Consider the following 72089-nt stretch of genomic DNA (forward strand, 5'->3'; position numbering starts at 1 on the left):
CTTGTTATAAATTTACTTGTGTTGCGCATACTCACTTTTATGTTATTATTTGATAGTTCATCTGGATGCCATATAACGACGAGTTGCTACTAATCTGCCCGATTATTGCTCGATCGACCGATTGCTTTGGAGCACTTCTGTCCCGATGATGTGCCTCGATGTGGTGGAGCATCATGCCACAGAGCGTGTACTTCGCCAGTTTGATCATCCCCAGACTATACCGAGGGAGCCTGCATGGGTGGCTACACATTATCAGCGGGATGATCGTTCTATGATGGATGACGAATTTGTAGGATAGCTAGAGGCGCAGGTCCATATTTGGGACCAGCGAGAGGACTTGATTCCGCCACCACCTTCACAGATCCAGGAGGCGACTATTGAGCTCTATATGTCATGGTACCACCGTCACACCCGACTGATGATCGGGAACCCCGTTCATGTAATTGGCGGTCGGTACAGACCATACGCCGGGAGGCACGAGGCACTGGTATACTTTTGTGGGATAAGTCTTATAATTGTGATATAGCATTATTTAATTAATATTTTAAATGTTGTGCAGGCTATTGGACATCACATGTTCTACCAGTTGGGACATGAGATGCAGCAGCATGACAACAATGCTGTAGTCGTTCAGTATGACCGGTGGGTGGAAGAGCTAGCTCTCCAGACCCTGCAGCGAGCCAGAGAGGGTGTGAGGTTGGATCACGAGGCTGAGTATGCGGCGCTAGTGGAGCACTATCGGGGTAGGTCTTTCCCACGAGGCAGGGGTCGGGCACGAGCCAACGCTGTCACATGAGGCAGGGGTTCCCCATGGGGTCGCGGGGGACGGCGAGGAGGTGGTCACCAGTAAGGGGACATTGAGGCACCTGTCGACCCACCTGTTGAGGCACCTAATGAGGATCTTGGAGATGATTAGTCAGGTTATTTCCCTCAGCTAGACGAGCCTTCCAGCAACATGTCATCGTACAGCCTTCAACTGTCTTTGCCAGCATCGCAGGTCACCCCGTCATATCCATTGTTGATCACGGGTACATTTGACAGAGATGTAAACCAGTTCTTTTCAGGCCCATCTACCGCAGCTGAGGATCGGCCGACCCGAGACGTGGATGGCGGGCACAGGTGGAGTTATGACTCATCCCCAGCGGTTGATGCGGATCTACCACAGGCGCAGGTATGTTTGTATTACTGTAAAATTTTAATTTGTTTTCTTTTCCTTAATTATTTGCCATAAATTAATTTTTAATTTTTTATTAAGGCTTCTTCCCAGCCCATCACGGAGGCTACTGTATGTGATGATGAGGACACCACGGATGCTTATAATCAGGAGGCCGACGTGACTATGGTGAGAAAATATTTTTGACTTAACACGTACATTATTAATATACATTTTCATATGCTAAGCTTAGTAATTGTTTTGTAGGTTGTTGACGGCTCGACAACCCCTTCTACCAATCCTGCCAACTGTATTGTCGATACTGTTGCGCATCCTCACATAAAGAGGCAATTTGATGATGATGATCCTGATAGTGTACCCGGGCGATAAAGGATGCAACTCAGGCCAGCGGCTACACTGAAGCACACATGCTGCGGGCCTCATTGATTTACTTTTGTTTGTATTTTGTGTAAATACTACATTATGTAAATTAGGGGTGTTCATAAAAATTCGAAAACCCGAACCAAACCGAAAACCAAACCAAACCGACCAAAAAACCCGATACTTTTTGGTTTGGTTTGGTTTTGGTTTTAAAATTTAAAAACCGATCAAATTTGGTTTGGTTTTAGTTTTAGTTGGAGATGCCTAGAGGTTAAAGGGGTCCCGGTTGACTACATTAGGGCGATTAAAGACATGTATGATGGATCTAAGACTCGGGTTAGGACAGTAGGAGGCGACTCTGACCATTTTCCGGTTGTTACGGGGTTACATCAAGGGTCTGCGTTCAGCCCTTTCCTATTTGCCCTGGTGATGGATGCCATAACGCATCATATTCAAGGGGAGGTACCATGGTGCATGCTATTTGCGGATGACATAGTCCTAATTGACGAGACACGACGCGGAGTCAAAGAGAGGCTAGAGGTTTGGAGACATGCCCTTGAGTCTAAAGGTTTCAGGCTGAGCAAGACGAAGACGGAATACCTCGAGTGCAAATTTGGGGCCGAGCCGACGGAAGCAGGAGTGGAAGTGAGGCTCGACTCGCAAGTCATCCCTAAGAGGGGTAGTTTCAAGTACCTTGGGTCAGTTATTCAGGGGACCGGGGAGATCGATGAGGATGTCACACATCGTATAGGTGTGGGGTGGATGAAGTGGAGGTTAGAAACGGGAGTCTTGTGTGACAAGAAAGTGCCACCGTTACTAAAAGGTAAGTTTTATAGAGCAGTGGTTAGGCCTGCTATGTTGTATGGGACCGAGTGTTGGCCGGTTAAAAATTCACACATCCAGAAGATGAAAGTAGCAGAGATGAGGATGCTGAGGTGGATGTGCGGGCATACAAGGATGGACAAGATGAGGAATGAAGATATTCGAGAGAAGGTGGGCTTGGCCCCCATGGAGGACAAGATGCGGGAAGCAAGACTCAGATGGTTCGGGCACATTTAGAGGAGGAGCACTGATGCACCAGTAAGGAGGTGTGAGCGACTGGCGGTGGTGGGCACGAGGAGAGGTAGAGGGAGGCCTAAGAAGTATTGGGGGGAGGTGATCAGGCAGGACATGACACGACTTAGGATTTCCGAGGACATGACCCTTGACAGGGAATTGTGGAGGTCGAGCATTAAGGTTGTAGGTTAGAGGGTAGTTTGTGAATATTAATACAGCGCACTAGAGTGAGACTAACCATTTAGGAGTTAGTCTTAGGATGCTACTGATCAGCTACTGATGCAGCGCTATATCTGTTGGATATTAGTATACCTTACATCCTTTTCTCCATCATTTTCGTATTTCCTATATTTCTTATATTGTTGTTATTTTTATTTTATGTTATGTATTATATGTTTTATTATGAGCCTATTGATAGTACTAATATATTGTCTCTTGTTGCTCTCTTGAGCCGAGAGTCTCCTGGAAATAGCCTCTCTGCCCCTCGGGGTAGGGTTAAGGTTTGCGTACATATTACCCTCCCCAGACCCCACTTGTGGGATTATACTGGGTTGTTGTTGTTGTTTGGTTTTAATTAAAAAAACCCGAACCAAACCGAATATAGGAGTAGCTATTTTAAATTTATTATTACCCCTATATATATGTATACTTTTATACAAAGTTTTAAAAAATTTATAATAAATATTAACCGTTTGCACTTTTAGTACAGTTCTTTACCTTTACATTCTAGTTTAATTGGTAGTTTTCTTTTGTTAAGTGTAAGAATCTATTTCATGTTAAAAATAATATATTTTTAATTGAGTCCTTAAATTATTCATCACTATTTGATTCAATTATCATCAATATATCTTGGTAAGTAATATATTTCTCAAAGGGCAATTGATTTGATAGTGTTACGTTGAAAATGTGATCACCGAAATGTGTGTTTGGTAGTGTATGTCGTATACTTAAGAAAAAACCGACAAATAACCGAAAAAACCGAAAAACCGACATAAATCGAATCCAGAAAAAACCGAATTACTTTGGTTTGGTTTGGTTCTAATATTTGAAAAATCGACTTAGTTGGCTTGGTTTCTTTTTAGAGAAAAACCGATCCAAACCAAACCATGAACACCCCTAATGTAAATAATGGCAACAATTCTATTTTAACAACAATTTTATTTTAACAGTACAACACAAACACACCAAACCTAACAAAACATAAATTTAGTACAACTAATGAAAACATATGACAATGGAAACATAAAGATACACTACTACGCTCAACACGTACATGTTTGTTTAGTCACGACCGCCTAGTATTCTCTGCTCCAACTACTTGAGTTGGTCTTCCAGCTTTTTTTTTTCTTCTTCCACCTCCTTGAATTTCGCCTTCAACTCCTCAACTTCTTGCTTGGATTGTCGCTCTCTTTCCCACTGCTTCAAACACAAACTATGAAGATGATACAACTTGTCTTTGTAGTATTTCTGCTCACATGGTTCATAAATCCATACCTCAAAATTGCATGTAGGTTCGTCGGGTTGCCTATAAAACTTTTTCATACATACCCAGTAGCGGCGTCCAGCTTCTTCCCAACAATCGTGCATTATACATTTTTTTCCGCACTCGCACCTTGGGACATAAAGGGGTTGTTGAGACATTTGTTAAAGCGTAAAGAGAAACCTTAGTTTTATGGGAATATTTGCTATTGGTTATTGTTAAGCGCAGAAAATAACTAGATTACGTCCGTTATTTATAGGCAAGATTTCACACAAAACATAGTATTATACCACACTTTACATATTAAATTTTTCTGAAACGAAACAGCTTTTGCGCAGTCGGTTCAGCTTTTTTCAGAACGACAAGACAACACACAAATCGTAGTATTATACCACGCTTTACATATTAAATTTTTCTGAAACGAAACAACTTTTCGCAATCGTTTCAGCTTTTTTCAAAACGACAAGACAACTCACAAAACATAGTATTATACCACGCTTTACATATTAAATTTTTCTGAAACGAAACAGCTTTTGCGCAGTTGGTTCAGCTTTTTTCAGAATGACAAGACAACACACAAAATGTAGTATTATACCATGCTTTACATATTAAATTTTAATAAGGATAACAAAGGATGTCTTGATTTTATAGGTTTTTTTTTTTAATTTTTCGATTGGTCTTCTTTACTAACACCAATAAGTTGAATATTTGAACAACCATATCAGCATCCCAATTCAAAAGGTCATGTTAAAAAATAAGATGTAACAAGATTGTGAAACATAATTTTATTTGATAGATATTGCAACATACACAAGTACAGACACATATTACAAAAAACTAGGTGTATCCTTGATAGTTGGGTACATTCAACGAACTTGCACCAGGAGCTGGATTACCACCGCCACACATACTACCTGAAGGACATTTATGACGGTCGTGTCCTGTTTGTGAGCATATGCCACATGTACGCACATAAACGGTGTCACCAACATCTATTTGGTTCCGTATACGTGTTCTCTTTTGCACTTGCAGCTTGCGCAAATAGTCCTTGTTACGCACTATTTTAAAAGGTTCCGGCGGCCAATAATGCTCAGTACCCAATGGCTGTAACTGCCCACTATACGTATCTACGTATGCAACAACACTGTATTGCCTATCAATATAATTGGTTGCCCCTAAACCAACTTGTTGAAAGCACTTCAAGGCATGTGCGCACGACATGTGATAGATGGTCCATTTCCCACATGAACACAACCTGCTGGCTTCATTCACCGTCTGTAGATTATTTCCCCGGTGTCCGCGGATAGCGGTCTTAATTTCAAAAACACCTCGGTCGTGATCGTACTGTAAAAATGAATGCCAATGTGTTCGCCTCCTGTACCTTTAAAATCTTCTCATCAGTATTGGCATAAATTGAACACCCATTTTCATCAATGCCAATGCAGCTCTATGCCTTTGAACAAACCTTTCCGTAATCTGTTTGAATGTCATGCAGACCATGGCAGTGACAAGCAATCCACGGGCAGACTTCAACAAGCCATTGAATGACTCCGACACATTTGTAGTCAGGGCTCCCCATCGTCTACCGCCATCAGCATGCAATGTCCACATATGAAGCTCATGTCCCATCAGCCAAGTATAGGCTCGTGGATCTAACTGCCGGATCGCTTCCATGTGGCTTGTGAATTTGCACTGCTGGTGCTCAGTTGCAACCATCTACATTAAATCATGCAAGGCCTTGTCGTAATATTTCTTCTGAAAATTGGCCTTCAGGTGCCTCACATAGTAACGGTGGTATGCATAGGGTTCCTGCCATTCAGGCAAGTGCCGTATAGAACTTAAAATACCACCATGTCAATCAGATATTAGACAAATACCTGAACGTTGTTTGACAACGTGCTGTTACAAGTGGTTCAAAAAAAGCGTCCACGTCTCTTCGCTTTCGTTGGCACAAATGGCAAAAGCTAGTGGAAATATTTGTCAGTTGGAATCTACTGCAATTGCAATCAAAAGCTTAATATCATACTTTCTATAGACATAAGTTCCGTCTATGGAAATTACAGGATGACAATACACAAAACCATCAATTGCTGGTTTAAATGACCAGAACACATAGTTGAAAATATATTCGGATATGTCCGGACTCCGCTCACGCCTCCATTCAACAACAGTCCCGGGGTTAAAGTGTTGCAGTGCGGCCATGTACCTGAGCAGAGATGAAAAAGACTTATCCCAGTCGCCATAAATAAGTTCAAAGGCACGTTTGCGACCGAGATATGCCTTTCTTTTGGTTATAGTACAACCATACTCCTGGTGGAAGGCTGTACTACACTCTTTAATCTTGAAACTATTGGACACTTCTAAATATGGAATCAAGACAAGAGAAATCAAGTCTACATCCAGGTTGAAGTGATTCTCATTGAATGTGTCCATTTCACATATGTGGGTGCTAATAAATTTACCCACTTTCCATAACCTTGATTTCTTCTTGCTGGAACGCAACATCTAGTGACAACCCATAAAGTCTCTACGACATACAACCTTGTAAACCTCCGTAGTTGACTCCCTTACCGTTATCTCACGACACTCTCTTACGCTGTATATTTTTACAGCCTTGATTAGGCGAGCTTTATCGGGGAAATACATGCCCTTTGCCAGCACCGCTGGTCTAGACTCATCCCACATTAATGACTGAATTTTGTCATCATCCCTTGTGAGGGCATTCATGTCCGACATACTGGCAAATTATCAAGGTAGGGAATATTCCGCTAATGAAATGGCACGTGAGACTTATACACTCTTGGTCTAACGGGAGGTGGAGGAGTATACTCCCTCGTCAGCTCAGGTTCGACATCCACTTCCTCCTCGTCATCACCCTCATCAAAGAAGGGTGTGTCATCTCCAGACTCATCGGCATTGTTGTCATAATCACTATCATCTTCCTGACTCTATGCATCTGCCGAATCACGAGTCAATACGTCGTTTATGGGTAACTGTGTGAGGTCAAGAACATCAAGTTGCTCGTTTTCACTGCACAAAAAGAACAAAATGATAAGCTACTCAACTAGATAAATATTTTACATATAGATATATCACTTTACTTACAAGTTGTACTGTATTGACGTTCCATGATGGATATTTTCTTGTTAGTGATGACTCTCGGATGGACCACCGTGGTCCAACACGCCAGAACTACGCATATTCCAACTAGGAGCGGGGTCATAACTTGTAAAATTCATATCTAGACGGTACCCCCTATAAAAAATATGAGTGTTAATACAAATCCAATTCAAACATAAAATAAACATCGCTAAAGCGTAGAAAAATTGAAGTTTACCAGTCGTCTTGTGGATTATATAAAGTCGAAAAATTATTTTGTGGCTGCTCATTCGCCGGTGGTGACAAGTTTAAATCAAGGCAAGCTCTTTCATCAGCAATCTGTCCGGCAAAAAACTGCTCCAGAATAACCACCCAATGACTAGGGTTTATCCCTACTATGCACACCCTCATTATTGAGAACGTCTTCAACCTTGACGTACATTTTCAATAATTTTATTACAATAAATTCCCTGTATTCATCTGGAATCTGCAAAAATCTCTAAGAGTTTCATCATCTTCGATGTTAAACTCAGAATAATAAGCAAACCCCTGCGGAGTCACATAATACGGAAATCTACCGGTTACTTTAAGGTTCATCGAACGTTTCCTCACACTCATTTTTTTTACGTAACAACGATATCAATTTATCGTACTCCATTGTAAGCGGCAATTTAGCATGACATTGTGGAGGTGAACTATACCTCACAGAGTTATTCTCCATTACAACCTCACCCCTCACCCCAATATAATGAAACCCTTATTTTTGGCTCTTCAGACATTATAAAAAAATGCTTGATATGAAGAAGAGAAGTATGAACGGAAGTTTGAAGGAAAGTTTTGAATGAATTTTCATAAAATTCTAACGCCTTTAAATAAGGCAAGTCCTAGCTTGGGGTGCAGAATATTTTTATGTAAAACGCAGTATAATACCACGTTTTATGTATTTGAATTATTGTTATGTCAGTTATCCGCAGAACACTTATTGGTGGGCCCAAAAATTAGTGTAAAATGCAGTATGATACTACGTTTCAGTAAAACGTAGTATTATAATATGTTTTACACTAAAAAGCAAATTATCAGTCCTGCACAACACTTATTTGGTGGGCCCAAATTGTTGTAAAACGCAGTATAATATTGTTTTTTACTTTAACGGCTAACTTTCCGTTATACTGCGTTTTATGTAGAAATGTAACTTTTTTTTAACTGTATAAACATATTTTATGTCAAAAAAGACATCATTTCAGCTTCGGGTTCACCTCAACCCCCCTCCCCCCCTTCCGACAAAAAAAAATTTACTTTTTTTAAAAATTTAAATTTCTATTTTTTTTCGTTTTACTGTCAATACCTCCCCTCCCCCGGAAAAAATATTTTTTAAATATATTTTTCAGTTTTAATTTTTTTATTTATTGGTTTAAAGGTTCAAAATTTTACAAGTTCCAGAATTATGAGTTTGGAAGTTTATGTGTTTGGAAGTTTACGAGTTTAGAAATTATAAAGTTTACGGGTTCGAAATTCCACGATTTCGAAAGTTTAGCGGTTCGAAAGTTTATGAAATTTGTGGGTTCGAAAGGTTGTTGGTTTGAAAGTTTATGGGTTCATGTTTATTATATCAAAAATTATTTATGAATATTCTTGAAAAATCATTTTCCTTAATTTGCGTACCAAACACCGGAAATTGAATAAGATTATTACTTGTTTTCCAAGAATTTTTTTTTCTTGGAAAACATTTTCTGTTATACCAAAACATACCCTTAAACATGATAGGATTTACTAATTCAAATTCTTTCGACGTTTCCTTTTGGCTCTATAAGGATGCAGCAGTGAAAAGTGGAAAATCTGAACAAAAGTGAATTATTTGTGAAGTTGAAATTGAGGACTGAAAGTGAGAGAAGTCATGAAGATGCAGAAAGTGTTAAGACAGATAGAAATACTGAGACTTCAAAGAGGTGCAAACACACATGGAGAAGCTATTACAATCTGCAGAAGGTTTTATATTATCCTTTTGGATTAAAGTTTCTGTTGCGACTTGTGTCATTAATGATTTTTAACAGCATTCTCTCTCTCACACACATAATAATAGTGGTGTCCGAGTCACCTTGCACACATTTCACTATTCCACCTTTCACCATGATTGTTATGAGACAGGACTAATTTTGTGAAAAGGAGTCCACAGCAAAATGGTATTGCGGAGTTAATATGCTTATATGTTAGCCAATATTCAGGGGCGTACACAGAATTTTGTGTAAGCGGTGTCGACATTTAAAAATATAATCAAATAAACCAATTGTTGTAATGACATATCATATAAAAAATTAAAAATACCATCTGTGATATATACATAAAACACAATTAAGTATGTTATTACAATTCTACTAGACAAATTTTATTTTTTTAATGTATTACATTCTCATTAGAATTAATACTAAATACTGTTTTTTCCATATTCATTTTAAAATTATTTATTATGGCCTTAATATTATAGGCAATTAGTGATGTAGTGGTAACTTTACCCTTAACTAATGGTCGAGGGTTCAATATCTCGATTTTTATCCTTTTAGCATACAATATATAAGGAAAAGAATTTCTAAAATACAATATATGGGGAAAAAAATTTCTAAAACTAAACAACACACACAGCTACAAGGAATCGAACTCCTGATCTCCATGACAAAACTACAACGCCCGACCAAGTGACCTAGGAGCTTTTACGTTAAAGCAATGCCACTTTTTGTTTTTGTCTCATCTTTGCATGTCAGTTAGATATTCATATACTATTTAGTAAACATTTCCGACCAAGCGGTGTCGGATGACACCGCTTGAGACAAGCTACGTCCGCCCCTGCCAATATTAGCATAAAAATAGACCTTCTGAGCACAAAGCTTACTGCAATCTTTTAAATATGCGTTGTATTTTTGCATGTAATGTCAATGGAGAATGTGAATAATGTCACACATACAGGCCTAACCATACCGTGAATATACCTGCTTGTCTGGCCAAACGATACTCTGCAGGGACATTGCTTACTACTTCAACAGCAACTTTAGCAGCTGCAATCTCAACAGCTACACTTTGCATGACATCCAAACCAGCACACAACGAAGCTATCGACCCACCAACTAAGCAATCTCCAGCACCTGTAAGCCTCACTACTGATGCAGAAAGTGCAGGAAAATGGACAGCCACAAGATTTGACATCGGCCCACACTTTGAAGCCCCAAAAAGCTGATTCCTTGGGCAAACTGTATTAACAACTTCATATAACTGTATACTGAGGTGAGGAGGTTGGTTTTCCTTGAAAGCAAGTTTCTCAAGATTGGACTTTGCATTGGAGCATAAGAATACCCCATGTGATCCAAGCGTTATAACAACTACCTTAATACCTTTGTCTCGCAAAAGCCATATTGCAGGTTTAAGCATTTGGAACAAAGATTCCTTGGACAGCTTCATGATCTTTCCAAATTGAATGAAATATGTCTCTGCCGGATATGGCAATAAGTTCATCTTCATTAGGTGATGCAAAACTTACCTGCAAGAACCTTATTATTAAGTTACTATAACAATGATATTAGACAAGAGTGGGTTGCTCTAGTGGTGAGCACCCTCCACTTCCAACCAAGAGGTTGTGAGTTTGAGTCACCCCAAGAGCAAGGCGGAGAGTTTTTGTCGGGTGGAAGCCGAGGGTCTATCGGAAACAGCCTCTCTACCCTTGGGTAGGGGTAAGGTATGCGTACACGCTACCCTCCCCAGACCCCACTAGTGGAATTATACTGGGTGGTTGTTGTTGTTGTTGTTGTTGTTGTTGTTGTTATAACAATGATATTACTTATCTAAGAAAAGAAATTCATGCAAAAAGGCTATGTGCATCACAAGGAAAGATACTTATACAGCCAATTCGAAAAGACTCTTCCTGACTCATGGAACTTCCCAATGCTAGAACAATTCTAACACCATCATTTTTCTGCTAAAAGTGTTTTACGCCATGAGTCGCCTTTATGTTTGACGCTTCATATTCTAATTTTCAGCATGATAAAGAATATTTTAGCAAATTCTTCAATAGAACGAGTATAATAAGTTTTCTCGAGCGTTTTTTGCCTCTAGAATGTAAAAGAAACCACCTGTATATGACTAATTATTGTTCCAACAAATTCAAAATTGCTGTGCTCAAGTCCAATGTAAGCATCCAAGAAGATCCAGATTTTGGTCTAACAGAAACGTCTACACATATTGTTTGAGAAAACACACTCCAGATGGATCTCTACTTTCAGAGGTAGTTATTCTAAACAGATTTTTAATAATTAAGAGATGCAATAAACTTTCCTCTTGTTAAGTCTGAAATTTAAAATCCAGATGAAAAGGCATATACACGAGATCTGAAGAACTCACATACTGGACAACCGAAGCAATTCTTCTAGATTTGGCGACTGATGTAGTGTTAGAACCAAAGCTACTGAGTTTTGCTGAACCCATAGCTATAAGGTTAGCTCGTGGATAAATAGATTGATAAAAAAGGGCAGTCCAGTGCATTAAGCTCCCGCTATGCGCGGGGTCCAGGAAAGTACCGGACCACAAGAATCTATGTATAAAGCCTTATCCTATATTTTCTGCAAGAGGCTGTTTCCACTGTACAATCAAAGATTAATAAGCAATCCTTATACAGGTTAGAATTCTTTTATCGGTCTATGATAATTTGCCACATTTAACTTGACGGCACTTGATCCAATATATTATTTCATCATATAAATGTGCCTTTGTTATTACGTCTATCACAATTAAAATTTTAATTTAATCTTTCAACCATTGACAATGAGAATGGCTCCAGTCTTTGTCAAATTCTAATGGATTACTGTCTATATTGAGTGCTTGACAATTGACATGCAGACTAATCCAAAGCCATTAAATCAAAACTAAAGGTATCAAGGAATACACAACAAAACTTAATAAAAATAACAAAGAAGAACAATGACAGCTGCTGGCCAAATTTGCATTTGTGCATCAGTTCACTGGAAGAACACATTATGACATGAAAAACAGAATAGACTCGATAAGAAAAATAAGATTAAATAGATAATCTATATCTATCTATACTATATTAAAAGCACGAAGACTCTTAGCGAAATATCGTTCGTCGTTTTTGCCCTTTAAAAATAGAGTTCACACTGGACAAAATTGTCTTTTAGTTTTTAATGCATAACCTAATATTTAGGAATATTAATTAAATTATTTCTCTAATATTTAGAAAAGTAATAATTATTTTCCTAATATTAAGGATTACAATATCAATTAAAATTTATTGATTTAATTTTTCCATATTCGAACTATGTACAAACTTATATAATTAAGAAGTTGAAACCGAGTAAGATTTTAGTTTATAATTTCTTTCCTTTTAGAATTATTACTTCAACACCAAATATTTAACCAATAATTTTAATTCAAATACTAAAACACTCTTTGGACTTGAATATTCTTTTACCAAATAGTAGAACTTTTCACTCTTCTTCTTAAGTGACGTGTCAATTTGAAACTTGAAGAGTAAAACAAATTTAAAATAAATTTCATTTAAAGAGTTTATTTGATGACAAGTAAACGAAAGATAGACATTACTTTAAAATGGGAAGCAACACATTTTTGTCCAAAATCGCATGAAGATTCATATTTATTTTTCTTTATATAATATTTTCTCTCTTATATTTTAATTAAATTAAGTCACATCATATCTTATTTACTAAATGGAAGATATGTTATTCCCAATTTCTTAATAGTTATACAAAGTTAAATCAAGATATTATCATAGTTGGAAAGCATGTATAATAAAATTTTGTTTATTTTCAACTATTTTCTTATTTATATATCTATGTATGACTATAATTATATTTACATTTATATTTTATATATCTATCTATCTATCTATCTATCTATCTATCTATCTATCTATCTATCTATCTATCTATCTATATCCATCTATATTATTATAAAAGCACTAATAATTTAGGTTAAATATTAAACGACTAAAATATCCCCAAAATATTGACTTTTATGACCTTAAATATTTGTATAGGATAAGAATATAATTGTAAATCACTTAAGAGTCAATTTCTTTTCCATTTAAACTACACGTGCACCGAGCCTACAAAGTCGATTTTGGGTCTTATTCTTTTTCGGACTCTACTCCTCACCGCCTACTTCTTCTTGGACAACACTATGCACATGTCTCCCTCATGCTTCTGGTATGCTTTTATTTTTTAGGTTTTTATTGTATACTTATTCTCTTACTCTATTAATTTTGGAATTGTATTCTTCCATAAATTTTTTTTTGTAGTTTACAAATAGTTAATATGCTTACGGTATTCCATAAAATAAAGATGGAGACGAACCAAATTTCATATATATATATATATATATATATATATATATATATATATATATATATATATATAAGCACAAATGTTGGAACACTAAATATTGAACGACAAAAATATTCTTGAAATATTGATCGACTTTTATACCCTTCAAAATTGAATTATTTCCTAAAAAAAATTAGAATATGGCATAAAATTATAAATATTTAGTGCCTAAAATATAGGAGTTTGAAACAAACTAATACTAGAAAATTTTAGAACCATAAAATAACTTGAATAAAGTATTAGTACCTAAAATGTAGGAGTTTGTTACCAACTAATAATAGACCATATCATGATGTTGGCAAGACAACTTTGTGTCAGCTGGTCAGTTTTTTCAGTTCGACAAGACAACACACACATAACGGACTATCTAATGGCGCTATACTTTGCGTGTTAAATATCATGATGTTGACAAGACAACTTTATGTCAGTTGGTCAGCTTTTTCAGTTCGACAAGACAACGCACACATAATAAATATACAGATAATTTTATCAAATTATTATTTAAATAGGTAAAATGGGAAAGTACAAATAATAGTTAACAAGCATAATTTTATTTCATAAATCTTGCAACATAGATATAACAACTAATTATTACAACATCAACTCATGGGTAGTTAGGTACACTAGAAGAACACCCACCACGAGCTTGATTAGTTTTGCCACCCAAACCAGCTGAAGGACAGTTACGACGGTCGTGTCCTGTTTGCGAGCATATACCACATTTGCGCGCATAAATGGTGTCACTAACATCCATTTGGTTCCGTATACGTGTTCTCTTCTGCACCTGTCTTTTACGCAAATAGGACTTGTTACACACCATTTTAAATGGTTCCAGAGGCCAATAATGCTCAGCACCTGTCACACCTCCTTTTTTCGCCCCCGCGAGGGGTGCAGGGAGTTCTTTCCAATTAAAGGACAATCGAAACGGGATTTATTTATTTATTTCAGAGTCGCCACTTGGGAGATTTAGGGTGTCCCTAGTCACCAATTTTAATCCCGAATCGAGGAAAAGAATGACTCTGTATTACAGTCCGCGAACCAGAAATCCGGATAAGGAATTCTGTTAACCCGGGAGAAGGTATTAGGCATTCCCGAATTCCGTGGTTTTAGCACGGTCGCTCAATTGTCATATTTGGCTCATTTGTCTGATTTTTAAACAATTAAGAACTTATGTGCTAATTTAACTTTGAAAACCGCTTTTATCATTATTTATTTTATACAAAATTGCAACGTCGTGAAAAACGCATCTCGAACCACGCCACAACCAGTGCACACGTGATTTTGTTTTACGCATTTTGTCTTCGTCAAGATCGTGATTTGGGTTACATAAATGTACACCCGTTTTTAAGAAAATAACCTTATTAAATATGCGCCAAAATACTACGCGTTATGATACTATTATGTAGGACTGTGAATTTTACTAAATTGCCCATCTCGGAATCTAGGTATTTTCTTATATTAAAAAAAATAAGATTGGAGGACTGCAATTTTTGTATTATTTATATTTATTTATTTTTTAGCGATATCCTCCCTTATTTTTATGAATACCCTTTCATGACTACATCTTTATTATTACTAAGTTTGTATATAATTATGAAGTCAATCTCTACATACTTAAAAATAACATATTAATTACTAATTTAAAACGAATATTAATGGAAAGTAATATTACTAAAATTATAATTACAAACAACATGAAATTGTCAAAAAATAATAAAAAAAAACTAATTATCCCATAGTTGGATTAAAATTCATATTATTAGTATGACTTAAGCTTATTGAAATTAATTATTTACAAATACTGAAAATTTAAAAAAAAACTTGGTTACTAAACTATATTTCTAAAAATTAAACAATTTAACCTTAACTAACCTTGTTTTAATCACATCATGTCCTAATACTTGAGTGTCAGTCAATTTTTTGCCAAACTGATTCAATAACGTCATTTTTACGTTATTTCTTCTATTTTGATTATTAAACAGTTTTAATTAGTAATCAGACTTAAATATATTTCCTAATAATCCGGTTAAGGCGTTATTTAATATATCGCTATAACATGCCTAATTATGCCAAATGACAGTGATTTACAGAATAATAATACATGAATAATCTAAATACAATACAAAAAAAAAAACTAAATTAAAAATTTAACATTCCGTTCTTCATTTCAGCTTACAAAATGCCAAAATTACAGTTGTGTACCTGGTATTGCCAATATAAGAAGAAGAAAGTCAGCCACGCAGTAATAACATTACAGCACAGCAACAAAAGTCCAATAGCAGTAACAACCCAGGAACAGAGTTTGCAAACCAGTGGAGCAGTAATCCAAAAAAAAAATAAAAGCTTCAAGCTTTGATGAAACAACAACTAATTCTGATTTCAAACAATGAAAGAAAGTAGAAGATTTTTTTTATTTTTTTTTATTTTTTGAAAATTTAAATATTTTTCGGAATTTTCTCTCTCTTAAATGTTTAGCCCTTTTTTCTCTCTCTTATTTTTCTTTCTGTTCTTCTCTATATTCAGATTCGTTCCTCTCCTATCTGTATTCTGTTCTCCCCTATCTGTATTCAAGACTTCTATATATATATCTCATCCCATAAATCTTTTAATCAATTAAAATTAACCCATTTTCTCCTACCAAACCCATTATCTTCCCACTCATCCCCATTACATTAAATAAATATATCAACCCCACCCCATTATATTTTGTCCCCCATGCTTTCACTAAACAAATATAAGATTCCTCCCCACTAAATTTTGTCTTGTCCCCCCTTTATATTAAACAACTATATCACAACCCACCTCATTTTATTTTGTCCCCCATGCTTCACATAAAAAAATTACAAAATGTACAATTCCTAAACTACCCCTCCGACCTTACTGAAATTACCAAACTACCCCTGAACGTACTGCAAATTACCAAACTACCCATCAGCTATAACACATCAATTAATCACACTCAACCAAAATATAGCCAATATGAACAATTTTTATATAAATTCAAACAACAATATGAACACGGATGAACATCATAACAACAATATCACATGAACACAAATTGAACAACAAAGAACAACTAAAATTTGTTTGAACAATATTTTTAGCAACAACAAACCTATTTTCGGATTCAACAACAACAACAATCAAACAAGCATATTTAGATTTCTAAATTCAATAATATTGAACTTAAAATTAACTCTAACAACATTACAATAAACAATTCCTATATTAAACTTTAAACAAGATTATGAGACAATTTCAAGAAATAATCATAAATGGTAAACAAGAAATCAAGCTATACAAATTTCGGATTCAAGATCAAACAAACAAAGTATGAACATGAATGAAATCTATATTAAACAACAAGCATGACGGATTCAAACGATTAAATCAATATATTTCCTTTAACACAACTAAATTTTTTTAGACAAATAACAAGATCAATGAAGAAACAATTATGAACTTAAGCTTGAACTTAACAATATTAACAATTTCTAACAATACATAAACACATGAAACAAATTGAAGAAACCGTTAATTAAATTTCAATTTGAATCTAACAAACATCAAACTAACAAATTCTTACCTAAACAATAAAACAAACATGAAATAAACATGAAAAGCCAATAATTAACTTTCCATTTGAAATATGAAAATTAATTCAATCAAAATACATGAACAAAACCAAAAATCAAATATCTATCGATTTTAGATTCGAGAAATATCAAAACGAATTACGGACAAAATAAAATTCAAAAACTACTAACCGGACTGAAACGATGAACGACTAACCAACGACGAACTCGAATTTAAGAAGTTGACTAAAGCAACGTCGAAGCAGTAACAATGGAGGTTCGACGCAGCATCAATGGAGGAAAAGGAGAAACAGCGGCGACAAAGCCGACGGGGAGGTCGACGGACAACTGCTCGACATTGAGGCGATGCAATGGTAGCCATGTCCACGCCGAAGCTGGAGCAACAACATCCGTTTGGAGCAGCCATGGCTGCTCGTCGCAGCTGGACACGGGCAGCAGTAGCGACGTGTCGGAGCAGTGGTCGACGAACTGTTCATCGACATGGTGGAGCTGGGTGTTTGGACGGGATTGTGGTCGTTTGGTCGACTGGTTCTGTTGGAATCGTGAAGACGCAGCAACGGGGGGGGGGGGGGGACTGGACGAGGCAGCAGGCAGCGCCGGGACGAGGTTGATGAAGCAGAAGGCAGCGCAGTAGCAGCTGCGTGAGCAACAATGGCGACTGGCCATGGCGAGGGTGAGCAGCTTGGAAATAAGACGACGATGGTCGTTTGGACGAAGAAGATGAAGCAGCAGCACCAACTGAAGAAGCAGTCGACGCAGCGTTGGCAACCATGGATGTCAAGCAAGTTTTGAGCTTGACGAAGGAGATGAAGACGCAGCTGGGTCATCCATGGTCGGAGAAGGTAAAGCTTGAACAACTGTTCTATTTGGACGTGCGGTTGAGGGCAGCCATGGGAGGTCTTCATTTTGGTGATGGAGAAGAAGAAGAGAGGGTGGGGGCGGGCAGATAGTTTTTAGGGTTTTTTTTTGTGTTGTTTTTCTCTTTTTTTTGTTTTGTTTTTGTTTTGTAAAAAAATGAAAATGAAGAGGGATAATAGGGGTGTTGGGTTATGGACTGGGTCGACCCAGTTCGAAATGGACTGGGTCGTTTGGGAAGATTGGGCCATTTTTTGGGCCTGTGGCTTGAAATCGAAGAAGAGGCCCAATTCCGACTTTCTTTATATTTTCGCTCTCTTTTCTTCTTTTTATTTCTCTAAAACTAAATTATAAAAATACTTAAATTATTATTAAGAACTAAATTAAGTTATAAAAGCGCAAATTAACTCCCAATAACAATTAACGCACAATTAAGTAATAATTAAGCATAAAATTGTATATTTGGACATTAAATGCTAAAAATGCAAACGATGCCTATTTTTGTAAATTTTTATTTTTTGTAAACAAACTTAATTACTAACAAATTGTAGAATTAAATCCTACATGCAAAATGCGACATATTTTTGTATTTTTTATTAATTTAGCAAATAAACATGCACAGACAAATACAAATTAATTATTCAAAATATCACAAAATTGCACACCAAGGAAAATTATTTTATTTTTGAATTTTTTGGGAGTAATTCTCATATTGGGCAAAAATCACGTGCTTACAGCACCCACTGGCTGCAACTGACCACTATATGTGTTTAGGTACTTGGAAACACTATATTGTTGATCAACATAGTTGGTATCCGCATAACCAACACGTTGAAAACACTTGATGGCATGTGAGCAAGGCATGTGGTAGACAGACCATTTCCCATAGGAGCATAACCTTACAGATTCATTTACAGTATGTACATTATTACCCTGATTATTATGAATAGCAGTGCGAACTTCAAAAACACCTCTTTCATTATCATACTGCAAAAATAAATGCCAATGTGCTCGCCGTCTGTATTTCTCAAATCTCTTTATAGGCACTGACATAAATTCAACACCCCTCTCCATCAATTCCGTTGCAGCTGCAGACCGTTGAACAAACCTCTCTGCCATCTGCTTAAACGACATCCGCACAATGGATATGATGGGAAATCCTCTTGCCGACTTCAATAACCCGTTGAAGGACTCTGACACGTTTGTAGTAAGAATTCCCCATCGTCTGCCACCATCTGCATGCAACGTCCACTTTTCAGGGTCATGTCGCATTAACCAACGATAGGCTGCCTCGTCTTCTTGCCTGATAGAATCCATATGCCTCCGGAATTTATGCTGTTGGTGGTCTGTTGCTGCCATCCACATCAAATCATGTAGATCCTTATTGGGATGTGCCTTCTGGAAATTGGCCTTAAATTGCCTCACATAGTAACGGTGGTATGCATAAGGTTCTTGCCATGCAGGTAAGTTCTCCACATAACTTAATATACCATTGTGCCGATCAGATATTAGACAAATACCTGAACGCTGTTTGAGAACATGCTCTTTCATGTGATTCAAAAACAGCGTCCACGTCTCTGTGCTTTCATTGGCACAAACAACAAAAGCTAGAGGAAATATCTGTCCATTAACATCCACTGCCACAACTATCAATAGCTTGATATCATACTTTCCGTAGACATGAGTTCCGTCTATGGATATTACTAGCCGACAATGCGAAAAACCATTAATTGTTGGCTTAAACGCCCAGAACACGTAATTGAATATGTATTCTGGTGTTCCCGAACTCTGCTCAAGCTTCCATTCAACAATTGTCCCGGGGTTAAAGTGCTGCAGTGCGGCCATGTACTTTGGCAGAGATGCAAATGACTTATCCTAATTACCGTAGACAATTTCAAACTGATTGTATACCTTATGGACGCTTCGATATGCGGAATAAGTACAAGAGAAATCAAGTCAATATCCAAGTTGAAGTGATTCCCGTTGAATGTGTCCATTTCGCATGTGTGGGTGGGAATGTATTTACCCACTTTCCACATACCTGTCTTCTTCTTGGTCGCACGCAACATCCAATTACATGGCCAAAACCACCTGCGACAAACAACCTTGTATACCATCGGACTTGACTCCCATACCTGCATCTCACAACACTCTTTTACGTTGTGCATTTTACAAGCCCTGCTTAAGCGCGTTTTATCAGGAAAAAGCATCCCCTTTGCAAGCACCGTTGGTCTAGACTCATCCCATATTGCTGTACGGATTTCATCAAAATCCGTTGTTAGAGCTTCCACATCCGGCACGGTTGGCAAGATATCAATGTAAGGAATCTCCCTTGAATGAAACGGCACTTCGGACTCATACACTCTTCGTCTAGGGGTCTCTCTTCAAATCAGGTCCTTCCTCCTCATCCTGCTCATCACCATCCTCACGAAAAAGGGTGTCTCGTCTCCGGATTCATCGGCATTGTTATCGTAATCACTGTTCTGTTCCTCACTCTGTGCATATGCCAGATCCCGATGTAATACGTCGTTTTTGGTCAATTGAGTGAGTACGGGTGGTTCAACTTGCTCGTTTTCACTGCACAACCAACAAAAATATAAGCTACTGAATTAATAAATGATTTCCATATGGCTATATCACTTCACTTACAAGTCGTAATGTGATGAAATTTCATGATGGACGTTTTCAATTAAGTGATGACTACCAGATGGGCCACTTGTAAAATTCATATTCGGCCGGTACCCCCTATTAAATATATGAGCGTTAATACAAATTCAATACGCCAAAAATATACATAATTAACACAAATGAAAATTGAAATTTACCACTCGTCTTGTGAATTATGGAAAGCAGGGTATAAATTATTTTCTCGCTGCTCATTCACCGGCGGTGATAAGTTTAAATCAAGGAAAACTCTTTCATCCGAAACCTGTCCGGCAAAAACTGCTCCATAATAACCACCCGTTGACTGGGGGTTATCTCTGCTACGCACAACCTCATTTTTGGAACGTCTTCGACCTTCCAACATTGTGATTACAAGAAATTCCCGGCATTTGTCCGGAGTTCTCAGAAAATCACTCAAAGTTTCATCATCGTCGATGTTAAACTCCGAGTAAAAAGCAACCCCTTGTAGAGTGACGGAATACGGATATCTTCCAGTTACTTTAAGTATCACTAAACGTTTCCTCACAGTCAGTTTTTTGCATAACAACGATATCAATTTATCGTACTCTATTGTAAGTGGCAATTTAACATGACACTGAGCAGGTAAACTATAGCCCACAGAGTTATTCTCCATCACAACCTCACCCCCCAATATAATGAAACTCTTATTCTACGCTCTTCAGACATAATGAAAAAATGCTGGAGAATTTAAGAACAATAAACGTTTCAACAAGAGGTAAAATTTTTTTGAATGAATTTCTATACAATCCTAACCTCTTTATATAGGAAATGGCTAGCCGAGAATTTTTTTTATATAGGTATAGCGCCCAAAAAGTTGGCACTATACGCTTTTGAATTATTGAAGTCATGAATTATTGGTGGGGCCAGGAAAATCTATGTATTACTATACCTGGCACTATACATTAATGATGTATGTATAGCGCCAAGTATTGTGGCGCTATACCTGGCCATGTCAGCTTTTACAGTATAGCGCCACAATACCTGGCGCTATACTTTAACGGTACCGTTACTGTTAGTATATAGCGCCAGGTATTATGGAGCTATGTATAAAAATGTCATTTTTTTTACCACCTATTTGTGTAGTTTGAGTCCAAAAGAACCACATTTTGGTTCCAGACTCCTCCCCCTAAGGGCATCTCCAACCTTTACTCCATTTTTGGTCCCTAAAATGGGAACAAATTACTCCAACCATTCTTCCATTTTTTTTCCCAAACTTTTTTATATTCTTCTCTCTCTTCTATATTATATTATTATCTTTCATTTCAATTTCATTTTTTAATTTCCATTGAACAAATTTCATCTTTTATTTTTATTAATTTGTAATTTTCATTAAAACAATTCCATAAAATTTTAAATAATATAATTTATAAGCAATTATTATAGATTAACTAATAATTCAAATAAAAGTAAAATCATTGCAACATCTAATATTTTATATTCACACCTTCCAGTTTTAGCAACATCTAATATTTTATATTTGCACCATTCCTTTTTTGAGATAATTATATATTTTTTGCACAATTATAACTTATAATAAAATTAACTTACACTTTTACATAAAAATAATAAATGCACGAAAATTAATTTATCAAATTATACACCAAAGTTAAGATGTAAAATTAATATTATAAAGACATTACATAAACATAATTAGGTATATATAAAGAGATAAATTAAAAGATTAAATAAAAAAATAATAATAAAAAAATAATGAATAGTAATGGGGGAGATGAATAGTTTACCCATATTGAGGTAACACTATTCATACCCCATTTTGGGGACAAAAATGGGAGAGGGTTGGAGCTAAATTACCCCAAAAATTGTCCCCATTATGGGGAATGGGGGTAAGGTTGGAGATGACCTAAGCTTGGCCAGTTCGACGTCCAATTTCTTCTCGAGTGCAACCGCCTCTTCCGAGTATTGCAGCCAATATTTGTGTCTCAAGGAAGCTAGCCTATCTTCATGATCTCTTATCACATTCTCCATCTTTTTTACAAATTCATCCATTTCATTGTTCTAGAGTTTAATAAGTTTTGCAACTTTCTCAGCCCTGACTCGATGATCCTCAGCCGAGGAAGTAGTTGCATTAGATTGATAGATCATCTTGTTTAACCAAAAATAGTAATTTCGGTCAAAGCTTTATTTTAAAAGAATTCGGATTACTGATAATCAATATATAAAATGAATAAAAGAAATTGGCTTTGATAATAATCAGATGAACAGAAGAAAACCAAGTAAATCAATATATTTCGGTGATATTTCGTGTCCTTACAAATGATCAATCTTCTCCTTTTATAGTTATTTCTAAGTGGTACATTTCGTTTCTTCCATAATTGAGCCATTATTGTCAATTAATGGCATTTAATGACATTTGATGTAACGTTACAATCAACAATCATATTTGATTTAATACAGATTCCTTAATGTTTCTGTATTTAATGCTCAATAGTTCGTATCTATTCCTTATTTTCTATCAGATTCATTCTTTTCCGTCATAAAGAGGTTCGAGCACTACCTTCCTTGCCTTTTATCTGAATGACTGCTTGTGCCTGTTGAAGCTTGTGCCTCTTTGATTATTCTTCATCACTTGTTTTCTTTAACTTGTCCACGTGTCATGACGTGTCATCTTATAATGAATTCCATATATAAACTTAATTTTTCCCAATACAGATAGTCCCCCACTTGCCATTTATTCATCAATAGAATATTTGGGAAGTAGACCTTATTAAAGCGGGAATATTTGCCGTCATTTAATTTTTCCCTGGAACTGATGCTTCAACTTTCTCTTCCATTTAATGTCCATGACCCGTGGCGTCTCATGGTTGGCTCTGCAACCTTTCAGTTCCTTTTAAGGCTTTTTTACGGCTTCACCAATTACAAAGCGTCAGTTTTCATTATGACGTTTCCATCATTGCACCTTTTCCTTTGACGGTTGCTTTTGACTATAAATATAACTTTTTACCCTTGTCCTTTTCACAAAAGTTCAGAATATTCAATTCTAATCTTCTTCTTCCTCGTACTACTATGTCTTCTTCAAACCCTAACCCTCGGAGAGTTCCCATTGTTAACAGCCTTTCTCTTGCTCCTATTAGAAGTAGAAGAGGAGGAAGGCTTCGTAGTTTAGGGTCTTCTTCATCACGAATCCCCTCTCTTCCTTCATCGAGTTCTACTCCTCCGTCTAGAACTAGAGGTTCCCTTTCTCAAAGGTCTTCTTCTAGAGTTAAAGAACCCTCTGAACCTCTTCGTGAACCTTTAGTAGAGGAAATAGTCCCTGCGGAACTATCTTTCTACAACGATAGAGAATCCCTTAGAAACCAATTATCCTCTTTAGAACGTGCTGATACTTATCCGACTCAAATCACTTAAGGTCTGATTTCAATAGTTCGTAGAGATTGCCATTGGGGCCATGACTTTCCCATTATAATCCCTAATGCGAACCAAAGAATCACCTCCTACTTAACTGGGTTTTATTTTGTTTACACTTACCCTTTCACATTGGGTTTTAAGCCTGATATTGACCCTGTTATACTTGAATTCTGCCATTTTTTAACGTCTGCTTAGGTCGAATTAGCCCTATTGTATGGAGGGCTGTTGCCTGTTTGAAGCATTTGACCAACATGGCTGGCGTGCCTTTTACTTTCTCTCATTTAATCCATCTCTATTCTCTTAAACGCTTTCGCCAAGGAGTCTTTACTGTAGTGCCAAGAAGCAAAAGAGTTCTGGTCAATCTAGAAGATGACAAAGACCGTGGCTGGTACGCCCAGTTTGTTGCTGCCCCCACTGTTGGTTTAGTGGGTGATGAAAATGTTCTCTTCCCTGAAAAGTGGAATTTTGCACGTAAGTTTTCTTTTTAATAACTTTCTCGAACTTTTTTTCCTCAATTTTGATGATCATTATTTTAATTTTTCTTTTCTTTTCCAGCAACCATGGGAGTTGTTGATGAAATTCCAAATTTCCGTGGTTGGGTAGAAAAATTATTACGTACCGCTCCGATGGACGATAGATCTTGGAAAAATCTCTCTTATCGTTTTGGCTGGAAAGTGAAAACTCACGGTAAGAGTTTTTCTTATTTTACTCATTGTTTTCTTCATAAATTATTTTGATCCTTCTTTTTGTCAGGATTTCCCATTCGAGGCGTAAGTGCTGAGGCCGTCACAGCTTCCAGAATTTCTATGGAAATGGCCTAAGAGATAATTTTGGGTTCTTCATCAAAAAGGAAAGCTTCTGTTGATCAAGACTCTGGGGAGGAAGAAGAACAAGATGAGGGCTCTTTGATAAAACGGCCAAGGGCTAGAAAAAGAATTATTTCAGATGATGAAGCATCTCCCTCTCATTCTATTCCTTACACCAAGCTTGTTGATGCCTCGTTGGTGATTTCTGATGATGATTCTCCCGCTGCTGCTCATGTTTCTGCTGAACATCTTTTTGCTCGCGGGTTTGGTAGTGAAAGTTTTGGGCCAATTTCTGATGTAGCAGCCCTTGCATCCTTTTCTACACACGTTCCTTTGATACCCTCTTTGCCAGTCATGACTATTACCGTTGCTGCTCTTCCCCAGGTTGTTTCTACTCCCCAGGATGTTTTTTCTCCTTCTACAGTTCCTCCTTCTTCAGTTCCTACTTCAACTATCCATCATACCGAGGTTGGTTCCTCAAGTAGAGGTGAAGCTATGAGGCAAGTTACCATTGAAGTTCCTGCTGAGGGTAACCTTTTGAGGAAATCAGGTCGAGCTGACGTGTGGTTGAAACCTTTGATTGGTCCAGTTGAAAGAGCTAAACTTGATGGCCACAGTTCCTTGACTTAGATGAATGATATAGCGCATGCTTCTTTAAAGGTATCCCTTTTTCAAACTTTGCTTTACCTTTTTTTATATTTCAGGGTTCTCATCTTTCCCCCTTTTTTAGGTCAATCTAATTGGCACGGAGATGATGAAGAGGGTTTTCCTCTCAAAGCAATTAGCGCGTGACTACCAAGTGGAGGCGGATAATTGGAAGGAATAGTTTGAAAGTCTTCAAATTGACATGGAAATATTAGAAGAGAGTAAATGTACCTTAGAGCAGCAGGTAAGGGTTTTAACTTTAGAGTTGGAGGTTGAAAAGGCTTTATCAAATCAAGCAGGTAAAGAGAAGAATCTTCTTGAAACCTCTTTTTCCGGGAAACTCTCCAAGGCAAGTGAAGAGATCAGAGAGTTGAAGGCTCTCTTAGGTAAGAAAGAAGCATATGCTGGTGAACTCGTGCAGACTCTGACTCAAACTCAAGAAGAACTCCGGGTATCTTCTGATAAAGTTCGTTCCTTAGAAAGTTCACATACTTCTCTTTAAACTTCTTATGATTCTGCCTTGGCTGAGAATGAGAAGCTAAAAAATGAAATTGCTGACTGGGAAAGAGATTACGAGATTCTTGAAGATAAAACCGCAATTGAAGTGAGTTGGGCATTTTTAAATTCTCGCCATGATACCCTTGTTGAAGTTAGCCAGGAGAATTTTAACTTGGAATCTAAGTTAGCCAAAATCAAAGAGACTATTGAAAAGACTCAGCAGAGCCAAGACTTTCCTTCTCCCGTGGCTGAAGCTTCTGGCTATGTCGAAGATGATATGGGTACCCCAATTCCTTCAAGTCAAATTGAGCCTTCTGCCACTGAAGACCCTACTTTGGTTCCTTCTTCAACTCCTCAGTGACGAGTCAATGATGTGTGACTTTTTTTTTTCTTTGGTGGAATATGGTTGCAACCCTTGGTCTTTTTTGAGGGTTTGAAAACATTAAGTCCCCAGACCTTTTTCGGGGCATTTTGTATAAGCAACTCTTAGTTTATGACTAAGTTCATACTTAGTCTAAACTTTTTAATATTAAGAAGTTTTCGTAGCTATTTTTGAACTTCTGTCTTGCCTTTTATATTTAAAGACTTATTTGATAATTTGCACTTTTATTTTGTAAAATGCCTTTTTAATTCCATGAATGTTTTAAATCAATCATGAATTTTATAAAGGAGGGCCTTTTTATATTTGACACTTAATGAAGAAGACGTCTCAGGTTCATATTGGTGTTAATGTACGATAAAAGAAATAGGAATACACAAGTTTTTTGGAATAACCTCGACAAGTTTTTATTTGAACTTTGTCAATTTCTACCTTACATGTATTTAAATAACTTCTATAACTTTTTTGTAACTGTTTTTACAACAGATTTCAAAAAAGAAAATAACATACAGGTTTTTATTTATAACTCGTTTTAGTACATTGCCTTTAACCTAACTATGATAAGGTTTTTCTTTGGCCTTAGCTCATAACTTTGCTCTTAGCTAGTAACTTTGCTCTGCACTTGACTCATTCAATGAGTAAACTTTTCAGGCTTGAACTTTGATTATCTCCCAATCTTCTTTGCCTTCATTATACATATGTCCATGTATATTATATAGTCCCCCAAGTGTTTGAGCTTTGAAGTATGAAGTCTCGAGTACTTGATCACTCCTCTTACTCGGTCCTTTTCCTGTAAAGGAATAAAATATACGGGACTCGGAGGTACGATGATAGATAAAGATTGCTTAACCCGTATCAATTTCTATCAGAATAGGTATAACCCTAGACCAGGAATTTTAATATATTCTGCGTGCCTTGCAGGTCGTGATTCATCATTTAGTACGGGCTAACTTTTTGCCTATCATCTAAAATCGTTAGTAAAATTTTAACAATTCAAAAATAGAATTTTAAATTGAGGATACCTGACCGTGGGTACTTCTTAGAAATAGTATCTCTTCAGGTGAACGGTATTCCAATGTGAAGGTAATATCTTGCCATCCATTGTTTCCAGCTCATATGCTCCTTTCCCTGCAATACCATGAATCTTGTAGGGTCCTTCCCAGGTTGGACTTAATTTGCCCGCATTGGCCGCCTTCGTGGATTGAAAAACTTTCTTGAGTACGAAGTCCTCAGTCTTGAAGTATCTTAATCGTGCTCTTCGATTATAGTATCGTTCTATGACTTGCTTTTGTGCTGCCATTCTTATTAGTGCACCTTCCCTTTTTCCTTCAAGTAAATCAAGGTTTATGCGCATTTCTTCTTCATTGGTTCTTCTGACGTTTGTGTATACCTCACTCTTGGCTCCCCTATTTTAACTGGAATTAAAGCTTCAGCTCCATATACTAATGAGAATGGTGTTTCTCCTGTGCTTGTTTTCGTTGTCGTGCGGTATGCCCATAAAACACCAGGTAACAATTCTGGTCAATTGCCTTTAGCTACTTCTAATTACTTCTTCAAATTGTTAACAATAACTTTATTTGTTGATTCAGCTTGTCCGTTACCCACTGGATGATAAGGCGTAGATGTAATCCTTTTGATTTGCCAACTTTGAAAAGATTCTGTGATTTGTGCGTCTATAAATTGTGGGACATTATCACACACGATTTCCTTTGGTACACCAAATCGACATATGATATTTATCCAAATGAAATCTATGACCTCTTTTTCTCGCACCTGTTTGAATGCTCCTGCTTCCACCTATTTAGTAAAATAATCAGTGAGTACAAGCAAGAATTTTACTTGTCCTTTTGCTTGTGGTAGTGGACCCACGATATCCATCCCCCATTTCATAAAAGGTCACAGTGCAATGATCGGATGTAACAACTCCGCTGGTCTATGCATGTTATTACCGTATCTTTGGCATTTATCACATTTAGCCACGAAATTTTCCGTTTCTTATTTCATTTTAGGCCAATAATAACCTGCCCTAATCATAGTTCTTACCAGTGATCTTCCTTCGGCGTGATTCCTATAATGCCCCTTGTGTATTTCTCTCATTACATATTCGGTCTGAGAAGGCCCGAGGCATCTTGCTAAGAGACCACCGAATATTTTTGATAAAGATTGCCTTGCTTTAAACAATATCGAGCAGCCGTTTTTCGAAGCGCGTGAGCTTTTTTCTTGTCTTCAGGGACGATACCATACTGCAAAAAAGCAACAATCTCGTTCCTCCAATCCCAGATTAAGTTATTAAAATTTACCTCATTTTTGTCTGGATCGAGTACTGAATGAAACAAATGAATTACTAAAGCATTTTCATTGCTTGCCACGTCTGCCATTGATGCGAGATTGGCTAGGGCATCTGCCTCGACATTTTCATCTCTTGGTATCTGCGCAACCTTCCAGGTTTGAAATTGCCTAATCAAATCCCGTACCTTCTCTAAATACTATTGCATTCGTGCTTCCCTCGCTGTATAAGTCCCTAACATTTGGTTAACTATAAGTTGCGAATCGCTTTTGATTACAATCTGATTAATGCCGAGTTCCAGTGCCAGTTCTATACCTACAATCACAGCTTCATACTCTGCCTCATTGTTAGTTATAGAATGACATTTAATGGCTTGTCGGTTTCACCTGTAGGTGGTACCAAAACAATTCCTAAGCCTGCCCCCTTTACATTAGATGAGCCATCAGTAAATAAGGTCCAAATTCTTGGATTAGATCCGTTGAACACCTGTAATTCTTTTTCTGCTTCTAATTGCATTCCTTGGCTAAAATCAACCACAAAATCTTCTAACACTTGAGATTTTATCGCGGTTCTAGGCTGGTATGTGATGTCATATTCGCTTAACTCTATAGCCAATTTGGCTAACCTACCTGACAACTCATGTTTATGTAATATATTGCGTAATGGATAAGCAGTTACTACGGCAATAGGGTCACATTGAAAATAAGGCCCTGGTTTTCTAGATGCCATGATTAGTGCAAGTGCAAGCTTTTCTAATTGAGGATTCCGCGTCTTCGCATCTAATAATGATTTGCTGACATAATAAATTGGAGATTGTTTACCTCGATCTTCATGAACTAAAACAACACTTACTGCTACTTCGGAGACAACAAGATAAACGAGCAATTTTACCCAACCTTTGGTTTTGCGAGCAACAACGGATTTGACAGGTATGTCTTCAAGTTTTTGAGTGCTTGTTGACACTCCTCAGTCCATTCGAACTGATCTTGCTTTTTAAGAGATGAAAAGAATTTAAAACACTTTTCTGATGATTTGGAAATAAATCTCCCTAAGGCTGCAATTCTTCCCGTCAACCTTTGCACTTCTTTTTTACTCGTAAGCATGTCAGGAATTTCTTCAATGGATTTAATCTGTGAGGGATTTACTTCAATACCACGGTTAGAAACAAGAAAACCCAAAAACTTACCTGATGAAATACCGAATGCACATTTCTCAGGATTTAATTTCATATTGAATTTTCGCAAGATCTGAAATGTGTTAGACAAGTGCGATATATGGTTCCCTGAATGTTGAGTTTTGACGAGCATATCATCTATGTATACCTCCATAGTCTTTCCTAAATGTTCTTGGAATATTTTGGTTACCAATCTTTGATACATTGCACCAGCATTTTGAGACCAAAAGGCATTACTTTATAACAGTAGTTCCCTCTGTCTGCTATAAATGAAGTTTTTTCTTCATCTAGGGGATCCATTTTGATCTAGTTGTACCCTGAATACGCATCTTAAAAGCTTAACAACTCATGTCCTACAGTAGCATCACTTAGCTTATCTATATGTGGTAATGGAAACGAATCTTTAGGACAAGCTTTGTTAAGGTCTGTGTAATCTATACAAACTCGCCATTTACCATTCTTTTTCAGTACTACAACAGTATTAGCTAACCAATTAGGATACTTTACCTCGCGGATAGACCCAAGTTTTAGTAATTTTTGGACATCATCTTGAATCACCTGATTTTTGAAAGTCCCTTGCTTTCTCTTTTTTTGTTTAACAGGTGGATATGATGGGTATTCATTTAACTTGTGAGTCATTACTTCCGGTGGTATTCCTGTCATATCAAAACGGGACCAAGCAAAACAATCCATATTAGTTTTCAAAAACTTAATCAACTTACCTTTCATGTCGTGGCTTAGGTTAGCCCCAACGTAGACTTTCCTTTCAGGCCATTGTATAAATGACTCTACAGCCTCTAGTTCTTCAATCATTGTTTTGATATTTTCATTTTTCTCTGGTTCTTAAATGGAATCGGGCCTTGAGTCTACATCTGTTCGCCCTTGTTCAGTTGAGGCTTGTGTTGTGGTATCCTCAATTGAATTTTGTAACTGCTATTTTTCTTCGTTTTTCGTATTTGAATCTGCTACAGAGTTGATGCTCCTAGATGTCTGTTGATCTCCACGGATTTGACGTTTCCCCTATGGTGATGGAAATTTAATAACTTGATGTAAGGTAGACGGAACGACATCCATCTCGTGTATCCATGGTCTCCCAAGAATCATATTGTAAGCCATCTCCATCTCTACGACCTAAAACTTTGTATCTTTGACAACCCCTTCTGCGAATGTAGTAAGTGCTATCTCCCCTTTCGTCACAACGCTGGAATTGTCTAATCCAGACAAAGTGTGCGCCTTTGGTACTAGTTTATCTTCAGATTGCATATCGTGCAGTACTCTCAGCAGAATAATGTTCACGGAACTACCTGGATCAATCAAAACTCGATTCACATTAGTATCATGTACAAGTAGAGATATTACCAGGGCATCGTTATGTAGAGTTAACAAGCCATCCGTATCTGCATCATCAAACGTAATGCTTTCTTCCTCTAAGACATATCGCACCTGCTTCCCATGGGTAATTGTGACTTTGGAAACTTTATTGGCTATTGTGTATGTTACACCATTGATTTCTTCGCCCCCGCTTATAACATTAACAGTCCTTTTGGGAGAAGGAGGTTTAGAGGGCTCCTGCTTGTTCTTCATGTATGCTTGTTTACCCTTATCACTGAATAATTTAGTGAGATACCCATGCTTTAATAGATGATCAACTTCGCCTTTTAACAATCTACAATTTGCCGTTTTATGACCATGATCGTTGTGAAATTCGCACCAGTGATCAGGATTGCGCCTGTTTGGATTTGATCTCATTTCTTTTGGCCAATGCACCTTATTGCCCATGCCTCTTAACACCGCTACCAATTCTAAAGTGCTGACATTGAAATTGTAACCGCCAAATTTTGCCTTCAAGTTCCTATCATCATCTCGAATTTCCTGTGAGTTTCGATCATTCCCAAATCTCGATGGCGAACCCGACTCTCTATTTCTCGATCTACGATCGTACCTTGAATTATACTGCTTTGATCGTGAGTCTTTTCCTGCTGGGCCCATATATGATTCATACCTATTTTTATCGGACCTTTTTCATTTTCTGAACGTCTCGAACTCACCTTCTCCTTTTTATGAGATCGGGAGATAGTGTCTTCTTCTATCATCAGCTTCATGCTGTATTTGTTGTAAACGTCATTCCAGGTTGTTGCTGGAAATTCACGCAGACTTTCCTTGAGTCGTCTCATGGCTTCTGAACTTTTCTCATTCAAGTTACTGCCAAAAGCCATAGCTGCCCAATTATCTGGTACGTGTGGTGACATCATTCTTTCACGCTAGAACCTATCCACGAACTCCCTAAGCAACTCTAAATCTCCTTTCTTGATTTTGAAAGTATCCTTCATTCTCTTTTCAATTTTTGAGCTCCCGAATGTGCTTTGATAAAAGAATCTGCAAGCTCAGCAAAAGAATTTATAGAATTTTTGGGTAAAAGGGAATACCATGTTAATGCACCCTTGGTGAATGTTTTACCAAATTGTTTGACCAACACTAATTCAATTTCTTGTTTGGTTAAATCGTTGCCCTTCACATCAGTTGTGAATGCAGTCACGTGGTCTTGTGGATTAGTTGTGCCATCATACTTTGGAATATCAGGCATTTTGAACTTCTTTGGATTGGCACTGGAGCTGCACTAGGCTTTCATGGTTGTTGTGAGTACTTATCCACGTCTATTCCTTTGATTACAGGCGATACTCCAGGTATTTGCTCTATACAGTCGCTTTTCTCCTTGAGCTGCTTCTACAAGGTTAGAACTAAATTTTGTAAATCAAAATTAACTATGTTACCTGGCTCGCCATCGCGAGACTCACTTGGAGTACTACCAGTGCCTGAGTTAACGAGCCCAAAATGTGGGTTTTCCAAAGTATTCTGATTCGGAGTTAGTGTTGGTGGTGCAATTGGCAATTGGCTGGTAAAAGCTCGGAGGGCATTGCTAACTTGTTGAGCAATGAGATTGTTTAAGGCATCATCAAGTGCTTGTTCGTTTGTAACCCCATTATTTATTTCAGAGCCATCTGTAGTTCCTTCTCGTGACTGACGTTGTGAATCACGCGGTGAGGGAAGTGGTGTCCTATCACCCGCATCAATCTCCTGATGTTGAGTATTTTGGTTGTTGTCGTTGTTATTCGACATGGTAAGTTTTGATGAAAGAATTGATTAAGAAAGTAAACGATTATCAGATCCCCGGTAACGGAAGAAACTTGTTTAACCAAAAATAGCAATTTCGGTCAATGCTTTATTTTAGAAGAACTCGGGTTACTGATAATCAATATATAAAATGAATAAAAGAAATTGGCTTTGATAATAATTAGATGAACAGAAGAAAACAAAGTAAATTAGTATATTTCGGTGATATTTCATGTCCTTACAAATGATCAATCTTCTCCTTTTATAGCTATTTCTAAGTGGTACATTTTGTTTCTTCCATAATTGAGTCATTATTTTCAATTAATGGCATTTAATGACATTTAATGTAACATTACAATCAGCAATCATATTTGATTCAATACAGATTCCTTAACGTTTCTGTATTTAATGCCCAATAGTTTGTATCTATTCCTTATTTTCTATCAGATTCATTCTCTTCCGTTATATAGAGGTTCGAGCACCTGCCTTCCTTGCCTTTTATCTAAATGACTGCCCGTGCCTCTTGAAGATTATGCTCTTTGATTATTCTTCATCACTTGTTCTTCTTTAACTGGTCCACGTGTCATCTTATAATGAATTCTATATATAAACTTAATTTTTTCCATTACACTGCTGTATCTTTTCAAACTTGTCCTCCTCAGAAGTCCTCGTATAGTAAATCATTTTCAACTGATCCTTAAAACTTCTCTAGATACTCCATCTCTTCCTTGTTCCGTACCTGGTGCATCTTTGTTCTCAGTATGACAATCTTGTTCTCTTCGATTGTCTGGCGGTGCTTTTCACTTACAAGTCTTAGAGACGTTTCAGAAGCCTTAGCCCGCTTTTGGTGCTTAGAGGTTTGGACGTTCTTGAACCATAGGAGCTGTTGATTATCCTCTGACATCTGCATTGCTGGATTCCCAATAGTTTCTTGATATGACCGAATCTCGAACTTCAGCCTTGACTTCCCATGTGAATGCCGATTAAAGTTGTCCATGCCTCTTTTCTTGGCCATGTAACTATAAAGCTTACGTTTGCCCCTAGGATAAAAGAGATCTGGATTGTGTTCCCATGCATCTCTATCTCTTCCCTTTTCAGAAAATTGCTCACTGAGACGTAGAGCCTCCATGTATCCCACGGCCGTGGCCTAAAAAATCAATACACTCACACCACGATGGCCTTGTGGACCATATGAACTTCGGGTGGCCTTGACAGCAGCATAAGAGCTGAAATAATCATGCAACTCCTGATTTCCCATTCCAATCCACTTGTCATTTTCATCTTTTTCAAGCACCATGTTCATTATAATCACTGTCGGTGGCCACACAATTTCCTTATCTTCAAATTCGACGCCACCCCATCTTCCATACACTTTACCAGGAGGTACAACAGAAGTTCCCCTCTGACGCAGCTCCTCCTCCAAAAGTTGAGCAAGTTGTCTGTGTAATTTCATCCTAAATCCTTTTGTTTTTGAGTTGATCATCATTGACTGTATCCGTGGAAACCACTCAATTGCACCCGGACCACCTTTGCATGCAGGGCAGTGCCACTGTCGTTCCAGATCATTAATCTCAGTGACAGTCAAACTGTCAAGACATTCGAAAAGGTTCTTGAACCAAGGACTTTTCTTGCACGCCTCATAACTCATTTCATTCACATTTGGATCCTCAAGCTCGTCATCACTCGGAAGCTCGTCATCACTGTCATCATCAGGCAAATCCAATTCATTATCCTTCCCATCATGTGCCTTGACATCATCAGCAACAGGAGAATAAGTATCTTGGTCCTCATTGGAACGAGCGACAGATGACCAATCCCAACCATTCTTCAGGGCAGGAGTAACTGCAGCAGGTGTTGGTATAGCATTCTCTGCCAGCAGGTTTTCTAGGATGATAATTAGGCGTAGACCAGTTATCCCTAAAACCCTGTCCCGACGATCCAACAATATTGTTAGATATTCCCAGCTTGGTTTTTAGAGTGGGATTCTGAGGAATCCATTGATTCTTCCCAACATTGCCACTTCCACCCTTGTTCTTGGACTTTCTAGAACACATTACCCATCCATCTTTTTTATCAGAGTTCAACCCCATATCTTCTACGCCTACATTTATATCATCAACCGTCAGTGTAGTACTTGTTTCACATATAGCTTTCTGCTTTGCTGATGAATTACAAGGCTTCACAATACCTTTATTTCTTGAACTCATCTTTGGATGAAACTATGACAACCAGACTTCTTGCTAGAGAAGGAAGATGTCCAAACAAAAACAAAAAAAATCAGATGAAACAATCATGAGATTAATGTGTTGAGTTACAAATATTTTAGCTCATGGGTCAATTTGGGCTAAGCCCAAGTTAACCCATTATATTTTATAATTTATTCTGACCCATTAAGCAGCCCAAATACAACATATAAAACTCACCCAAAACAAAAGGTATCTCAACCCAACTTATATAGAAATTTATTTAGTTGCCCCAATTTTACTTTTTTTTTGTATTTTTAATTTTATGTTCTTTTGTTTTTCTGCACCATCCACCCACCCTGTCCCTCCCCCACCCGCAAAACCCTCTCCCCTCAAAAAGAATTTTTTTATTTATTTTTGTATTTTTAGTTTTCGGTTTTTTTCTGGACCACCAACTCCCCCTCAAAAAATTTTTTTTACTTTTTTTTTTATATTTTTAATTTTCTGTTTTTTTTGCACCACCCCAACCCCTGCAAAACCCCCCTCCCCTAATTTTTTTTTTGTATTTTTAATTTTTTTTTCTGCCCCCCTCCCCCTCCTCTCAGTCTGTCAAATGACCCAAAATCCCCTAAACTATTCTAATTAAATCACTTGTTGTTGTTCTTGCTCTATTATTTTCAAAATAATTGGCACTTACCTACTTTCTGAATTAGAGAAACTCATTTTCGATTTTTTTTAAAAAACTTATAAAATTTGATGGACAAAGATATTTTTGAAAAAGAAATTTGATTTTTTTATGGACAAACAAGTCCTTAGTGACTTTGAAGTCAATAACATAGTACTTCCCTGTCTCAAATTATCTGTCGTAAATTCTAAATAGAGTTGTCTCAAAAATGCAAGACAAAATAAACTATACTTTTTCCGTTTTGTCCTTAATAATATTTGTTTTTGAAAATGGAGATAGCTCATAAAATAAGTAAATATTTATTTTAATATATAAATAAAGGTAAAATAGATTAAAAAAAACCTTCCTAATTAATATTCTTGGCCGGTAAAATAGAAACACAGACATATAGAGGAAGTGATAACTATTTGAAAGTCATTTTCCTGGAACAATTCATTTGGCATGAAAAACGGAGTAATAGCATGTTTGGCCAAACTTATTTTTGGCCAAATGTACTTTTTTTGAGGTGTTTGGCCAAGCATCTGGAAGGAAAAAAGTGCTTTTGAGGAGAAGCATAAGCAGTTTTGGAGAAGCAGAAAAAATAGTTTCTCTCCAAAAGCACTTTTTTGAGAAGCACTTTTGAGAAAAATACACTTAGAAGCAGTTTTTTAAAGCTTGGCCAAACACTAGTTGTTGCTCAGAAGTGCTTTTCAGACTAATTAGCCAAACACAAACTGCTTCTCAACAAAAATACTTTTGAGAAAAGGACTTCCCAAAATAAGCTGATTTTTGCAGCTTGGCCAAACGGGCTATAAATCTCTGAGATTATATTAAATACCATAGTGAATTAAAGAAAAAGTTAAATAGCAAGTGCTACCTACTACAGTAATAGGAGTTCTTGGCACTTAGCTTACAGTGACAAAATTGATGAGAGAAGGCATTCAAAGTTTGGGATAATACAGTTTTCCTTTTCTTCTCAGGATGTTGCTTTAAAAATTAAACTAACAGAGATGATATGACAAGAAAAAGAGTGTAGCCGACTAGGCGGTAGGCCAGCGTTGGTGCGAAAGTTTAAGTTTCAATTTGCAGGAGATAACGTGTTCTAATTGTCCAAATATGAGAGAAATGATAGCCTTTTCAGGCTGGTACATAAAATCTACGAATTGGTGTAAATGTCACGTATGACAGATTGACGTGAAAGAGGGGTCGGAATTACGGAGTTCGAAACTAAAATTACAAGTTTTTGGACTCAAAACATGTTTTTACGGTCTTTCAAAAAAGTTATTTTTCTATTTACAACTGTTAAATCTGTGTATTGATTGAGTTTGTGACATAGGATGAGAAGAGTCAAACTGAGAGAGAGTAAATTGGAAGAATTTCTCATTCAATCTTATGTCAAAAATGAAGCTGATACAATTGTATATAACTGCCATCTAGCCAACTAATTGACATATGTACAAGTAACTAAACAATAGCTAACCATGGTTACAACTAACTAACATACTGACTATAGTTAACTCAAGCTATCCTTTACACCCCCCTCAAGCTAGGAGGTACGAAGATATTCTTCATTCCTAGCTTGGAAACCAAGTAGTCATGTTGTGCTCTACCAAGACCTTTGGTAAGTAAGTCCGCTTGCTGCTCAGCAGTAGCGACATAAAGAGTGCGAACTAGCCCTTGTCGAACCTTTTCACGAATGAAGTGACAATCAATGTCAATGTGTTTGGTTCGCTCGTGGAACACAGGGTTCACAACAATCTTAATCGCGGACTTACTGTCACAATGTATAGGTACTGATAAAGTAGGTTGTATGCCCAGCTTATGAAACAAGCCAAGAACCCACACAACTTCAGCAACAGTAGACGCTAGACTTCGATATTCTGCCTCCGCTGAGCTTCTGGAAACAATCGACTGCTTCTTGGACTTCCATGAAATCAAAGAATCCCCAAACATAATAAGGTAGCCTGTGACAGACCTGCGAGTGTTGGGACAAGCAGCCCAGTTGGCATCGCAAAATGCTGATAAGGACTCAGAACAATGTGCCTTCAGCAAAACCCCAAATCCTGGGCAATGTTTGATATACCGAACAATTCTCAAGGCAGCTTCCATGTGAGAGGCCCTGGGAGAATGCATAAACTGACTGAGGTTTTGGACCGCAAAAGAAATGTTTGGTCGAGTGATTGTGAGGTATAACAACCTCCCAAGTAATCTTTGATAAGGACCAGGATCATCCAAAGGCTTATCATCGGTGGTCCCAACATAAGAGTCTAATTCAATGGTAGATAGCCTCACGTTTTGTTCCATGGGAGAAGTGGCAGGCTTAGATCTTGAGAGCCCTAAGTCAGCAATCAACTCAAGGGAATACTTTCTCTGATGCATCAAGATCCCCTCAGCACTCCTTGCAAATTCAATTCCCAAGAAATACTTAAGTTCCCCCAAGTCTTTGATCTTGAATTTATGTTGAAGAGCAGCTTTGGTGGATTGTATCAGTTGCATATCATCACCAGTAATAAGCAGGTCATCTACATAAACAAGACAACGGCCATTTTTCCAGCTTCCCTTTTAATGAATAATGAGTAATCCAAATGAATCTGACGGAAATCAAAGTCAATGAGAGCAAATGTGAGCTTGAGATTCCATTGTCTTGAGGCCTGCTTAAGTCCATAGAGGGATTTATGCAGCCTGCAGGCCAATGATTTATCTCCGGATTTACTGAAGCCTCGTGGTATGCTTATGTACACCTCTTCTGACAAGTCTCCTTGCAAGAAAGTGTTATAACATCCATTTGGTGGATTGGCCACTACCTTGAAGCTGCTAACGAAAGAACACTTCTAACAGTAACCATTTTCACCGCAGGTGAAAATGTTTCCTGATAGTCCAAACCTTCTCTTTGGTTGAACCCTTTAGCCACCAATCTCACTTTGAATCTTTCTATTTCACCTGTAGCCTTATACTTTATTTTGTAAACCCATTTACATCCAATGGCTTTCTTTCCTTTGGGCAAGGGAACAAGCTCTCAGGTTTTGTTATCCTCCAATGCCTTGATCTCTGTTTGCATTGCTTCTACCCACCTTTTATCTCTGGCTGCCTCATAATAGCTAGCAGGTTCTACTTCAGGGGAAAAGTTTGAGATATAACTCTGATATTTAGGAGATAGGTTATCATATCTAATCACATCAAAGATAGGATATTGACAATAGTTGGACTACTTGACTTTATCAGTCCTCACAAAATCTTTAAGACATATAGGTGGTCTTGACTCTCTTGTAGTTTTTCTAACTTCTGCGGGTAGAGGAACAGATGGAACCTGTAGAGTGGCTTGAACTGTGTCATCGTCAGTATGGGCTAGAGTAACAATTGAATCGGACAAATCAGGTGCTGATGAAGAATTTGGTTCAAGTGAAGAAATTGATTGAGAAGAAGGAGGAGAACATGGCGGAATAGAAGCAGAACATGGTGGAATAGGCTCCACCAGCACAGCTGGACCGGATAGAGCATGAATATCCAAGAATTTCAGCCCAGTCTTGACTTCTGGATTCTGAAAGGGAAAAACTTCCTCATAAAAGGTCACATCTCTACTTGTGAACAGAACATTGTGTTTAAGGTCTAGTAGTTTGTCAACTTTCTGATGCATAACACAACCAAGCAATGCGCATTTCACTGCTCGAGCTCCAAACTTATCACTCCTAGGCAATGTGGTTGCAAAGCATAGGCAACCAATGACTCATGTGGGAAAAGGAAGGCTGTTTGTGATACAGTAATTCATAGGGTGAGTTATTGCCAAACACTGTAGAGGGAATTCTGTTGATTAAATAAACTGCTGAATCTACACACTTTCCCCAATATCTAGCTGGCAAATGTCCTTGAAACTTAATTGCTTTGTCTGTTTCAAGAATGTGTCTGTGCTTACGCTCAACCACTCCATTCTGTTGTGGGGTATATGGGCAGGAACTTTGGTGTTGAATGCCATGTAGTTGAAACAATTCTTTGCAGTGAGAATTGAAGAATTCACTCCCATTATCGAATCTAAATGATTTTATAGTCTTGCCAAACTGTGTTTGTACCATTGCAATGAAGTTCTTAAGTAAAAAGAGAACATCATATTTCATTCTCATAAGAAATATCGACGTCCATCTTGTACAATCATCAACTAAGGTAAGAAAAAATCTCCTCCCATTGTGAGTAGCTACTTTGTAAGGGCTCCAAACATCCATATGTATCAAATTGAAGCTATCTAAACTCTTACTATGACTAACTGGAAAAGGTACTCGAGTTTGTCTAGCCAAAGGGCAAACTTCACATTTATTTGACAAAATACTACTACTAAAACTAGAGATTTTCCTGAGAACTTGCATAGGCACATGTCCCATTCGCTTGTGCCAGATGTCTCCCGTATTTCCAAGTTCCTTTGTTATTGCTGCAAATGCTTGGTAAACTTTGCTGTCATTATTTCTTGCTGTAGATAGCATGGTATGCAATCCCTCTTCTTCCTTACCAATCTCCTTCACCCTCCCAGACAAGAGATCCTGAAAAACACAAAAGGTGGGAAAGAAGGAGGCAAAACAATTCAACTCTCTTGTCACCTTGGACACGGACAAAAGATTGAATTTGAATGCAGGTAAACAAAGGACATTCTTAATAGTGTCACCTCCGGTAAGCTGACAATCCCCAACATGAGTAACCTTGGCAGAGTCCCCTGTAGGCATCTGTACCTGTCCTCTATTACCTACTGACATGCCATTTCCTAGCAATTTGTCATTTCCTATCATGTGATTCGTAGCACCTGCGTCTATAATCCATTTGGGAATCTGAACATTGCAACAAAGGAATTTACCTGCCATTGCTGCTATGTTAGAATTGGTCTCTCCAATGGAAGTCTTGTGCAGCAGTTGCAAAATTTGAGCATATTGTTCTTGTGTGAATAGTTGTCCAGGTACTGATTTGTTTCCCAGTTGTGTATTATTTGCCTCTACTTGTACTGCATTGGCCTTCATCTTAGACTTAAAATCTGAAGGATAGCTAACTTTCTTGTAGCAATTCTCTTTTAAATTCCCTGTTTTGTGACAAAATTCACATTTCATCAATTTTTAACGGCCTTCTCTCATGTGACCCTTCAAGTGACAAAAATCACACTCCAAGCTATAATTTTTCCTCTGCTTGTTCCCTGATTGTACAGTGAACATTGCAGTAGGCTCAACATGTCCAATCCCTCTAAAATTATTTCCTGAAATCAATCGTCTGCTTTCATCTTGCATAACCATTGCATACGCTTGATTAATAGTTGGCACAGTAGGCATCATAAGTATCTGACTTCTAGCTTGCTCAAAACTGTCATTTAATCCCATTAGGAATTTTAGCAGACGTTGAAATTCTAATTGCTCAACATAATCTTTTGTAGGTGGTGGTGGCAGAATCGAATCATATTCAGCTCATAGATCCGTCAATTTAGTAAAGTAAACAGATACAAATGATATACCTTGGGTAGAGGTAAAAATTTCTTTGTGCAAGTAGTAGAGTCTAGAAGCATTCACCTTGTCAAATCTCTCTTTGATTTGTGCCCAAACAGTTTGAGCATTCGCAGAGAAGAGTACTCCAGTCAATAGGTGTTGACTTACATTACTCATTAGCCATGAGGTGACAATCGCGTTGCAACGATCCCACTGATGTCCAAGTGTCGGCCCAAAATCAGCTTTGGATGTTGAACCATCAACTAAACACAGCTTGTTCTTCCCAAATAGAACCACTTTCATAGCTCGATTCCAAAGAGTGTAGTTTTCCATATCAGTCAATAAAAAACCCACCAACATTGATCCCGGTCCGTCCGAAGGATGCAGATATAACGGGTGGATGTGATCAAGTATGACCATCCCTCCGGTAATTCCGTTCCTGGAAACCCTATTGCCAGTAGCAACACTGCTGGATTCATCAGAAATTGCCATGAAAGTTGGTCAAAAAATTGCAAAATTAGGGTTAGAAAAAAGCAGAAATAAAGCGAATTCTCTCGATTTCTTCCTCAATTGCACGAAGAACTTCTTAGAATCGCTCGATTATAGCTCTAATACCATGTTAAATCTGTATATTAGTTGAGTTTGTGAGATAGGATGAGAAGAGTCAAATTGAGAGAGAGTAAATTGGAAGAGTTTCTCATTCAATCTTATGTAAAAAATGAAGCTGATACAATTGTATGTAACTGTCATCTAGCCAACTAATTGACAGCTGTACAAGTAACTAAACAATAGCTAACCATGGTTACAAATAACTAACATACTGACTATAGTTAACTCAAGCTATCCTTTACACCCCCCTCAAGCTAGGAGGTATGAAGATATTCTTCATTCCTAGCTTGGAAACCTAGTTATGTTATGCTCCGCTAAGACCTTTGGTAAGTAAGTTTGCTTGCTGCTCAGCAATAGCGACATAAAGAGTACAAGCTAGCCCTTGTTGAACCTTTTCACGAATGAAGTGACAATTAATGTCAATGTGTTTGGTTCGCTCGTGGAACACAGGGTTCGCAGCAATCTAAATCGTGGACTTACTGTCACAATATATAGGTACTGATAAAGTATGCTGTACACCCAGCTTATGAAACAAGCCAAGAACCCACACAACTTCAGCAACAGTAGATGCTAGACTTTGATATTCTACCTCCCGTGAGCTTCTCGAAAGAATCGACTGCTTCTTAGACTTCCAAGAAATCAAAGAATCCCCAAACTTAACAAGGTAGCCTGTGATAGACCTGCGAGTGTTGGGACAAGCAGCCCAGTTGGCATCGCCAAATGCTGATAAGGATTCAGAACAATGTGCCTTCAGCAAAACCCCAAATCCTGGGCAATGTTTAATATACCGAACAATTCTCAAGGCAGCATCCATGTGAGAGGCCTAGGGAGAATGCATGAATTGACTGAGGTTTTGGACCGCAAAAGAAATGTCTGGTCGAGTGATTGTGTGGTATAGCAACCTCCCAAGTAATCTTTGATAAGGACCTGGATCATCCAAAGGCTTATCATCGGTGGTCCCAACATAAGAGTCTAATTCAATGGTAGATAGCCTCAGGTTTTGTTCCATAGGAGAAGTGGCAGGCTTAGATCCTGAGAGACCTAAGTCAGCAATCAACTCAAGGGAATACTTTCTCTGATGCATCAAGATCCCCTCAGCACTCCTTGCAAATTCAATTTCCAAAAAATACTTACCCCAAGTCTTTGATCTTGAATTTATGTTGAAGAGCAGCTTTGGTGGATTGTATCAGTTGCATATCATCACCAGTTATAAGCAGGTCATCTACATAAACCAAGACAACAATCATTTTTTCATCTTCCCTTTTAATGAATAATGAGTAATCCAAATGACTCTGACGGAATTCAGAGTCAATGAGAGCAGATGTGAGCTTGAGATTCCATTGTCTTGGGGCTTGCTTAAGTCCATAGAGGGATTTATGCAGCCTGCAGACCAATGATTTATCTCCGGATTTACTGAAGCCTTGTGGTATGCTCATGTACACTTCTTCTGACAAGTCTCCTTGCAAGAAAGCATTATAAACATCCATTTAGTGGACTGTCCACTGCCTTGAAGCTGCTAACGAAAGAACACTTCTAACAGTAACCATTTTCACCACAGGTGAAAATGTTTCCTGATAGTCCAAACCTTCTCTTTGGTTGAACCCTTTAGCCACCAATCTCGCTTTGAGTCTTTCTATTTCACCTATAGCCTTATACTTTATTTTGTAAACCCATTTACATCCAATGGCTTTCTTTCCTTTGGGCAAGGGAACAAACTCTCAGGTTTTGTTATCCTCCAATGCCTTGATCTCTGTTTGCATTGCTTCTACCCACATTTTATCTCTGGCTGCCTCATAGTAGCTAGCAGGTTCTACTTCAGGGGAAAAGTTTGAGAGATAACTCTTATATTTAGGAGATAGGTTATCATATCCAATCACATCAGAGATAGGATATTGACAACAGTTGGACTGCTTGACTTTATCAGTCCTCACAAAATCTTTAAGCCATATAGGTGGTCTTGACTCTCTTGTAATTTTTCTAACTTCTGCGGGTAGAGGATCAGATAGAACCTGTAGAGTGGCTTGAACTGTGTCATCGTTAGTGTGGGCTGGAGTAACAATTGAATCAGACAAATCAACTGCTGATGAAGAATTTGGTTCAAGTGAAGAAATTGATTGAGAAGAAGGAGGAGAACATGGCGGAATAGAAGCAGAACATGGTGGAATAGGCTCCTCCAGCACAGCTGGACCGGATAGAACATGAATATCCAAGAATTGTAGATCAGTCTCGACTTCTGAATTCAAGGGAAAAACTTCCTCATAAAAGGTCATATCTCTACTTGTGAACAGAAGATTGTGTTCAAGGTCTAGTAGTTTGTAACCTTTCTGATGCATAACATAACCAAGCAATGCGCATTTCACTGCTCGAGCTCCAAACTTTTCACTTTTATAAAGCCATACTTTATATAAAACGTTTTACATATAGCTCAATATTATACTGCATTTTACTTCTTTTTTGGGCCCACCAATAAGTGTTCTGCGATTAACTGACATAACAATAATTCAAATATATAAAGCGCGGTATTATACTACATTTTACATAAAAAAATTCTGCACCCCGAGCTAGGACTTGCCTTATTTAAAGGCGTTAGGATTTTATGAAAATACGTTCAAAACTTTCCTTCAAACTTCCGTCCATACTTTTCTTCTTGTTATCAAGCATTTTTTTATAATGTCTAAAGAACAAAAAATAAGGGTTTCATAATATTGGGGGTGAGGGGGTGGGGTTGTAATGGAGAATAACTCTGTGAGATATAGTTCACCTCCACAATGTCATGTTAAATTGCCGCTTATACAAGTGACACACTAATACTTGTCCCATAAAGTTCTCCCCCTATACACGACTCTGAAGCCCCATATGGCTACATTGCGGATGCTATTGAATGAGAAGGAATAATCCTCAATTTATGGAAATCCAAACATTTTCCTACAAGAAAAAGGACTAGCCAAATATGAGAGATTTATAATTTTCTTCTAAATGAAAGAAAACTCAATTATGGTAAATATATCGCCCTTTCCTTCAACAGATAGGAAAACCAAATATGGTCAGAAAATTATGGCAAACACCTAACAATAAAATAGATCCTTAACAGTCAAAAACATCTTCTAAGTTATAAATTATCATTTTACTTGTCAAACATATATATTTTTCAATGTTGATACTCTCTATTTTCAAATACTAATTAATGGCTAAACCAATATTTGCAATTATATTATTATATATCTATATATATGTGCAAATATTGAAATATATTTATGATCAAGATTTGAAAGGAACAATTGCTTACTTGGAATTGATTGCATTGTGTAAGAACCAGAAGAGACACACCAAAACGTTTCTGGCCATTGTCATAACGCAGCTCATCACTATTATTCATGGAAATAATCCATATCCTCATATATGCTTTTACGTGTCGAGTCTTGCAAAACAAAATAGAAGAGAAATTCTACCACGTAAACCACGTTTTATATAAAGTGTGGTTTTAAACTGCGTTTTATATAAAATGCGGTTTTGAACCACATTTTACGTTAACGTGCCAAACGTCCGTTAAGGTAAAACGTGGTTCAAAATCGTATTTTACATATTTTGGTCACTATATGTTTTTTCCACCTAAAAAAGTATTTTGAGTCCAAAAAGACAATATTTCGGTTCCGGACTCCAAATATATCCCTCTACTTCAGGATATTGTATATATTTAATCCCGTTATACTATCAGGTCGAATTTACCCCTACCATTATGCTATCTGGACAAATTTACCCCTACCTTTATACTAACGATTAAATTTATCTCTACCATTAGCAAACTTTTAAAATTATCCATTGATCTGTTAAGTAATCCAAAATTTCCGAATTTTCTTTTATTTAAATAACTTATTATTATTCTTCCTCCTCTATCTCTCTCTTTTCTTCCTTCTTCTCCCACTCCCAAAACTAACAGAAGCGTCATCTCCAGCGACTGCTGCCCGCCAGTGCCCCCTTTTTCTTATTACTTGCGTGTAACCCTCACCCCCACTGTTTTTCTTCCCCCTCCCCTTCCTCTTCTTTTTCTCTCCCTTTTTTCTTTCTTTGCTACTGCTAGGGCTTCACCAGTGGTAGCGGTGACATCCCCCCTCTTTCTTGGTGCCATGGTATTTTGTGTGTATTGTAGGTAAGAGTCGGTGCCTATTGGCGGCAAGCGGGACGTGTGCATGAAAACATTGGACCACAGCCCATGCGAGTGTCAGTAAGAGGCGGCAGGAATTTGGACAGGAACGCGCCAGGTGCCGCAACATTGTCATGTGCATCAAGACAATCTCCAAGTTCTATTATCGGGAGTTGGTACCTCCCGTATTCATGTTATCCTTCTTTGTGTTAGCTATATTGTTGCCATTTTAGTTCGCATTAGTTTAAGCTCCATATTAGCGAGTCCATAGTTACAACTTGTTCTCTTCTAGTTTGTTCTGTTGCCTCTTGTGTGTTAGTGATTTCTTCAGTCTGTCGTAGGTATAGTGGTTGTAGTCTGGGATGGTAGAGTAAGGCTATGTCCTGGGGGGAAAGAGGCAAGGGGTAAGGGGTAAGGGGTAAGGGGTAAGGGAAATAAGGGAGCCTATAAGTTGAGAATTGGGTCATGGAATATAGGAACATTGACATATAAGTCTATAGAGTTGGCAAAGATCCTCCTGAAGAGGAAGATCAATATAGCATGTGTCCAGGAGACAAGGTGGGTAGGATCGAAGGCGAGGGATGCAGACGAGTATAAGCTTTGGTACTTTGGAGTCTGGAAGGGCAAGCATGGAGTAGGTATTCTAGTGAATAGGGATATAAAAGAGTCTGTGGTTGAGGTTAGGCGGGTGAATGATATATTAATAACTATTAAGTTGGCGGTTGGAGAGTGTACCCTAAACGTAGTTAGCGCCTATGTGCGCATGTAGGCATGGATGAGGAGGTTAAAAGGCGCTTCTCGGAGGGGTTGGATGAGATTGTGCGTAATGTTCCGCTTACTGAGAGGTTATTTATAGAAGGGGAATTCAATAGACATATTGGGTCGACTGCAGGTGGCTATGGCAAGGTGCATGGTGGATTTGGCTTTAGGGATAGGAACAGAGTAGGTACTTCGTTGTTGGATTTTGCTAAGGCTTTTGAGATGGTGATTGCGAACTCTAGTTTTATGAAGAGGAATGAGCACTTGGTTACTTTTCGAAGAGCGGTGGAAAAGAATTAGATTGACTATCTTCTCCTTATGAGATGTGACATAGGGTTGTGTAAGGACTTCACAGTTATCCTGGGTGAGATCCTCGCGATGCAACATAGGCTCTTGGTGATGGAATTTGGTATTATGTTAAAGAGGAAGAAGAGGTCTGTGCGAGGACGATCGAGGATCAGATTTGGAGCCCTGACTAAGGATAAAACTCAGGAGTTGGATGGGAGGTTAGCGACTATAGGATCCTGGAGTAGTAGCGGGGTCGCGAGTGTTATGTGGGCGATGACGGCAGATTATATAAGGGAGGCTGCGAGAGAGGTGTTAGGCATCTCGACGGGCTACTTTGGTAGGCACAAAGGTGACTGGTGGTAGAATAAAATGGTTCAAGGTAAAATGAAAGTGAAAAAGGCAGCATACCTGGAGTTAGTAGGGAGCACATGTGAGGAGGAGAGGAGAGCGAGCAGGGATAAGTATAATGTATCTAGGAATAAGGCTAAGTGTAGTGACCTGACTGGTTGTTTTGGGAATCTGCACTTTGCTCGGTATCTTGAGGGTTCGAGTATCTCTGCATGATGTATTTGACTTGCGTAAATCGTCGGTATTGGTTTTCAAGTTATCCGGAATCAATTTGGAAGAATGAACTTCAAGATTTAAGTTATAAGTTGGAAGAATTGACTGAGTTTGATTTTTTAGCATTTGACCTCGGAATGGAGTTTCGTTAGTTCCATTAGCTTTGTTGGGTGATTTTGGACTTAGGAGCACGCCCAGATTGTAATTTGGAGGTCCGTAGTTGAATTAGTCTTGAAATGGCGAAAGTTAGAGTTTTGAGAAGTTTGACCGGGAGTGGACTCTTTGATATCGGGGTCAGATTTCAATTCCGGAAGTTAGGGCAATCTCGTAATGTCAAATGTGACTTGTGTGCAAAATTTGAGGTCAATTGGACGTGATTTGATGGATTTGTGCTCTATTTTTTATTTTTATTGAAGCATTAGATCCGTATCGTAATTACGGAGCCATAGCAAAAAGAATCATCAAATTTGGACACCGTATGAGGAGTTTATGGTCATTTTACTAAGAATTGGGTTGCCAGATTTTTTTACGATTAATTATGAAATTGTCACTGACTTTGTATTTAAAAATCTGCATATTTTCAAATATTGAAACCAACATATCTCCTTCAATATAAGGTCAAATGGAGTAATTCATGAGCTTAACTTGACTAGAATTTCACAAGAAATCTATTGGAGGCATCAAAAGCGAGTTTCGAGATTATTTGGCATAAGAAACGAGGTAGAACAGTGGTAAAATGAGGGTTTTGTTCATTTAATATATTTTGAGTTGGGGAGCTCGGAATTAGAAAGTTGTTTTGGCGATTTTCACCATATGAATTGGGTTAAGTGTTCTATACTCAATTTTGGTTATATTCCATGAATCTATCTTCGATTTTAGCTTTTGGTTGATGAATTTAAAGAGGAAATTGGGGGTTTGGCCTAAAGTTTCATAATATGAATTTTTGAGTTTTGAACATCGATTTTTGAGTTGGAATTGAGTGAAACTAGTATGGTTGGACTCGTAATTGAATAGATTATTGGATTTTGTGAGTTTTGTCGGGTTCCGGGGTATGGGCCCGGGTGTGATTTTTGGCCGGATTTGGGATTTGATTTAGGATTCGATCTTTATCATTTGGAATTGTTTCCTTGGGCTTTATTTGATGTATTTGAGTTGCTTTTGGATATTTTTTAGCCGTTCGGAGGTCACTACGCGCGTGATGGCATTTTTGGAGCATCATTTGACTTGCTCGGTATTGTTATTAGCTTGTTCGAGGTAAGTATTTTGCCTATCTTTGTTGAGGGAATTTTTCCTCCTATTTGTCATTGTTTGCTACATGCGGGGGTGATACATATATGAGGTGACGAGCGTATATGTATCTGCCATGATTAATCATGCTCGAGAGTAGATTGTGCTATGATTGTGTCTTGTAGGATTATGTTACTTCCTTGCTTCATGCTTCACTTGATTTACTGATGTTAAGAACGTAGTATAAAATGTTAGTAATTAAGAATTACCCCAATATAACTTGAACGAATTTGGTTGAATTCTGAGAATACATTGATGTGTCTAATTCGGTCATCTCTATGCGAAATCATTATTACATTACTACGGCCCATATTCATGAGATACTGAACTCTTTGCTTGTGTTGTGGATCATCGTGAGAATTGTGGAAGTATTTGAATAATACGGTTCTCGAGGGTTGTTGAATCATTGTTGATATGGAAAGATGTGATTGCGATTTGTTTGAAATATCTGTTAAAATACTCTCCTTGATGTTATTTGTGCTTCATGCCTTTTCATTGATACTCATATTCTTGGTAAGGAAGAGTGTAAAGCAAGTAGGGTGATGTTGTGCCATTGTTTATACCTCATCATGTGAGGGAGAGTGTAAAGCATGAAGGGTGATGCCGTGCCATATCATTGAGAGCAAAAGCACGAAGGGTGATGTCGTGCCGTATTATTGAGAGTAAAAGCACGAAGGGTGATACCGTACCACATTATTGAGAGTAAAAGCACGAAAGGTGATATCGTACCATATCATTTGAGAGTTAAAACATGAAGGATGATGCCGTGTCATTTCATTTATATCGATATTCTTGTATGTTATCATGCAGTATTGGCACGATGGGTATTTTCGTGCAGGCGAGGATGAGGGATTGTTATGCATGTCCCTTATGTTTTACCCATTGATGGGTATTGTCATAATTATGGATCTGATGTGATTTATTGCCATTGTTATGTCATGATCTCCATCTCAATTGTTGTTGTGTTGCTCATACCTTCTACTTGCTTAACTTGCAAATACAATGCCCATTTTCAGCTTTTAATTATACTCATGTTATATCTATTTTGTTGCACCTTAGTGTAAGCCTTCCACCATGCTAGTCATTCATGCCCTTACTTGTTAACATTAAAGATCTTGTGTTTCCTTCTTATTTGCTATATTTGTACTTAGGCCTCCATTATGCTAGTTAATTGAAGTTGATACTCTTTGTTTTCCTATTGGTTGTTATTACTCACGTGCTTTCTGCCTAGTCTTTTACTGTTTCCCACATGTATATCCTCATCCATTGTTGCTACTTGCGTATTTCCTACTTTGTAATACCTGTTATCGTGTTTCTGTCATCTGGTTGGTTCTGCTATACGTACATTTGGGAAGGATGCGTTGAACGCACGAAGGGTGTTGCCGTGCTAATTGATTTGTCACAACATACATATATATATATATATATATATATATATATATATATATATATATATATATATATATACATACATACATACATACATACATATATATATATATATATATATATATATATATATATATATATATATATATATATACATACATACATACATACATATATGTATATGGTGAGGCAGAGATAGAAGCATGGTAGGTGTTACCGTGCCGTTTGACGTGATATCCTGGATATACTTCTTATACCAGAAAAGATTATAAATCTACTACTGAGATTCCTTTTAGTAATTGTTGACTGTCTCGCAGAGTTGTATACGGTACTTTTATCGGTTATGCTTTGAACTGCTTTTGCTATTAATCTAATGTACATGTTATAACAATAAGCATCTTTTAACTAAAAACCTCGTCACTACTTTGACGAGGTTAGACAAAATCTTTACTAGTACATTGCACTGATACTACACTTCTGTACGATGTGTATAGATTTTTGAAGTTGAGCTGCTGGTGATGTCGGGTGCTAATTCTGAAGATGTTCGAGCATTCTGGATATAGCTGCCTCTTATCCTTGGTAGCTTAGGTTTTGTTATTCTGTTTATGTATTTTTCAAACAGAACATGTATTTATTCATACTAGATTTGTAAATTCCAAGTCTTAGAAGCTCATGAGTCGTACTACCAGGTCTTGGATAAATTTGTAAATATCTCAGATGAGTGGTTTTTATCTGTTAGTTGGCTTACCTAGCGGGTTGAGTTAGGTGCCATCTCAATTTCATGCCCAAAATCGTGGTCAAAATCCAAAAATAAAAATTTTAGGTCTTTCCACCAAAACCCTAAGTTTATACCAATTTCCATACTTTAATCGGTAATAATACCATGTATTTAACTCACAAGGGGTAGAAGTAACTTACCTCATGCTTGATGATGAAGTCCCCCTCTTCAAAGGCTCCAAAATCACCCAAACAAGAAGAAAAAAATGAAGGATAATGGGCAAAATCCGATTTTTAAAGAACTCACTGCCTCCAGCATTTCTGCACCTGCGGTCACTTGACCGCTTCTGTGATCCCACAGGTGCATCCCCCACTACCGCTTCTGCGGTCTCCTTCCGCTTCTGTAGTTATCTCTCTCGCTTATGTGCTTGCGCAGATGCAACCAATACCCCGCATCTGCGGTCCTTCCCTTGGCTGCCCAGTTCCGCTCCTACGACTCCCAGGCTGCTTCTGCGGCTCCGCACCTGCGGCCACAACCTCGCAGGTGCGGTTACACCAGATATCATCTGCCTCAGTTTTTGTTCAAATTCAAAGTTTGATCCTTTAACCACCAGGAATCCACCCGGGCCCCCCCGAGACCCCGTCTAATCACACCAACCAGTCTCATAACACCTTACGAACTTGCTCGAGACCTCAAATCACACCAAATAGCGCTAGAATCACAAACCACACCCCATTTCAAACATGATGAACTTTAGAACTTCGAACTTCTTCATCCGATGCCGAAACCTATCAAATCACATCCGATTGACCTCAAATTTTGCGCACAAGCCATATTCGACATTACGGAACTACTCCAACTTCTAGAATCAAAATTCGACCACGATATCAAAAAGTCCACTTCGGGTCAAACTTCTCAAAAACCTTCAAGTTTCCAACTTTAGCCAAATGACTCCAAAAAATGACCAACGGACCTCTGAATTCACTTCCGATCGCGCTCCCAACACCAGAATCACCATACGGAGCAATTCCCCAACTCGGAATTCCAAACGGACATCAATAACAATGAAATGCACTGCAACCCAAACTTATGAAATTCTTCCAGAACTGCTATCTTCCACAATAGGTGCCAAAACATTCTCGGGTCTTCCAAAACTCGATCCGGACATATGCCCAAGTGCGAAATCATCATACGAACCTGTTGGGACCTTTGAATCCTGATTCCGGGGAGGTTTACTCAAAAATCCAATCTTAGTCACTTGTACAAACTTAAAGCTTCCGAAATGAGAATTCTCTTTCCAAATCGACTTTAAACTTCTCGAAATTCAATTCCGACCATGCGCACAAGTCATAATGCCTGATGTGAAGCTACTCACAACCTCAAACTGTCGAACGATGTGCTAGAGCCCAAAACGACCGGTTGGGTCGTTACATACTATCTCAGATGGATAAACCAGAAAAATTCGAAAATTTCTAGACAAAGAAAAGTAAATTTAATTACAGCCTAATAAAAAAGAAAAAAGAATTGAATTGCTCAATATCTTACTTGTTTATGCGTTAAACATTCTCAATAATTGTGTCTTTGTGATGATTCGATAGGTCATTTTCAGTTTTAACCTTTATTTCTCTGTTTCGAAACCTCGAATAGCTCCGTTTAATATTTCTCGATTTGCGTGGATAGTCCATGTCCTTTTTTCTAGAATGTTTTATGAGAAAATGATGAAAATTTGAAATCGTGCCTTAAAACTCATTTGAGTTGACTACGGTCAACGCTTTGTGTAAACGGATTCATATTAGCGTTTTGACGATCCCAGTGGGTTCTTATCGTGATTTGAGATTTGGGCATATACTCAGAATCGAATTTGGAAGTCCCTAACTTGATTTAACGTAATTTGTTGAAAACTAGCAATTTAAAGGTTTAAAGAATTCATAAGTTTGACCATAGGTTGGATTCATTGGTACTGGGTTCAGATTTATGTTCTGGAACTTGCAATAGGTTCATTTCAGTATTTATGACTTGTCTGCAAAATTTGGTGCAAAACAGAGTTGATTTGACGTGATTCAGACGTTCGGTTGAAAAATTAAAAGTTCTTAAGTTACTTTAAAAATATCATTCGTTTTAGTGTCCAATTCGTGGTTCTAGGTATTATTTTGATGTTACGATTGCTCAAGCAAGTTCGTATGATGTTATTACACTTGTGTTCATGTTTGGTTTGGAGCTCGAGGGGCTTGGGTGAGTTTCAGATATGTTATGGACCATTTTGGACGTAGAATTGTTTGTTTTTTTGAAGTGCGTTGTCACCTAATGCGTTGTGCCTCGCGATCGGGAAGTCTCTCTTGCGATCGCGAAGGGGAAATTGGGGTTGGGTGTATTTCTTTATTGTGAACAAGATAGCTGGGTCGCGAACACAGAGCGTTGGAGGATTTACCCTTCGCGAACGCGACTGTTGATACCTAATTTTTTCATATATATATTTTCAATATGTAAAATAACTTCAAAATAGCATATAAATTCATACATAAGCATTTCCAAATGTTTTATTATTTTTCCATAATTCTTTAAAGGTTTAAATCGATTTATTTTTTCCTTTTTATCCATAAAATCTCAATAATTATTTCCAAAATTAGTATTTTGATGATTCATTTATGCGATTTTTATATTTATGCCAAAATATAGCTAAAATAAATTTTATGTATTTTTTACAATTTTATTTAGTATTTTAAGGTTAAATTGCACATAATTACAATATTAGCCATTTTGAGGTTTAATTGTGTCTTATATTCATAAAATTGAGGCTTGTATTTTTAAATTATAAATTATGTGTTATAAATCATTTTAGCCCTTTTAATTTAGTTTTCAGAAATCATTTACTATTTTTATAATTTAAAAAGGGGAAAATTGGCTATTTAAATAATAGCCCATTTGTATTTAAATTTTAGCCTATATTGAACCCCAATTCCCAGCCCAATTCCGAATTAAACCCGACCTTAGCCCAATTTTAAACCCAACCCAAGCCCGGATCCCTACCTACCCGTTTAATCCAGGCCGTTGATCATTTAGATCAACGACCACCACTTCACCTACCTAAAATAAACCTAAATGACCCCTTACCCTATTTCATTTCTCACCACCCGCCTCCCTTGAATCCCTTTCCTCTCAATTCTCTCTGCAGCCTCACATAAACCCTAGCCGCCATCATCCAATTCCAGCCTAATTCCTTTCAATCCCTACCTAATCCATGGACTCCCATGGCTGCTTGAGAGGTATACCAGCCTCTTACATCTTCTGGTGGCCCGTTTGTGCGATTTCATGGACAGAGCTCGAAGAGATCTGGTCCAGTCCTTGCTCAACCTCTATCTTTGGTCTTTTTCCGGCCATCCATGGCCGTTCAAGTCAGATCCTTGATTTTTCCGGCTGGATCGGTAACTTTCCAAAGTCTTTGTCACTTTTCTGGGTTCTCTAAAACCCTAACCTTTAAGAGCTTTCAATTTTCTTTCAGATCTACCTTAGATTTGTGTATGCTATGGACCTCTCAAATGTTTTCCTTTAAAATTTTCGATTTTTCAAAACAACTCTTTGTCTTCAACGATTAGAGTCTCTCTTAACCTCTTTTAAAAGATCTCTTCTCTGATTTTTGGTGTTGTTTCATGATTTTTACTATGTTCAAACGATTTATTTACGCTTTTTCTTCTACTTGATTCAACATATTGAAAACCCTAAATAGTTTGGTTCTATCCAGGTACTGAAACTGTCCTCTGTTTTGAGTACATACCTGTTCGATTGAGTTCTTTGTGTTTGAATCCTTTTTCCTTGTTTGACTTATCTAATTCTGAGTTCTTACCATTTTTTAAACTCGACTATTATATAAACCCTAAATTTCTTAAAGGGTTTTCCTCACTTATAGCTGTAAGTTCTTTACTTGTTTCTGACTTTCTTTACCTGTTAGTTTGTTTCTCTGCACTCTGGTTCTATGTGACTACTCAACTTAGTTGACTACTGTGCTTCGAGTAGGTTTCTTTTACTACTGAATCCTAGCTTACTCCTACTACTACTGTATGTTTGTGTTACTTTTTTTGTCAATATGTTTGACCCTGCATGCCTAATATATCTGTTCATTCCTTGCTATTTATATGTTGAAATGCAGAGTCATGATTCTTTCTTGATCAATCTTGATTTCCTCAATGTTACGACTGATTGCAAAAGGTTCCCTTATAAACCCTAATTTCACTATTTTGTTTAAAATTGATTAATTCCTTTCCTTTACTGTGATGTATTACCCTGCTGAATCTTTTTCCCAAAAATAAGTATATTTTGTACTTAGACTCAAATATTCACCTTATACTTTTACTACTACCCCTTTATATGGCAAGAATCAATCTGTCTCAAACTGATTTATTTCCTTAATTAACCTTGTTAGTATCCGTTTGAGCAATAATCCCTTGATTAAAAGGAAGTACTTGTATTGATTGATTCTAATTGTGATTATTTCCATATTTGTGTTAAAACCTTACTTGTTACCTTATTCTTTACTCATTTTTAAAAACTATAATACCCTACCCTCCCTTCTTTAAACAAACGAACAATTGAGTTCAAAACACATTTACACTCAAAACTCTCTCTTTCTCTATGCTGTAATATGTTCCCTTCCCCCTTAGATTAATGTTTACCTTATGTGTGTTTTGAAGTATACTTTGTTGGTCACTTGTTGTGTACTTACCGTCTTGTGAATCCCAAACCCCCATATACCCTCTATGTGTTTATGTTCTTTTGGCTGGTTTCTGACCATGCCAGCATGAGCTATTGCTGTGCATGTCCAAACCAGACCCCTGCTGGGGTCATGTGCTTACAGACAAGTGTATTCCCCAAATCCCTTGACCCCCTTTGAATGACTACTGATTCTGTGTAGTTTTAAGTTTTACTACTACATCTGCTTTCAAATTGCCTATGTTACTGATTACTTTCAACCCAGTTTTAAACAAGCTCTTTTTCCGAACTATGTCAATTACTCTCACCTATTCCTAGAATCTAGGTTCTTCCCCTCTTGTGTGAGCCTTGCCTTGGGACCCTTGAGATCCCTCTGAACTTGGACACATAAGAGCTGGCCCTTCCATGCTACACTCATTCTATTTGGTTATGCAAATCTGGGTGTGAGCACTGCCCGGGATCCCTTGTGGTCCTTAGGGAACTCTGACATACCAAGATATGAGAAAGGCTTTGAAATGTTGGCATTGAAGTGGCTCATTACATAACTCAGAGAGGAAGTCAAGATCAGGCTTCCTATGGTTGTAATAGCTTATTTCTGCACTTCTTTGTAATTCAATCATTTGGTCTGTAATAATTTGTAAACAATATTGGGATGATTAGTGAAAAGGGTGGGTAGTTGTATATTGTGGGTAAATTAGGTAGATAAAATGCATATAGGGTCTATTTTGATTAAAATATGGTCTATTAGATAACATGCCTATAGGATCTGCTCTGGTTTAAAATGAATTCTGCATGCTTTACTTTCACACAATTAGAAACCATGTCTATAGGATCTAAATAGCTATAATAAAAATCATGCCTATAGAATTTAAAACCAGTTTAGTTGGAGAAGCCGTTTAGTTCACGTTGTTTATTCTGAATTAAATTAGTTAATTATTCTTCTGCTTCTTTAATAAGTTTTCAAACACTGCCTTAAGTTAATACCATTAGAAAGTATGTCTATAGGATCTCAAGTTGTCCATTTTAAATCAATCACTGCTCTACTGCATTCCTAATCATTATAGATATCATGATCATAGGACATCACTATTACGCCTAGGCAAGCCTTAGGTAATTACTCGAATAAAATTGGAAATGCTTTTGTTTAATTACCAACTGCTACAACCAGTAGGCAAACCTTATTCAGACTTCTTTTTGGAGTTATATAATGAATCTGGTTCTGACTCAAACCCTGCTTTAGGATTTATAAAATTCAGACCTTAACTGTGTTTAAGTCATGCTATTTATATGTATTATTTGCGGAGGTATACATGAGCCTTCTAATTGTTTATATGTTCCCTCTCTAAATGCAGTCCTATGTGTTTTTGCATGTCGCCTTAGCCTTTTTACCTTTAAACCTAAGTGTCAGCCTAAAACCTCCCTCTTATAGGAATAATAGTCCTAAATTCCTCCGGGACTGATAGGAGTGAGACGGGTAACAACATGCAATAAAGGTCGAGACCAATCCACGCTTTAATACCTTCACGGGGTGGGAAGGGCAGATATGGATATGATGACCTGTGCGCTAATACCACGTAGATCCCCTCTTATGAGGAGTGTCTTACCGGGTATTGCATTGAGGTTATCCATATTACAAACAAACCTAGAACCCCTTTTTATTTTTTTACGAGCATGTTTAGCCTGTAACTCTTTTCAAAACCCTTTTAATTCGTTTTTTCCAAACGTTTGTATATTTAAACTTAAATCCCCTATTACTTGAGCCTTTATTTGTTTACTTGCTAATTTCACAAATTCACAAAAACTATCTGGCCGGGAACCACACTAGTGGATCCTAAGGGGTGACTAACACATTCCACTTGGGATAATTTCAAGCCCTTACCCTATTTGTGGTTATCAAACATAGTTGTAGTTAAATCTTATAGGTGCCCTAAAGCACCTTAAAATCATTAGGTGGAAACTCTTCAAATACCCAAAAGGAAATGAGTCATTACGCCCTATTAATGTCAAAACCCGGACTCCACTTCGATGGAAGGGAAAAAGGGGGGCGCGACAACATGACGACTCTGATGGGGATATTTAGGCTTTTACCATTTCAGATTGTTCTTGTGAATTTGTACCTCCCTATGTGCAATTACTTGTTTAAATTTCTTTAAGCATTTAATTTCTCTTTTCAAAAGCAAAACTGACATATCTTCTTTGTTTCCTTCCTTTATTGCTGCTTTAAATTATAAAACTGTTGTATTTATCGCTTTCTTAACGTGCAAATACATGTCAACATGCTTTTAATTATTGCATAATCATGCTCAATATTATACTCCACTCGTGCCAAACAAATACTATAGCAACGCTTGATGAGTGGTTGCGCTCTTCCTATATCATTACCCCTAAATTCGGAAAGGCATATTTGCGGTAAAACTAGTCGATCAGTGGTACAGTCGACAGTTCCGTGCCTTCCCCCCTTGAGTTGTCCGCTCAAGGGTACTAGTCTAAAACCCCATAGAAACCGTACTCTATCCAATTTATGCATGCATCATATTCAAACCTAGCTGGGTCAGTTATTGTTGGCCCTAGAACAGGTGAAGTTTTGAAGAATGACAAAAATAACTCAGTCATGGACCAGGTCTATCTTGTGAAGCACAGTCATGATAAACCTATACATGTGAGATGCACGTGAAGAAGATAAGTCCTACTGATCAAGCAACAATATCTCCTGATCTGATCGAAAAGGTTACATATTGGATAAGGGGAGAAAGTCTCCTTATATGAAGAGAACACAATCTAGGATGAAGATAGTGTTAGAATTTGAGATCATCATGAACTCTTCTATGATAGGATATCAGTAATTGAGTTCCAATCAAACTCTGATTACTAACCCATTAAATGTTAGTGTTGTTCTCTTTTATAGGTAATGCATATACGCAGAAGTTAACTAAATTGATAGCAAACGAGCAAGGTGATTTTGTAAGCAATTTATGTGTGATTTGAGTGTGCACTCCTGAAGCTACTTGAACGAGATAGAAGAACCAGTTCCATTGTGTCTATCTTTTATTCTAGTTCAATTGTAGTAGGTGGTTTAAAGTTGTACCTTCCAGCTTTCATAGAATCAATTGTATTAGGTACCTAGAGTGTTCAAGTTATAGCTAACTTGAAGTTGTCACAACAGTTGAGGCTGTGTGCCACAATGGGATTAGAGTTAATCCTTAGATTTACAAAGAGTTTTTGTAAATGTTGTTTTGGCTCAGTAATTTTAGTGGAAGTTTGGGAAAATCCTACTGAGTAGTAGGTTGTGAGTTTTTCACCTTTTGATCCAGGTGTTTTCCACGTAAAAATCTTTGTGTTCTTTATTTTCTGTATTTATTATTCCGTAAACAGTAGTAGTTGGAACACCTAGAAGAACCAGGTTCTTCTATAGTTCAGTTAAGCGAAAATTGGGTACTATACAAATTACCCCTCTCTTGTGTAGTATTGACGCTTAAAACATAAATTGGTATCAGAAGAGGTTATACTTGAAGAGGCTAACATCTTAGGAAAAGATCGAAATGAGTGCACTACCTAGGAACTGGGAAGGGGAATCCACTGCTAGGCCTCCACTCTTTAATGGTCATTACTATTCTTGGTGGAAGAACAGGATAAGAGATCACATCATAGGAGAAGACTATGAACTCTGGGATATAGGCATAAATGGTCCTGTGGCAACTACAAAGAAGAATGCTGAAAGGGTGGATGTGCCAAAGACAAGAGCTGACTGCACTGCTGAAGATTTGAAGAAATGAGAGAAGAATGCCAAGGCCAAGAAATGGCTTGTGTGTGGACTGGGTCCAGATGAGTACAATAGGATTCAAAGTTGTACTACTGCTAAGGAAATATGGGACACTTTACAAGTGGCTCATGAAGGAACTCCTCAAGTAAAGAGATCAAGAGGAGCACTGCTATATTCTCAATATGAGAATTTCAGTATGAAGGAAAGAGAATCTATCCAGGAGATGTACACAAGGTTCACAACACTAACAAATGAACTTAAATCTCTTGGGAGAATTATCTTTGAAGAAAACAAGGTTGAGAAAATCTTGACAAGGGTTTTACCAGTGACTTGGGAAAACAAAATCACTGCTATTCAGGAATCAAAGAATATTACTACCCTTAAGCTGGATGAACTGATTGGAAACCTCACTGCCTATGAACTGAGAAGGCAAACTATGAAAATGGATGCACCCAAGAAGGAAAGAAGTCTGATTCTTAGAATAGCTGAAGGTTCAGATCTGGAGGATGATGAAATGGCCATGATCACAAGAGATTTCAAAAAGTACCTGATGAGAGGAAAGAGTTCTTCAAGAGGTACAACCTTCAACAAACCAAGGGTTCCTGAGAAACAAACCAATGAGGGTTGCTACAAATGTGGTAAGACTGACCACATGATCAAGAACTGTTCTCAATGGGAAATTAAGTGGAAGAAGAAAAGGGCAGAACGAAGGAACATGTTCAACCAAAAAGGAACAAAGGATCAACAAAGACTATGGTTGTTGCTTAGGAAGAAATATCAGATGAGGAATCAGAAGATGAAGCTTGAGATGAACAAGCAATTATGGCCATCAGAGAATCAGATGATGAACAAGAGGTAAATATCTTTCATCTTAAAGAGAAAATTAAATTCCTGTCTAAAGAAAGGTTGTCTGAGATATTGCTAGACTTCATTGATGAGTCCGAGATAATTAACAATGAGAAGGAAGATCTGTCTAGGAAATGTGTGATCCTAAAAGACAAGTGCAAAAATCTAGAATCTAGGGCTAATGAGAGTGATAGTAAAAATGCTGAGTTGAAGAACCAGGTTCTTAAACTTGACACTAGTGTCCTAGAACTTAGGTCTGAGAACTTAAAACTGAAACTAGGAACATGTAAGAAGAAAGCTGACCACACACATCACACCCTAGAATAAAACTTAGGAAAAATGAAGGATGAGTTGTACATGAAGGATGAGCAGATAAAAGTCTTAAAAGAAGATCTAAGGAAGGTAAAACATGAACTAGACAGAACTTGCAAATGGAACAAGGCTTCTGATGTACTTTCCTGGCTACAAGAACATCACAGTAGCAACAAAAGAGGACTTAGCTATGGGACTCAAACACCTATGTCGGATCCCAAAAGCAAGTACCTCACTCTCCCTGAGAACAAAATCTGCATGCACTATGGCAAGACTGCGCATTACAAAAATGAATGTAATGCAAAAGAAAAAGCCAGTCAAAAGAACAAAGCTTTTGTTCAAGAGAAAAATAGGCTGCCTGGATGGGCTAAAAGTAATTTGATTTATCCCTTTGCCTATAGAAAGGGACCCAAACTAGTTTGGGTTCCTAAGACTAACCCTTGATTTCTTTTTGCAGGTCCAAGTGAAGGGAAGTAGTCAAATATGGTACATGGATAGTGACTACTCAAAATATATGACTAGAAGTAAGAACCAGTTCCTTTCACTTGAGGTAAGAACCAGTTCCTTTCACTTGAGGACTTAAAGGGAGGTAATGTATCCTTTGGAAATGGGACGAAAGGTGAGATTATTGGGTTGGAAAGGTAGGTAAGACAGACTCTCACTCCATTGAGAATGTCTACTTGATAGATGGCTTGAAATATAGCCTGATCGGTGTGTCACAACTGTGTGATAAAGGTAACCTTATGGCATTCACCTCTACTAAATGCTTTGTGATTAACCTTACCACTGACAAAATTGTTTTGCAGGGAAAAAAAGTTAACAATATTTACATTGTAGATTTGCCTACTCTTTCAGAAAATGAACTCACCTGCCTAAGTGTGTTGGATAGTGATCCCCTCCTGTGGCACAAAAGACTTGGTCATGCTAGTCTGAATCAGCTAAACAAATTAGTCTCTAAGGACTTGGTGATAGGGTTACCTAACATCAAGTTCAAGGAAGACAAAGTCTGTAAGGCCTGTGCAAGGGGGAAGCAGGTAAGATCATCCTTCAAAAGCAAGAAAATGGTAAGCACAACCAAGACGTTGGAACTGGTCCATATGGATCTCTGTGGTCCAATGAGAACCATGAGCAGAGGTGAAAAGAAATATGTAATGGTAGTTGTTGATGATTGTTCTAGATTTACCTGGGTACTATTTTTAACATCTAAAGATGAAGCATTTGACATGTTTACTGTTTTTGTTAGAAAAACTCAGAAACAACTAGGTAATCAACTTGCATCCATTAGGTCTAATCATGGAACTGAATTTGAAAATGCTGTTTGCTGAATTCTGTGATGAGCATGGTATAAATCATAACTTCTCTGCCTCTAGGACTCCTCAACAAAATGGAGTAGTTGAAAGAAAGAACAGTACTCTTGAAGACATGGCTAGGACTATGCTTCTTTCTAGTAAACTACCCCACAGCTTCTAGGCAGAGGCTGTAAACACTGCATGTTACATTATCAATAGATGCATGACTAGACCCCTTGTAGAGAAGACTCCCTATGAGTTACTTAAAGGGGGAAAACCAAATATATCCCATCTTAGGGCATTTGGATGCAAGTGCTTTGTGCACAATAATGGAAAGACTCCCTAGGTAAGTTTGATCCTAGAAGTGATGAGGGAATATTCTTGGGATATTCTTCACATAGTAAAGTATATAAAGTGTTCAATAAAAGAACTTTGTGTGTAGAAGAAAGTGTGCATATAGTGTTTGATGAAACTAACATTCTTTATGAGAGACAAGAACATGAAGATGAAGCCATTGGATTGGTAAAGGATTTGACTGAAGTCTCAGCACAAGTTAAAGTGGCACTAAAATATGGAAGAGGTGATGGAACAGGTCCTTCCATTTAGGGCAACCTGACAGGGGGAACTGATCAAAGAGGAATTGAAACAAATCCCCTAAAAGAACCTATTTATGACCCTATTCCTCAGCAACATAACATGGGAGAAAACATCTAACAGACATCAGTTGGTTGTGAAACCTCACAAGTATCAAAGTTCTCATCCTATTAAGAACATAATCACTAATCCAACATCTGGAGTCAAAACTATATCACAATTAAAGAATATGTGTGCTTTTGATGCTTTCTTGTCTCTTATTGAACCTAAAAATGTTGTTGAGGCTTTGCATGATGCAAACTGGGTGAATGCAATGCAATATCAACTCAATCAGTTCGAGAGAAGTCAAGTTTGGTATCTAGTTCCAAGACCCAAGGACATATTAGTTATTGGTATAAAATGGGTCTTCAGAAACAAACTTGATGAAGATGGAACAGTTACAAGAAACAAGGCAAGACTTGTGGTCCAAGGTTACAACCAAGAGGAGGGTATATATTATGATGAGACTTTTGCTCCAGTTGCAAGACTAGAGGCAATAAGACTCCTCATAGCCTTTGCTGCACACATGGAATTCACTCTCCATCAGATGGATGCCAAAAGTGCCTTCCTGAATGGCTACCTGAAAGAAGAAGTATTTGTAAAACAACCTCCAGGGTTTGAGAGCAAGGAATGTCCTGAGCATGTGTACAAATTAGACAAGGCTCTCTATGGACTCAAGCAGGCTCCTAGAGTATAGTATGAATGACTGTCCAAATTTCTGCTTGAACATGGCTACAAAAGAGGTAAAATTGACAGTACCCTATTCTTAAGGGAAAAAGGTAAGGATCTCCTTGTGGTACAAATATATGTTGATGACATAATCTTTGGGGCCACCACTGATAAACTAAGTAAGGATTTTGCCAAATTAATGGGGAGTGAGTTTGAAATGAGTATGATGGGTGAGATTAACTTTTTCTTAGGCTTACAGATCAAATAAAGCCCAAATGGAACCATGATCCATCAACAGAAGTATGCAAAAGAGCTGATCAAAATGTTTAAAATTGATGAATCAAAGGAAATAGACACCCCCATTGCAACTGCCACTAAATTAGATATAGATGAACCTGGTTCTTCAGTTGATCAGAAGTTGTATAGGGGTATGATTGGTTCACTCTTATATCTTACTGCCAATAGACTAGACATAGTTTTCAGTGTAGGGCTTCGTGCTCGCTTTCAGGCCAATCCAAAAGAGTCTCACTTGACTGCTGTCAAGAGGATACTAAGATATTTGAAAGGCACCACTGATCTATGTATTTGGTATCCTAAAGGTAGTAATTTCAATCTAGTAGGATATGCTGATGCTGATTATGCAGGTTTCCTTGTGGATTGGAAAAATACCTCAGGTATGGCTCACTTTCTTGGCTCATGTATTGTATCTTGGGCCATTAAAAAGCAAAATTCAGTGGCCTTATCTACTATTGAGGCTGAATATGTTGCTGCTACTTCTTATTGTGCTCAATTGTTATGGATCAAACATTAGTTGGTAGATTTTGGCATTGAAGTTGGTTGCATTCCTATATTTTGTGATAACACTAGTGCTATAAGTATGACAAAGAACCCTGTTCATCATAAGAGGACTAAGCACATAGATGTTAGACACTACTTCTTAAGAGATAACTATGAGAAAGGATTGATCTCCATAGAATTTTATACTACTGATAAACAAATTGCTGACATCTTCACTAAAGCACTGAGTAGAGAAAACTTTGAGAGGAACAGGTTGGAATTAGGGATGATTAAGATCACCTAATAGGTCCAGCTCAGAATGCAATGAAAAAAATTGAAAAAGGGAATTTTTTGGCTAGGAATTCTGAACTTGTGTAATTATCTAGATTAATTCTTACTCAGCTCCATACTTTAATTAGTATACTCCTATGACATGTGCTTATATGACTCACTGATCTCTTACAAAATTTTCTCTATTTTGGCATTTGAGGCATGTTCAAGAGACTTCTAAATAAAGAACCTGGTTCATTAGTATGTGTTCATATGAAAGCTAAGGTATGTTTTCTATACTCTGCACAATTAGAAAGATTAATAATTCAATCATGAGCAGAAGTCCTATACTTGTTAAATTCCTAGAAAATTCTATCCGTTAGCATTGAACCAGTTTTGTTTGCCTGGAACTCTAAACCGAAAATTTTGCCTAAAATCTAGGGAAGATAAACCGATCATTCAAAATCTGGAATTTCAGGCTGATTAGACCTCTATTTGACCACTTCAAAAGGCTGTCGTTACCTATTAAATATGTATTTCTCTTTAAATACACATAATTTCTCCTGCCATCTTTATAATTCCAAATCATCAAAATTGTTTCTTCACTTTCACTTGCCCTCTTCTCCAAAACTCTAAATTCTCATATTCTCTCAAGAAACCAACTATCATGACTAACCCACAAGACAATCCTGGAACTCCTCCACCACCATCTCCCTTAAATTCATCCACACCTCATCCACCTAGTACATCACCAAAACCTAGACTGTGTAGGGTGAGAATGCTTGCTCGAAAGACTGTAGCGTCTGGGGCTCTGAGGATGAAATTAAATGAAAAGTTGAAGGCAAGACAGGCCCAAAACGCTAGCTCCATCTCTGATTCTGAATCATATCAATCCGCTACTTCAAGGGAAGAACCTGGGTCTTCTAACTCTAAAAAGACTCAAGAATCTCCATCTAAGGTAATTTCTTCTGAGAATCTAGAATCTTGGTTTATTCTGGTTAGGTAAGTTAAGGATGTAGAAATACCAGGGTCACAAAGAAGTGGAGGTAAAAAGAATTCTGAAAAAGAAAAAGAGAGAGAGGGTGATTGTGGTGATGATCGGGGAAATGGGAAGGGAGCAGTTCTTGCTATTTGTGGGGTTGCACAAGAAAAGGTAGAAAAGAGTGGCATGAAGTCAGGGGGAAGTGGTTCTGGGGAAGCTTCTGAGGGGTTGGTTCATCTGAGTACACAGAGAGATGAACCTGTTTCATCTACTGAAGAGACCCTAGCAGACCTACTGAAAAGGGTTGGGGCAAGCTATGACCCAAAGAAACGCAGAACTCCCACAACAAAAGCCCTCAATGTTCCTAAGCCTTTCAAGAAAAGAAAGGCTTTATCCCTAACACCTACTGCCTCTTCACTGCCAAAGGGTAGAGCCACAAGAAGCAGGGTGAAACAGAGTGAAGCTAATCTATAAAGGGCTTTAAAAAAGAGTAAGAAAAAGAAAATGGATAAAGGAAAGGGAAAGATTGCAGAATCCTCAGAGGCTGTTGAGGAAGAGGAGATAGAGCTGGTCCATCAAGAAAGGGGTACATCAGTGGAGGTTCCTACCCCCAAGACTAAAAAGCCCAAGACCTCCTCCAAGAAGTTTTCCTTTATGTCTGAGGCTGCTGAACCTACACTAGCCAAGATGACAAGATCTGCAGTGAAAAACAAACAATCAAATTTTTTTAAAGATGATGAATGTAGTGGAGAAGAAGAAGAAAATGATTCTGTGAAGGAACAGGATAAGCTTGCCATGTTTTTCAAAAGAAAGATTTTAAAAGGAAGATTGCTAAAAGACCCAGTGGAACCAGGAATGATGAGATTGGTGGATGCTTTAGCTGCTTAGGGATGGAAGGACATGGTCTTTCAGATGGATGGTAAGCTAGCCAGAAATGAGCTAATTGAATTTATGGCCAATGCTGCGGTTAAGGATGGCATTGTTAGTAGCTTGGTGAAAGGAGTCCAAGTGTAGTTTGATGCAAAGAAACTGGGAGAGATCCTGGACCTACCCTCTGAAGGGTTTGATGACTGTACAAGGCAAAGGTGGCCCTGCCTGGACTCCCTCCCTACTACTATTGCAATCACCAGGAGGTTTTGTGATTCAGAAAAGGTAAATGAAGCCAGGGCTATGCAGAAAAGTGAAATAAGGCCTGAGCACAAGGTCTTGTTTGAATTTGCAAAACAAGTGTTTATTGCCTAGACATGAGAGAAGGCACATTGCTAATTACATGGATCTAATTCTTATGGAGTGCCTAGAGAGAGGAAAACAAATCAATTGGCCTGCCTTCATTATCATGCTGCTAGACAGGATCATAAATGGCTCCAAGGCCCATGATACTCCCTATGGCTTTATTCTAACCATAGTTCTGGACAGGCTTAATGTGCCTATGAAGAAATGGGAAATGGCCTCGAGCAAGGATCACTTTGGCATTAATACTCTTCTCGCTTGTGATTATGGAGTCACTGCCATCCCAAATGAACCTGGTTCATCTCAGAAGGCACCCATAAGCAGCAAAGTTAGGACTCTAGTTCAGGAATGTGCAGCCAAGGATGCTAAAATAGCTAGGCTCAAGGCTTGTCTGATTGAAGTGGAAACTGAGAGGGATGGTCAGAACTGAGCTTGCCAAAGAAAAGGAGAAGAATGATGGAATTCTTTATAACATGCTGAGTTTTCTCCAAACACAAACACAAACCTCTAGTTCCTCCAAGCCTTAGGACTCCTGAACTTGTTTAGTACCTTACTGACCCAAATTAGGGATGTTTCTATCTTTTGTTTTTTGCTCATGGTTTGAATGTTTTTCTTTCTTTTTGTGGATTGTTTGTGGCAACATATCTCTATCATTGATAACTACTGTTTTGTTCTTGTTCAATGATTAATCTGTCCTTGATAGTTTAAATATGTTTGCTTGATTACTGATGATTGCACCATGATTGTACTTGCAGTTGCCCCAGTGGCCATGGGTACTTATTAAATTCTGGGTATCACACTTTGTATGCAACTTTTCGATGATGCAAAAAGGGGGAAGAGAAATTGTGCTTTACACATTCTGAAAATAAGTGATATTTATAACCTAATTAACCTGGTCCTTGATGATAAGTGAATACTCTAGGTTTAGTATTGATGGCTAAGATAAGTTCTTACAGGTTCCAAATCAGTAAGAAGCACAGAGTTTATCATCATCAAAAAGGGGGAATTTGTTGACCCAAGAACAGGTAATGTTTTGAAGAATGACAAAAAGAACTCAGTCATGGACAAGGTCCATCTTATGAAGCACAGTCATGATAAACCTATACATGTGAGATGCACGTGAAGGAGATAAGTACTACTAGTCAAGCAGCAATATCTCCTGATCTGATCGAAAATATTGCATATTGGATAAGGGGAGAAATTCTCCTTATATGAAGAGAACACAATCTAGGATGAAGATAGTGTTAGAGTTTGAGATCATCATGAACTCTTCTGCGATAGGAGAGCAGCAATTGAGTTCCAATCAAACTCTGATTACTAACCAATTAAATTTCAGTGTTGTTCTCTTTTACAGGTAATGCACATACATAGAATTTAACTAAATTGAGAGCAAAAGAGCAAGGCAATTTTGCAAGCAATTTATGTGTGATTTGGGTGTGCACTCCTAAAGCTACTTGAATGAGATAGAAGAACCAGTTCCATTGTGTCTATCTTTTATTCTAGTTCAATTGTAGTAAGTTGTTTAAATTTGTACCTTTCAACTATCATATAAGCAATTGTATTAGATACCTAGAGTGTTCAAGTTATAGCTAACTTGAAGTTGTCACAACAGTTGAGGCTGTGTGCCACAACGGGATTAGAGTTAATCCTTAGGTTTACAAAGAGTTTTTGTAAATGCTGTTTTGGCTCAGTGATTTTAGTGGAAGTTTGGGAAAATCCTACTGAGTAGTAGGTCATGGTTTTTTCACCTTTTGAGCCAGGAGTTTTCCACGTAAAAATATCTGTATTCTTTATTTTTTGTATTTATTATTCCACAAACAGTAGTAGTTGGAACACCTAGAAGAACCAGGTTCTTTTATAGTTCAGTTAAGCAAAAATTGGGTACTACACAAATCATTCCCCTCTTGTGTAGTATTGATGCTTAAAACATCAGTTATGTTGTCCACATAATGATCCTTTAAGATAGCCTTGTCCAAAGTCCACTGGGTTTCCCTGAGCCCAAACGAACATCATCACGTTCTGTGCATTTATTTGGAAAACTAAATGCTTCATGCTAATTGTTGATATTAAATAGCCGAGTCTGGTGGGGGTAAGGGCCTAACCTTGTTTGTTTTGCAGAAAATGAGGCACGAGGTCCCCAGTTTTGGTATGGTTAGCACACCCTCACTCTTACTAGACTGGTGGAGGAGTCTTCCATCAAATGACCGAATCAACGAATGGAAAGAAAGGGCCACCAAATCCAGTGAAAAGCTGGAGTATCTGGAATATAATCTGCTGGAATTGGAAGGAAAAGTGAGGAAGAGAGTCGCCGACTGCCAGAACGCTGAAGGAAACGAAGAAGAACACCTGGCAAAGGAATTTTTACTGGTGAACCTACGCGAGTTGGAGGATTTGATCAATGAGAGCATTCACCTGAGGAAGGTCTTTCTGGGACCAAATAGATAGGAATTTGTTTTTTCGCTTTATGAATGTAATAAGGCTATTGGCCATTAGTGACTTTCTTTCTTGCTTATTGTCGTTTTGAGATTCGTCTATTTTACCAATAAAATGAAGCATTTAGCATTGTAAGTTCTCCAAATGAATTTGTCGCTACGCCTACCTCGACACAAAAAGGTTCCCAAATTAGGACACACTTTACAATTCCCCCACTATGTGTTTAAATATTGCAATACTTTTTATAATCCTCACTGACTTGATTACCTTTTTGTTTTTATTTTGTTTTCTTTTATTATTGCCCTCCCCAAAGATTAGTTCGTGCACTCTGGCATCATTATCTTATTTCACAAGGCCCTTTCATATAGGTTGTGAGCAGAGGGGCATATCTCAAAAATTGGACCATCAGGACAACTAGAGCCCGACGAGCCTCAGGGTAGCAAGGCTAAAACAAGCCATTATCCATTGTTTTACTAAATAATTTTCTTTTCGCATTTTTCAATTCCCGCAATAAGATCTTCAATGTTCAAAACAGTTGTGCAATTTATCAAAACATTTTGACTTTTCTTATGAATCAACACTAATTACCGTTTTCTCTCATTACTTTACTTATACAACATTACTATTACTTATCTTGATGAACCAATGACTGTGACATGCAATGAGACAATGCAACAAACAAACATTGATTCAGAGGAGGATGACATACCTAACGAGATTGTTAGAGAAGTTGAGAACTTTGAAAACAAATCTAAGTCCAACTTGGACGAGACCGAAATTGTTAACCTGGGAGATGCAGAGAACGTCAAGAAAACACAAATTAGCATTCACCTATTCCCATCAGAAAAGAAAGATTATACAGAATTTCTAAAAGAGTATGAGGATATATTCGCCTGGTCGTATGATAACATGACTGGTCTGAGTACGCCTATTGTGGCTCACAAACTGCCAACCAATCCAACATGTCCACCAGTAAAGCAAAAGCTCAGAAAGTTCAAGCCTGATATGAGAAAGAAGTCAACACGCAGATCAAAGCTAAGGTTCTCATAGTAGTAGAGTACCCGACATGGTTGTGCCAGTGCTGAAGAAAGATGGGAAGGTTAGAGTCTGTGTCGACTACCAGGATCTCAACTGGGCTAGTCCAAAAGACGACTTCCCTTTAACAAATATACACATCATGATTGACAATTGTGCCAAGCATGAGCTACAATCATTTGTAGATTGCTTTGTTGGTTATCATCAGATCTAGATGGATGAGGAAAATGATAGAGATCACAGACAGTGGCACGAGAAGTTATCATTTGCTCTTCTGGGGTATCGTACCACAGTCCGCACATCAACTGGGACAACCCCCTATATGCTGGTTTACGGTACAGAGGCTGTAATTCCTGTTGAGGTAGAAATCCCTTCCCTAAGGATCATACAAGAAGCTGAGCTCGACGACGCAGAGTGGGTAAAAGTCGTTATGAGCAACTAGCCCTTACCGACGGAAAGAGAATGAATACAGTCTGCCATGGTCAACTCTATTAGAACAGAATGTCCAGAGCCTTCAATAAGAAAGTCAAGCCAAGACAGTTCACACCGGGGCAGCTGGTGTTAAAGAAAATTTTTCCGCATCAAGATGAAGCCAAAGGGAAGTTCTCTCCCAACTGGCAGGGTCCATACATGGTTCACCGGGTTCTGACAAGAGGAGCCCCCATACTTGCAGAAATGGATGGAGAAGTCTAGCCAAAGCCGATCAATTCAGATGCGGTCAAGCGTTACTATGTGTAATCTTTATGCTTTCCTTATATGATGTTAATTGAACTACGCCTGACCTGATTCCCATTTAAGAGGGGATATGTAGGCAGCCCTATGGGTTCGGTCACAATTCAATAAAAAATTCATCCCCCCCGCAATTGGAGATTGGGGTAGAATTTTGAGGAGGACCCTCAAAATTCCGAAGTAATTTCAGCCGATCATCGTGCGAGCAGCAATCAGAAACGTCAACCCATGAAACTGGGGCAAAATTTTGAGGAGGACCCTTAAAATTCCGTAGCAAGAGAGGTCGCAATGTCCTGAACCACGTCACAGTCGTTGGTTCATATAAAAGATATTTTTAATTATACACTTATGCATGTTTATTATCGAAACTGCTTTGTTTAGCAATGCTATCCCAATGATACACACAGTATCACCAGATCAAAGCCGAGCAGGCCAAGCAAAGCCAGCGGGGACATGAACTAACCTCCCCCCTTACAAAACTCACAATTCTTCTTTGGATGCATGCACTAGGATTGGAAAATCTTTAAACACACTATACGCCCACGAGACAAACATCATTCGAGAATACAACTTTCCGGATCATTGCACTTGCCAACATTTACTATCAGCACACACAAGTAATGCTCCACAGTCACAATGCTCCCAGTAATCACAATGCCGCAATCTGCTATCAGCTAAGAAAACTCTGATGTCATTTGCTATCTTATTTCTCGCATAAGGCTATCGTTCTTCCTTTCGAGACTAAACGTTGTCTCCATCTGCATCTTCATTCTTACATAAGGCTACCATTCTGCCTTCCGAGGTTAAGCTCTACCTCTATTTGCATTCTTGCATAAGGCTGTCATTCTGCCTTCCGAGGTTAAGCTCTACCTCCGTTAGCATTCGCATTCTTGCATAAGTCTACCGTTCTGCCTTCCGAGACTAAACGTTGTCATTTGCATTGCATAAGGCTACTATTCTGCCTTCCAACTTGCATAAGGCTACCATTCTGCCTTCCGCAGTTAAGCTCTACCTCCATATGCATCTACATTGCATAAGGCTACTATTCTGCCTTCTAACTTGCATAAGGCTACTATTCTACCTTCCGAGGTTATGTTCTACCTCCATCCGCATCTACATTGCATAAGGCTACCATTCCGCCTTCCGAGACTAAATGTTGTCTCCATCTGCATCTGCATTGCATAAGGCTACCATTCTACTTTCCAATCTGCATAAGGCTACTATTCTGCCTTTCGAGACTAAATGTTGTCTCCACCTACATTCACATCTTTGCATAAGGCTGTCATTCTGCCTTCCGAGACTTAGCTCTGCCTCCAATTTTCTTCAAAACTAAGCGCTATCTCAAGCACTATTTATTTCGCTTTTCTTACAGGCTAAGATCTGCCCTTCGATTCGCAAGACT

At 37.9% G+C, this 72089-nt stretch overlaps 6 protein-coding genes across 6 annotated transcripts; 1 reads left to right on the forward strand and 5 right to left on the reverse strand.

Annotated features, from left to right (window-relative positions):
* Positions 1–27439: 27439 nt before the first annotated feature.
* LOC138886191 (uncharacterized) lies at positions 27440–28778 on the reverse strand. The gene is made up of 3 exons (XM_070167238.1): positions 28701–28778; positions 27950–28197; positions 27440–27806 (listed from the first exon to the last, which is right to left on the reverse strand). Exons 1-3 carry the CDS (start codon positions 28776–28778, stop codon positions 27440–27442), a joined length of 693 nt encoding a protein of 230 aa, XP_070023339.1.
* Positions 28779–30992: 2214 nt separating this feature from the next.
* Positions 30993–32077, reverse strand: LOC138886192 (uncharacterized). The gene is made up of 2 exons (XM_070167239.1): positions 31910–32077; positions 30993–31733 (listed from the first exon to the last, which is right to left on the reverse strand). Exons 1-2 carry the CDS (start codon positions 32075–32077, stop codon positions 30993–30995), a joined length of 909 nt encoding a protein of 302 aa, XP_070023340.1.
* A 1592-nt stretch (positions 32078–33669) lies between these two features.
* On the reverse strand, positions 33670–34101 carry LOC138886193 (protein SUPPRESSOR OF GENE SILENCING 3-like). The gene has a single exon (XM_070167240.1). It carries the CDS (start codon positions 34099–34101, stop codon positions 33670–33672), a length of 432 nt encoding a protein of 143 aa, XP_070023341.1.
* An 18-nt stretch (positions 34102–34119) lies between these two features.
* Positions 34120–35179, reverse strand: LOC104226653 (protein SUPPRESSOR OF GENE SILENCING 3-like). Its single transcript, XM_009778684.1, has 2 exons — positions 34897–35179; positions 34120–34841 (listed from the first exon to the last, which is right to left on the reverse strand). The coding sequence occupies exons 1-2, from the start codon at positions 35177–35179 to the stop codon at positions 34120–34122; spliced, it is 1005 nt and encodes a 334-aa protein (XP_009776986.1).
* A 6069-nt stretch (positions 35180–41248) lies between these two features.
* On the reverse strand, positions 41249–41758 carry LOC104235032 (uncharacterized). Its single transcript, XM_009788702.2, has one exon. It carries the CDS (start codon positions 41756–41758, stop codon positions 41249–41251), a length of 510 nt encoding a protein of 169 aa, XP_009787004.2.
* A 21756-nt stretch (positions 41759–63514) lies between these two features.
* On the forward strand, positions 63515–64042 carry LOC138886194 (secreted RxLR effector protein 161-like). Its single transcript, XM_070167242.1, has one exon. The coding sequence runs from the start codon at positions 63515–63517 to the stop codon at positions 64040–64042; it is 528 nt and encodes a 175-aa protein (XP_070023343.1).
* Positions 64043–72089: the final 8047 nt, after the last annotated feature.

Source organism: Nicotiana sylvestris, chromosome 2 (assembly GCF_000393655.2).
Source record: "Nicotiana sylvestris chromosome 2, ASM39365v2, whole genome shotgun sequence".
Lineage (NCBI taxonomy): Eukaryota > Viridiplantae > Streptophyta > Magnoliopsida > Solanales > Solanaceae > Nicotiana > Nicotiana sylvestris.

What these genes read in the sequence shown, in the direction of transcription:
- LOC138886191 (XM_070167238.1), bottom strand. Translation starts at nt 28,778, where the DNA reads ATGGCAGACGTGGCAAGCAATGAAAATGCTTTAGTAATTCATTTGTTT. An exon ending in TCGATCCAGACAAAAATGAG is followed by an intron (nt 28,198 to 28,700) that starts GTAAATTTTAAT and finishes TTTACTAAATAG; the next exon opens with GTGGAAGCAGGAGCATTCAA. An exon ending in ATTGTTAACAATTTGAAGAA is followed by an intron (nt 27,807 to 27,949) that starts GTAATTAGAAGT and finishes CAGTTAAAATAG; the next exon opens with GGGAGCCAAGAGTGAGGTAT.
- LOC138886192 (XM_070167239.1), bottom strand. Translation starts at nt 32,077, where the DNA reads ATGGCTTTTGGCAGTAACTTGAATGAGAAAAGTTCAGAAGCCATGAGA. An exon ending in GATCTCATAAAAAGGAGAAG is followed by an intron (nt 31,734 to 31,909) that starts GTGAGTTCGAGA and finishes CGAAACTCACAG; the next exon opens with GAAATTCGAGATGATGATAG.
- LOC138886193 (XM_070167240.1), bottom strand. Translation starts at nt 34,101, where the DNA reads ATGGAGGCTCTACGTCTCAGTGAGCAATTTTCTGAAAAGGGAAGAGAT.
- LOC104226653 (XM_009778684.1), bottom strand. Translation starts at nt 35,179, where the DNA reads ATGAGTTCAAGAAATAAAGGTATTGTGAAGCCTTGTAATTCATCAGCA. An exon ending in TGTTGGATCGTCGGGACAGG is followed by an intron (nt 34,842 to 34,896) that starts GTTTTAGGGATA and finishes ACCTGCTGGCAG; the next exon opens with AGAATGCTATACCAACACCT.
- LOC104235032 (XM_009788702.2), bottom strand. Translation starts at nt 41,758, where the DNA reads ATGGCAATTTCTGATGAATCCAGCAGTGTTGCTACTGGCAATAGGGTT.
- LOC138886194 (XM_070167242.1), top strand. Translation starts at nt 63,515, where the DNA reads ATGATCCATCAACAGAAGTATGCAAAAGAGCTGATCAAAATGTTTAAA.